Here is a 72,089-nt window from a genome sequence, read left to right as displayed (position 1 = left end):
TATATCTAGATTCTGAAAAGGGCGGTTGGGAGTAGGAATTTCTCCCCTCACTGTTCACAAAGGTTTCCCTGCAGTACATTTCTGGAACATAAGGCAATTTACAATAAACTATGCCACATGTTCTAACAGATTTGGTGAGAGCCACTCTTCTGCAATTGTAGCAGCTAGACTCAATCAAATCACATGCACGGGGTAGTGGAGCTGCTCCAATGCTACCCTCAATAATGCTTGAGTCATAACTGTCTTTCCAGTGCTATAATGTCTCCAAATTGCTTCAGTGGGGGATAAAGAACACCCCTGCTTTTTCCATAAATCCTTCTCTTCTTGTGGTGCTCAACCTTGTATCTCATTTAACTGACCAATAGACAGCATGTTAAAACCCACATTTACCAACATGCATCGTCCAGCCATCCGTTCAACACTTTCTATTTCAAAACTAGAAATGGTTGGGAAATAGGCTGCCTTTTTGGATTCTAAATCTGTGGCTTCGTTTCTGATGGAAATTATGGGCCTCATTACATATCAGGCGGTCCGGAAATAACGGTGGCGGTAAACCCGCCGCCACCCTTGTTTCCGGACTGCCCGATCCCAACTCCTGCAGGGGGGAGGTGATGTTCCCGCCAGGTTTGACCTAGTGGGTTTAACACCGCCCGCCTGCAGACGGACTAGGAAACACCGGCAGCATTACGAGATGCTGCCGGTATTTCCATATAGGACTCAATGGGAATGGGGATAATAAAAAAACCATTCCACCTCTGTGATTCCCAGGAAACCGGGGTTGTAATGCACCGGTAATTCCGGGAATCACGTAGGCGGAATGGTAATACGAGTCCGGCGGTAACCAGGCGGTTTTACCGCCTCGGTTACCGCCAGACTCGTAATGATGCCCTATGTCTTCTCTTTTAGTATGCACTGTGCATTTTACGACTGCTAGAGTCAATGTGAGTGCTAGAACTTCAATAAGTTCATCCAACAGGGCCGCATGTTGCACTGAAGTGCCGTCTGAGTGGTGGAAGCCCCTCCTTTTCCAGAGTGACAAACCTGAGTGTACGGTTGATGTCTTATAGGCTGAGTCAGAGTACACTGTCACTTCCTCATCTTCAAATCTCTGAAGCACAGCATTAAGTGCCACTAATTCTGCAGCCTGTGCTGAGCAATGTGAAGGCAATCTTGCGCTCGGTACCACTTCACATTCAACCTCTCGGTTCATCTTTACTACCGCTGATCCAGTATGCCTTTCCCCAGTCATTTGATAGATTTTTGAAGAACCATCAATAAAAACAACTTCCCCCTTACCAAGGGCGTTTTCTCTAGCTTGCGGAATTTCACTATAATTTTTAGTATACGTTGTGCAATCATGTACATAATCATGCTCCCGTACTGGTTCAGCTACGAACGTTGCTGGATTCACTGTCTTACATCTGAACATTTTAATCACAGCATTAGATATAATGACCTTGTATCCTTAAGCTCTTTGTTTGGTCAATGTACTTTTAGGCTTCTCTACAATTGCAAATAATGCATGCTCTACAATTAATGTTACTGAACACCCCATTGTTATACATGAAGCTCTTTCGATCATGAATGCAGCAGCAGCTAAAGACTGCTCACAGTGATAATGCCCTTTCATTACTGGATCTAAAATCCAACTATAATAGGCCAATGGCCCTCATTATGACCCAGGCGGTAAGTTACCACCTGGGTCATACCCTTACCACCATGGCATAAACTATGTTTACGCCATGGTGGTTGGCGGATTTACCGCCCCATTCCATGGTGAGTGGGGCGGTAAATCCCCATTTCCCATTTTACGCTTCCCCATTCCCATTTTCACCCCATAGGGCATAATGGGAATGGGGAAAGGCGATAATTACGGCACCGTAAATTACGGTGCCGTAATTATCGCCAAGGTCCCTTTGCAGCATGGATTTTAACAGCTGCAAAAAAGCAGCCGTTAAAAGCCATCCCGCAAAGGGAACCTTGTAATCAGGCGTTAAGGGTCGGCGCCGTTTACGGCGCCGTAAACCCCTTAACGCCTGAGTCAGAATGAGGGCCAATGGCTTGTGTCCATGTCCTAATGTTGTATTATACTTAAGGACTGCCATCATGATTTCTCCATTTCAATGGGGAAATAAGTAAAATTCTTCATGATAATCCAAAATTCCCAACACAGGGGTTGTACTAGTCACCTTTTTTTCATTCTGCAAATCCTTTGGTCATTTCATCTGTCCATATTACTTTGCTCTTGCCCACCTGCGCTTGTTTAAGCCCTGTTAAAAGTGGTTTAATATAGGTACAGTAATCAAAAACCCAGGCCAAACAATAGTTACATAAGCCTCAAAATTGTTGTATTTCCCTCACTGTTTTAGGTTGTGAGGTCTTCATAATTGCTTCTGCTCTCAGGTGTCACTTTCCTCCCCTCATGAGAAATAAACTGTCCTATATGCAAGACCTCTTCCTGACAGTAGTGCAGCTTCTCTTTACCCACTTTCCATCCTTTTTCTGAGAGTATAATCATGATGTTAACTGAATCTTCTCTGCATCTTTCTACTGTCTCACTACACACCAAAATGTCATCCACATATTGGATGATTGCACTTGCGAGTTGAGCATTACCCAGGTCCATCTGAAGGACTCTATTAAATATTGAAGGGGACTCACAGTACCCCTGGGGCAAACGAGTATGTTTCAGGCAAATATTTCTATACGAAAAGGAAGTCAGATCCTGTGAGTTTTCATGAAGGGGAATTGAAAAGAATGTGTTCTTTAAATCTATGACTGTGAAATACCTTAGATGGGATGTTACATAATATTGTCGCAGGATTTGGAATTAAAGTAAATTCAGCTTCAACTATATGGTTTAGGGGGCAACGGTCCTGTATAAATCTCAACAGCCTCATTAATTGTCTCACTGGGTACACAGTTGTGTTACATTGAGAATCAGATGGTACTAATAAGCCTTGCTTCTTTAGACTGGAGATGGTCTCCAATATACATTCATCCACCTCTATGGACATGGGTTATTGCTTTGCACGTGGCAAAAGGGCTCCTGTTTTAAATTTGATTTTACCTGCTCCTACACCTTTTAATAGGCTCACATTATATATAGTTTTGGTCCCAAAAACATCTGGCACTTTCTCTAAATCTTCCTGAAAAATAATGGTTTCTTCTTTATCGACGCCATTCTCTGTGGTATTTCTCTATTCTATAATTTAATCCAATATGTCAGATTTATGAGAAATACTAATTCATCATCTTAGTAATCATCCTTCAACAACTCCTCATCTTTCAAATCTGTCAGCGTGTATCCTTCACTAAGGGCTATCACTGTTCTCCATCCTCTTCCCTCATCATCTGTCCCATGAAGAATCATCCTTTTTCTCTCTGACCACTGCTTCTTCTAACAGCAAGGGGATAATCTGCCCTTCTTCATCATCCATAGGGATTTCTGGTCTGAACTAAAACTCATCAGGTATATTTAATAGTTTACCTATCAATCAGGGTAACCATGATAATAAAACAGCCACTCCATACAAAAAGACTTCAGTATCTAATAATGCCTTCTAGCCTGTAAAGGCTAGTGTAAACTCTATAACATTCATATAATGTATCCCTGGAGTGGAACACACTATTCCTTCATCTGTAAAGTATATTGTCATGTCAAGTTTCATCATTAAATCATGCCCCAATATGTTAACCAGCGTTTGCCTAGAATATTATAAAGGCATTGCATGTCATGCTCTCCTATAGAGATTGCTAATTCATCTGTAAAAGCAACTAAACACATCATTCAAGAGAATCCCTGTACATTCAATGCAATGCCTGACATGGATGTTTCCCTTCACGGACACAGGCACGAGTTGTTACAGTGTACAGAAGAAATTAAAATGTCTTGCCTCCTATTGCCTCCTATTGTGACCCATATCAGGTCGCACTATCGGGTGTCCTATTGTGGATATAAATTCATCCCTGCACCTGTGAAAGGATGTCCTCCTACGACAGTCACACTCTCCAATTTGGGTGCAGGTGCTTTCTGAGCTCCTGTAGTCATATTCCATTGTGACACCATAGCCTGCTGTGACTGTGCTTACTGAATGTGTACCTATCGTGTTTGCATGGGTACTTGCTGCGATTTTCCTTGTGGAAATTGCATTTGTAATAGTGTTTCCTACATTTACTGTAGTTGCATCACATCTGTCGAAGCCTGTGTGTGATCTTTGGCAAAATACTCCTGAGGTTCTGCAATATATTGCAGAACTTAGCCCATCACCCCTCTTGGAGCTTGTCAATTTTGCTGCATGCCTCCTCTGCCTCTACATGTTCTCGCTATGTGTCCTATTCTTCCGCAATTCCAATATTGTTGCGGCTGTCTGTCATTAAATCGTCCTCTTCCATGAGGGTTTTGAAATCCCCCTCATCCTCATCCTCCTCCTCTATGCCCATTTCATCATCCCCTTGGCTAGAAATTGTACCCACTCTGATCTGTGGGATACACTACATTGTTTAGCTGTGCTGATTGCATCTCCTTTGTCACCACACCTTCATTACTCGTCAATACTGCTCCCTCTGTGGCTATTTTTGACAACTGTTTTTGGACTAACTTCGCTTTCTACTGCTTTCCACTCTCAGCTTTCTTCTTATTCTTCTCCTGCATCAATGGGCAATGGAGCACAATCGTCAATTGTATTTCTGGCCATGGCTTGTGGTCACTCAGTGTATGGTACAGTTTCTGGTGTTTTCTCTTTGGGGTCCTTTAAATCTGACCATTTTACCCCTTATTCTTCACTTGATTATTTTGAAATTCTGCATGCCCTCTCCCTTCGAGGTCTCTCCTTTTGTTGTCTTTCTTCGTCTGACATCATTATGCCCCAGCTTGTATGACTATTATCTTTTTCCATGTCATCAAGATCTAGCCTACTTAAACACAGCGTTCTGTGCTCATCTGTCATGACATCATCTAGCAATCCTCCAGTTTCCATTGATCGACATCCTTCTATATTCTATTGGGTTGTATGCCCTTCTTTATCCTTCATTTGCCTATATGAATCCCCAAGCCTTTTCTCCGTCTTCTGTATCTCGCACATCAGCGCATGTTGGTATTCTTGGTACCCCTTGCATCTCCCTATGCAGCTGTTGTGACCCTCTTACTTCCTCAAGTCTTTCTTGTGCTTTGATCGGCACTATGCTTCTATGACAAAGATACTCAATTCCGTCATCTTTTAGTCCCCTACTTCTGTGTTATTTCTTCTTCTCTTCTCATCTCTCTTAATTCATCTTCCTCTAGCCTTCTTTGCAACCTATGTTCTTTCATTCTTTGTGCTTCTACCTCCTCTCACCTCTTCTCTTCTAACCTCTCCTCTTTTCTTTCCTCGCCTTGTACCTTCTTCATTCTTCACCTTTGCGTACATTCTCTTTTGTTCTCTTCTTTATATGCCCTCTCTTTCTTTTTTTTCCCACTCTTCTATCTGTTCTCTTTCTCAAACCCCATCAATGCCCTTATCATCCAGCTTGAGTAATATTTGTCCTCTCATCCATTCATTCTGTACTATTGTCATTCCCTTTCCAACTCTATCTCCATTTGTCTATCTTGCCTGACAAACCTCTCATCAAGCTGTTTATATTCATTTTGTGTTGAGATATATTTGCGTTCTCTGCTTTAACTCTCTTCTGCATTGTCCTCACTGTTATAAGCAGGGGGGTGCTCATATTTGAGATTAACGTACCCTACCGCTGCTTTGAATTCCTTTAAGGGATAAAATACCTTCTCCTCTTTCAAATAATAACCTTAATTTTGTACTATCGTTTTATATCTATCAGTTTAAACACAACAAAAGATTTATACTGACATATTCATAACCCCACACATGTGCACTTTTTAAACGTTTCTGCATACACCTCCCTTTACTATCTTTAGCAAATGTTTCTCATTTCATTTTTACTCCATCTTGGAGCTTGATACACACTGTTCTTGTTGGCCTTGCCTCAGGAATCCTTAACACCCCTATTTGGAGACTTTTTAGTGTGTATCCTTCCGTCCCCTTGGAACTGTTACTTTTATATATGTTATTTACAACACTGTCCTTCCCCCTATTTTTGACACCTTCAATGTTCTACTTACATCCGTGGCTCAACTCGAGTCCCTTGACTTCAACTCTCCCACAACAGACCAGTTTACCTTCCATCCACGGGGCACCAGCAGAGACCAAACAAGAATTTTGTCAAATGGGGACCTACCAACCGTGTCTTCTTACACGTGTTTTGTTGTGGGTCATTCTCCATAGGAAGCTCTGCTTTCCTCTGGCTAATGGTGGAAGCAGTCGAGCGCTTGGAGGTCTGGATCTGGGTCTAGGTCGATTAGACATGAACCAGTCGCATTGCTACCAAAATGGTCTCTACCACCTTGAAGCGTCTCTTGTGCTAGATGGGATAACCAATAAAGATCTCAGACCAAATATCCAGACAGACTAAAATAATATGGCAAAGTACTACTTTATTCTCAATTTAATAAAGCAGGGTCAACTGACAGATATCGGACTGATGCATGCACACTCACACACAAATTGATTAAACAGAGGGTTTATACCCCAATATGCGTCATTTATGACATCATCCGATGTGACAAACTGTAAAACCTATCAACGGGAGGGATTGGTCAAGGGAACATATTTACTTATAGAATACATATGGGTTAGTACTTCATTGGATGTCTCTTACCTGTGACACATGCCTCAAACTACTTCTAAATACGCATGATACTGATGATAGTGGACAAAATGGCAGTGGATTGGCCATGCAACATTCTTTAGCAGGTTGCCCCATAGACCCACTGATTGGTTGGCATTACCACCCAACTTTGGACATTCAGCTTGGCATGCAGCACGAAAGCAAAACGAAACACATTTGATTGAGTCACGTCAAAATCCTCCCTACTTTCCCAATTAGATCATCATCTCTCATCAGTCTGGCCATGAGACAAAGTTTCCTGTTTGTAGTTGACCTTGTAGCCTGCTCTCTGTTCTGGGAGATTCAAGTGAGTGTAAGCACACCACTATCTTCATTCACAGCTTAATGTCGACTTCTGGATCACCTGGGAGGAGACCGCAAATGTGCCCATTTTGACCTTCTGTTTACTGCTATTTGATTAAATTATGTTGGGTGTCATTTCTCATCTTGGCCTCTAGAGACTTGCTCACTCCATCCTGTAGGAGCTATATTCATTGTTGATTGCCCAATACCTTGGCTCTTGCAAATGTTTTCTTCTTCTTTAATCTAAAAGAAATATGTCTCACCTCCATGGCTTATCCGTCTGCGTCCCTTTGTTCTTTCCAGCTATTCCTTCAACTAGTAACCTTGATCGCAGACCAACATAGACTCCTCTTTATTTTGCATATGAATCTAATCCTCTGTCTCCTGACTCTGCAGCCATGGTCTGTTTCTGAGGTAGCACAATTGAATCTTTGCATGTGCCGGTGTCCATTTGCCTATCATGGCCGTCCTTGCCACATTACATTCTCCTCTATAGAAAGCTTCTATATGTCTTATCTACCTTGCATTGCTGTGTATTTACACTTATTGGTCAACAAGTTACTTTATTCTTCTTTGTATATATGATTATCGTTTCGTACATGTTTGTCTTATCACTTCAGTTATATCATTACTTGTCACTATTTTCATATCGTATCAGTATGTCCTCGTATAGCTTCTTCATGACCTCACTCTGCCCATTCCAGATTTCACTCAGCAGTACATGATATCCAGTGGTGCATGCTGACATCCCTCCACACAACATCATTCCACTACTTCAGTGTGAAGATACATTCGATACAGTTTCCTGAGTGCATATCATCTCTAGTACACTAAATGCGGTATAGGCATAACACATGGAGTCGCATATAGCGCCCTTCTCCTGCTGTTCGAGTATGATGGCAGTGAGGGGGCGGGAGTTAGGGATAATGCGCACACCTGCTCCTCTACAGAGTGGAGCATGGAAAGGGCAGTGTCAGGGTGTGAGTCAGGTAAGGGGCGAGGGGGTGGTAAAAATGTTTTGGCGAAAGCCTCAACTGACACACACTTAATGGGTCGGATAACCGAGAAAGTAGGTGGCAGTGCTGGAGTTGGCTTGGCCTGAGGCCTAGAGAGGGTGAGCTGGGAGGAAAGGAGAAAGTGATCACTCCAGGAGAGAGGAGTGGTGAGAGGGATAGAAAGGGGAAGGTCTGAAGAGATCAGAACATCCAGAGTGTGCCCTGCAGAGTGAGTCAGGTCAGAGGTGAGAATAGAGAGTGAGAGAGAGTTACAGAGGTCGCAAAACAGTCCAAAGGAAGGACAGGAAGCATCCAGGTGGATGTAAAAGTCTCCAAGAAGGAGGAGTTGAGTGGTTGAGACCAGGACGGAAGAGGAGAGTCCGCCCACTGAGAGAGAAAGGAGAAGATCTTGTAAAAGCAAGAGGAAATATCGAGGCTGAGTACCACAAAAGGAAATACACCAATCACGAGCTATAAAGATTCACAGATCTTTATTCTACTGCGCAGTTACAAAGAAACAAATTCAGATCTGATACAGATAGCTATCTGGCCCTCAATACATCACAATGAGTACCAGCCCTTCAGTGTCAGGAGTGAGAGGTACCAGACATCTGGACATTCACGTATTTATACATTTTAGTAATAATAATGTCCAGCTCCTCTGCAGGTTAATAATCTGTGGTCTAGAGTTTGTGCCGAGTTCACTTATGGCTCTTTCAACAATTTGCACACGGCTTACATTTGGTTTACATTCAAACAAGTTATAATGGCAAAAGTGTATTGCAAGATTTAGCAGTAAGTCTTAGCACATATCCCTTCACAATGCAGTTCAGCCAGTGTCCACGCTCGATATTTGCATTACATTGTCCTCGATGTATGTTCGTGGATGAGGCTTATTGGTGCAGACAATCCTAAGACCACAAGTCATGTATGGGACAAGGTCTCATTACCCAGTCTAAACATTCGGCCCGTGGACAGTCTAACCATTAACTAGGGACAAAGGTCGGGAAGGTTCGGTTACAAATTGGAAACACAGTCCACCATTTTAGAACACAGAATTACATATGAACAGAAATCAAAATGGCGGAAGATCCTAAAATGGCGGCGAAGTCGATCTTAAATCGGAACTTTGCAACGCGGTTTTCTTTGTAGAGCGACTGGGCTTAGGCCAATATACATATTAGAAGGAGGCGCAACATGATATCCCCTTTAACAAACCTTTTGACCTAAGCCAAGCAAAAACTACTTCTAGTCACTTTACGAATAACTGCACATCTCAATGTCCATACACCCTGAATCACAATCATATGAGATATCGATCGCCATAAGGTTTGCGATAGAAATTTCTTTCAACACAAATTCATTTGTCATTCCTTCTGGGGCACGTACCTTTCGTCCTAATGTTCCCATAGTCTCTGCACAACATCCTCCTAACACTGAACATAAGACAGGAAGACATTGTATACAGCAACAGAAAAACAACAGAATACCCAGAATAATCAATATGACTGAAAGTAGCTTCCATCCCCAAGACGTAAGAAGTCCCAGAACTAAGCGCTAAGATCCCAGTTTCCCTCAGGAACGTGCACTTCTGAACTGAGGACGTGCAAATTTTGTATTGCCTTAAAGATGTTTGGGGAGGAATCTGGCGTGAAAACGCAACAAGCGGACCCCACTAATTTACATACTCCACCACGCTCAGCCAGGATGACGTCTAATGCCATCTGGTTCTGTAGGGCCACTAACCTTATCGTTTTCTGTTCTTAAGTCATGTTATAGAGTATGTCAGTGGTCCGGTTGATGGTCCTCTCCAGTACTCTCGCTAGTCTTCTGACAGCCTCAGAGTTTAATATTTGCCCGCAAAAAGGTCCAAAAGATTTCGCTACGTCACCCAGAACTTGTGATGAAGTGTCACCATTCTCATCCCGCCTTGGACGAGCTTTAGAGATTTCTATGGTGCTTGCTATGAATACCCCGGGTAACAGAATTCCTAAATAACAACGAAATAGACAGGTTCGCCTACGTACAAAGGTCTGTCCTCACTGGTAAAGTTTGCAACGTTGGTGCAGCCCTTGAAATCACCCATTGACTGAGTACCATTCCTCTGTATGCAGAAAGAAACTGACTCTGTGGTTAACAGTGTAAGAAGGTGGCGTGGCATCCCTATTGCCTATAGGAGCCATCTTGAACGAGATCAGAGATTGAAACAGATGAGACAATCTATCAGAAGGCCTAATAGAAGCAACATTAAGCTTGCTCCTATTCGCAAAAAGTGAGCATCCCAGGGGTGTTAGAACTTGTTTCTCAAAATCATTCAAATTCGTTCCATCAAAGTTCCCTGAGATGCTATCATTCCATCGGCCAAAGAATAGTGCCCTTAAAGAAGCATAACATGCAGTAGTCAGGGGCAAAGGATGAATATATCAGCCCAACCCCTTGTCTCCATGTTGCGGTAAATGAGAGCAGACCCAACAATTAGACCTGTTAAAAATAGCATGTGTGGTATTCATTATGAGTAGTAAAGTGTTATTGTGGTAACTCTGTCTGTGTTGAGAGTCTCTAGGAGTCAGACAGGGTAATTCATAGAATTTCGCAGAAAAGTGTCGCAAGCGGCTGGCGCAGAGTGTCCGCGTGCGATTGACTGCGCCAGGCACGTGCGATAAAACCGATTTCCGCGCACAGCGTATTCATGGATTTCATGCTCCCAAACCAGCCGTGGCGCAGAGTATCGCAGCGACCCTGCAGCAGCGCCAGTAACGCCCCCAAGAACGCCCTCGCGCAAGGAAAAGCCAGCAAAATCGCTAAATCATCGCAAAGGGCTGCGCTAACTCTGGACCAGTTTACAGGGCAGCCAAACAAGGAACGCAAAGCGGGTAACGTGCATATCAGGGGTACACGTGAAGTCATACACGCGATTAGCCAGGGTACGTGTATTACAGGGGTACGCGGGAAGTTTAACACGCGATTGGCCAGGGTACGTGCATTACAGGGGTACGCGGGAAGTTTAACACGCGATTAGCCAGGGTAAGTGTATTACAGGGGTACACGTGAAGTCATACACGCGATTAGCCAGGGTACGTGTATTACATGGGTACGCGGGAAGTTTAACACGCGATTGGCCAGGGTACGTGTATTACAGGGGTACGCGGGAAGTTTAACACGCGATTAGCCAGGGTAAGTGTATTACAGGGGTACGCGGGAAGTTCAACACGCAATTAGCCAGGGTACGTGTATTACAGGGGTACGCGGGAAGTTTAACACGCGATTGGCCAGGGTACGTGTATTACAGGGGTACGCGGGAAGTTTAACACGCGATTGGCCAGGGTACGTGTATTACAGGGGTACGCGGGAAGTTATACACGCGATTAGCCAGGGTACGTGTATTACAGGGGTACGCGGGAAGTTTAACACGCGATTAGCCAGGGTAAGTGTATTACAGGGGTACACGTGAAGTCATACACGCGATTAGCCAGGGTACGTGTATTCCATGGGTACGCGGGAAGTTTAACACGCGATTGGCCAGGGTACGTGTATTACAGGGGTACGCGGGAAGTTTAACACGCGATTAGCCAGGGTAAGTGTATTACAGGGGTACGCGGGAAGTTCAACACGCAATTAGCCAGGGTACGTGTATTACAGGGGTACGCGGGAAGTTTAACACGCGATTAGCCAGGGTAAGTGTATTACAGGGGTACGCGGGAAGTTCAACACGCAATTAGCCAGGGTACGTGTATTACAGGGGTACGCGGGAAGTTTAACACGCGATTGGCCAGGGTAAGTGTATTACAGGGGTACGCGGGAAGTTCAACACGCGATTAGCCAGGGTACGTGTATTACAGGGGTACGCGGGAAGTTTAACACGCGATTAGCCAGGGTAAGTGTATTACAGGGGTACGCGGGAAGTTCAACACGCAATTAGCCAGGGTACGTGTATTACAGGGGTACGCGGGAATTTTAACACGCGATTGGCCAGGGTACGTGTATTACAGGGGTACGCGGGAAGTTTAACACGCGATTGGCCAGGGTACGTGTATTACAGGGGTACGCGGGAAGTTATACACGCGATTAGCCAGGGTACGTGTATTACAGGGGTACGCGGGAAGTTTAACACGCGATTGGCCAGGGTACGTGTATTACAGGGGTACGCGGGAAGTTATACACGCGATTAGCCAGGGTACGTGTATTACAGGGGTACGCGGGAAGTTTAACACGCGATTAGGCTGGGTGGGTCCTCACAGGTGTTCCCTGTACACCCTCCACGGCCCCTGCAGGCAGCCTACAAAACAGGGGACTACCCTGCACACCTGCTCATGTCCCCCTGCACCCCCACCCCCCCAGCAGTGCAGGGGCAGCCTCCACCAGGCCCCCACTCATGTCTCCCACCACCCCCACCCTCCCGCCACCAGGGGCAGCCTCCACCAGGCCCCCACCCATGTCTCCCACCACCCCCCGCCACCAGGGGCACTCTCCACCAAGCCCCCACCCATGTCTCCCACCACCCCCACCAGTGCAGGGGCACCCTCCACCAGGCCCCCACCCATGTCTCCCAACACCCCCACCCACCAGCACTGTGGGGCACGTGGCCAGCAGGCAGTCAGGCAGCAGCAGATGGCAGGTGGGAGCGTGCTCAGGGCTCTGGGGGGGCAGTAATTTCGCCTCCTGGCCAGGAGCGTGGTCTCTCGTGTGTGAACGCGTGGACAGCCTGATAGGTAGTGAAATCCCACACGTCAGCAAAGGCCCTTAGCGCGTAAACCCGTCAACAGCATATGCGCGCCTATAGTCACCTGCACGTGCAGGAAATTGTTGCGTGACACGTCCCAGTGTCAAAGCGTGTGATTGGTGAAAATGGATGTACACGTAGAAGTGACAAAGCGTGTGATTGGTGAAAATGGATCTACACGCAGGAGTGACAAAGCGTGTGATTGGTGAACGTACACGCCGCGTAAGTGACGCTGTACGTGTGGGCCTGTATATAAGGTACATGTAGAACACCATTTCCTTGTACGTGCTTTTCGTGGAGAGCGAGTGGGTGAAATCTGTACTTCTTGTCGTTTCACACGCGATTTACTTCACGGCGTTTCCAGTTCGTATTCCCTGTTACCTCTGACAGCTTTTTCTCTTTTTTCTCTATTACTGGTTTACCTGGGCCTGTTCCCTCAAACAGTGTCCCCTTCTACTGTTGTCCTGTCTTCTCAGACAGCGTACACATCTTCTTTTGGCGGGGGTTTAGCCAGCCAAACGCGCTCATTCTTCACGCTCTTTTACCTGGCAGACGGTGAGTCACGCACGTATCCAACTTCTGTGCTTGCCCCGTGTGTTGCCTACCCCTTCAGAGGTCATTCTAGGCTGCGTGTGACACGCATACGTTCATTCTTGTGTTACTGGGTGCCACAGCGTAGTGCAGGTTTTTCTTTCTGCACACGTGGTCTAGGAGGGGTTGCGTGCACGTCATCTCCCTTTTTTGGGCCTCCTGTGCGTTGCGTGACCCGTCATCTTTCCCCAGGGGTTACAATCAGCCGTGCTAGAGCACTAGGGTACAATTACCATCTGGTACCCAACCCCTTTGACCCCCAATTGCCCAGGACAATTGTCTACAGCCACTCCCATACGCACATTAATATCAGTGCCATGGCTGGGAGGCGAGGATTCCGTAAGGGTGGCAAAGGTGGAAGAGCCACAAGTGGTGGCCGTGGTGGATCTGGTAGGGGACGTGGTCGTAACTTGCAGGGTGAGCCTGTCCCCCCATGTGTGGAGGACCAGTCAAGGGCACCCATCATCCCCCCCCCTCCCCCCCCTCCCCCCCTCCCGTTGAGGCTGAAGTGGCTGACACCATCCATGCTCAGCCCTTGTTGGACCAGCCCATTGTGGCACCAGACCTGGCTGACTCCATGGCTGACTTCCAGGTCAGCAGGGCTACGACACGTGCGCTGGTGCACGTTGATGCCATCATGCCACGTGGATCTGGGGCAGCAAGGTCATCTGCTGCACCAAGGAGGCAGGGCGGAGTGGCTGCAGGGGCAGCTGCGGCTCCATCCACCCCAGCCCTCACACACCCAGCCAGGACAGTGTCGGTCCTAGTCCATGCTGCTGACATTCCCCCTGACACCATCACACTAGAGCCAATGCCTGCACCAACTCCCATGCTGAGTGTGCAATCCCACACTCCTGATACAGAGTCCACCAGGGCTCCTGCCCCTAGTGTCCAGAGCGGCGCAGGACACTCAGGATCACCACCACCTTCCAAGCGGAAGAGGAAGAGTGCTCGTCCGGCACAGGCTGATGCCCCAGACACGGCTACACAGTCCGGCCCGTCCAGGAAGCCCAGCTTCACGGATGACGAACTGAATGCACTTGTCGAGTATGTGTCCGGACATGACAACGAGATGGTCATTGTTGCAGGATCCAAGACCACACCTGCACAACGCCAGGCACACTGGCAGACCGTTGCGGACATCGTAAGTGCCCTTGGAATCGTGAGGCGCACAGCCAATGATTGCTATAAGCGCTGGAATGACCTAAAGCGCAGGGCAAAGAGTAAGCTGGCCTCAAGTCATGCCGTAACTCTAGTGACTGGAGGTGGGTCTCCAGTAGTAGACATGGAACTCACTCCACATGAGTCAGTCGCTGGGACCTACGTCACGGAGGAACAGATCCAAGGCGTGGGAGATCTGGCTGATTACGAGGCATTGTCCGGTGAGTGCACATGCATGTGTGTGTCATACATGTGCATGGTGTGTGTGTGAGGGCTTCTGTTTGGGTGGCAGGAGAGAGTGTGTGCGCCTCAGTCGTATGGGTCAGCCATGTGCTTCATGCAATACTTCCTGCGCAGCTGCATTTGGCCATAGCAGTATCCCTTCTGCCAACAGTAGACATCTAGCACAACTGCACGCCAGTTGCCCTTGAAGTGTCACCTTGACACAACAGATTTGCTTATTTTTCACTGTTCATTCAGTCAGTTTGTTTGCATTCCACCACTTTCACTAGGCATGTCGCTGTCCACTAGTCACATGTCTGACATGGGTATGGTAAAGGGGAGTGACTTTGTTACCTGGATATCATTTGTACACACATGTCCCTGTGCAATTTGACCATTACAGACTGGCAGCTCCAGGTGAAAAATCTGACCTGTTAGAATCAGAAAAGCTATTACATGCGGGAACTGGACTGAATGAATAGGTGCTGCCCTCCTCTCCATCTTCACTCAATAGCAATGGTACATGCCATCTGTGTGATGGCATGTGTGTTTCACCTGCCAATCACAGGCCAATGTGTGATGCCACTGCCAGGCAGCATGCAGAAAATTTGTTCATCTTCCATCTTGGTGTCATCAGTGTGTGCCGTTTGCCTGCACTTCATACGCAGTGTGGGTGCATGCATGGGAGGGTTTTAGTCATGTGGGACATGTCAATCAAGTACTGGTTCTCTTGCTTCTCAGCCCTCAATGTGTGCCATGGTGCTAATGCCTGTTTCCATTACTTTGTTTTCATGTCTTTGCAGGGGAAGACGCACCTGATACTGCTGGGGTTGTGGAGATGGTGCAGACCCAGGAGGTGTCCCAGGGCCGACCAACCACCAGTGAGGGACGTGGTGTGGTGGTGGGGGAGAACCCACAAGTGCTGCAGGTCGTGCTCTCAAGGGGTGTCTCTGGCTGCACCTCCCCCGAGCTGTACTCAGGTGTTGATTCGGATGAGACCTACGTGCCGTCGCAGGTGAGTGTTCCAGGGAGGGATTCTGTTCTGTCTCACCCACCTGCACCAGGGTCAGTACCCTCCATGGGGATGTCAGTGTTGGCAGCTACGCCTTCGGTGGTTACGGATGCAGGGTCACACTCCGCGACATCTGATCCTGTTCCTGGGCCAGCAGATCAGAGGGGGAATGCAGTCCTGCAGCCTCAGGCAGTGCCGGCACAGCAAGGCGCAGTTCGCCTTGCCCCAGACAGGTGTGGTGCCCGCCGACGTGGTGGCCGTACGCCACCTGGCAATACCGCATGGGAGCAATCCATTTACGGTATGGCTACCCAACAGGCTGCATCATCCGAGATGATGGCTCAGGCCATGGATAGGGTGGCCACTTCCATTGTCCCCCCAGAAAGGCTGATGGAGCGACTAGAGCAGGCAACTGACTCCATCTGCCAGTCACACAGGGAGGACATGTTGGGGTCCAACAGGGACAGGCGGGCGGCACTGGCGACTCTGCAGGAGGCCATCTCCATTGAGTCCCAGGGCCACAGGGAAGCCCTGAGGCAGGAGCTCCTACACCTCAGGACGACTCTTGTTGAGCTTGAGGCTTCAACACACCAAAGGACAGAACAGCAGCTGGAGCGTCTCACCCGTACGCTCTCAGCTGAGATGCAGGCAACGAGGGCGGAGGTCCGGGCATCCCGTGAGTTGTTGCATGGGGACCTCCGCACACTCATCCTCCAGAACCAGACCTACCACACCCGCATGCTTGCAGCCATGGAGGAGCAGACTAGGGCCTTGCGTGGGCTGCCTCCCATAGTGCAACCACCTCCGGATGCAGCTGCACAGGGTGATAATAGCGACAGCAGTGACACTCCCACAATAGGGTAGCCGTGTGGGCCATGAGCCCATGGAGGTGTTTTATTTTCCCAGGATCCACGCAGGTGGGTTCTGGTGTGCATCCTGTCCTCGGACCTCCTGGGTGGCCTCCCCAACCCCCCCGGGCCCATCAATGGCCATTTTTGATTGTTTCTTATTTTTATTTTGATTTTGGTTTCTTTTATTCCCAATTTTTTTGGGAGGATCTGTTGGCTCCGATCTGTTGGCTCCGATCTGTTGGCTCCGATCTGTTGGCTCCGATCTGTTGGCTCCGATCTGTTGGCTCCGATCTGTTGGCTCCGATCTGTTGGCTCCGATCTGTTGGCTTCCGTGGTTCCTGTGGGCATACGCTGCATTGTGGCTGGGCACATGCAGGCTTGTAATGTATTTGGTTCAGATGCTTGGGTTTGAGTCACACACACCCCTCCTGCTTCCCGTTTCCATGGGCTTGCAAAGGGTGTGCCCAAGTGACAGTGAATTACACAGTGACGTTGGACTCCCATGAGCTGTGTGGCCAGTCTGTAGTCAATACTGTGTATACATTCCTAGTGCATATTGCTGTTGTGTTGTACACTGCATGTTGCATTGATGTGTAACTCTTCTTCTGTGTCTACCTCCCAATTTGCAGGTCCCTTCCTCAAGTCCACACAAGGACCTCTAGTCTGGCGATGGGGACCATGTTGGCAGCAGTGCACCTACAACTCTACATGGCGCCAACACTGCACAGTTGGTAGTGGTGGGAGTGCAGGCATTTCCAGGTGGTGAGACTACTAATATGTTACATTTTTGATGTCATGTTAATGGTACTACGTGCTCAAGTATGTTGTTGGTCCGGCATTGCTGTGAGCATTTCAGGTGTTGCAGGTTTCTAATAGTGCCACTGTACATAGTGAGAGTGATGTCATGTTGTGGGGATTACTTTGTTTACCTGCAATTAGCATGACATGGCACGGTGTGTCGTGTGGCAGTGCTGGGGTTGGGTTGGCTGACATGGCACTGTCCTCTTGTTGCATTTTGCAAGTGGGTATTCATTTTAGCTGCTTCAATGTGTAACTTCACAAAACTGCATTGGTGGTGTCTGTGTGGGTAGGGATGCACACATTGTGACACTTCCAGGTGAACAATCTCAGGCTGACATGGAATTCCCGGTTCATTCTCCACACATTCAGGATCAGTGTCAGGTTGAGTCATCATTGATTGTCAGATGGAATGTGCCAGGGCAGTGTGCACTCCACAGGGGTGTGATTTCTATGTGAAGTAATTAGCCACTAGCTGTGTACGGGCTGCCTCCCCCCGTGCCCTTTCCCCTCCCATGCGCAGCGGCTGTGCATGTGGTTGGGGATGTGGGGCCACCACCATGTCCACGGCCAGGCCCCGGCGTGTTGCAACGTTGTGCAGGACACATGCTGCCACTATGATCCTGCACACTACTGGGGGAGCGTATAACAGCTGCCCGCCAGAACGGTCAAGGGAGCGAAAGCGTGACTTCAGCACTCCGAATGTGCGCTCCACTATGCCCCTGGTTGTAATGTGGGCTGTGTTAAATCTTACCTGTGGTGGCGTGGTGGGGTTCCGAATTGGCGTCATCATGTGGGGGCTGAGAGGGTAGGCACTGTCCCCTGTGGAGGTGGGGATTGGTATCATTGGTGAGGTTGTGACCTTGCTCAGTATCCAACATGCATGCATGTGCAGTGGCATACATACTCACCAAGCAGCCATGTATCGCCATGCCGCCCAGCTTCTAGGTCCCGGCTTAGGGTGGACATTCGGTAAATGAAGCTGTCGTGGGTGGAGCCGGGATAGTTGGCATATACTGAGGTGATGATTCCCTTGGCATTACATGCTACCTGCACGTTGATGGAATGCCAGTGCTTGCGGTTCCTATAGATGTGCTCAGATGCCCTGGGGGGACGTAGAGCCACATGGGTGCAGTCGATGGCACCTAGCACTTTGGGGAATCGTGCCACTGCGTAAAAATCCAGGGCGGCAGCATGCCTTTCTGCAGGTGTTCTGGGCAGGTATATGTGCCTGCGGACTGATGGGCGTGCAGTCATGATGTTCAAGACCTGGTGTAGGCAGCGTGACTGGGTGGCCTGTGACACCCCACCCACTATGGCACTTGTCCGCTGAAATGATCCAGTGGCTAAGAAGTGCAGTACATTGAGGACCTTCTCCAGGGGGCTGAGTGCTTGGGAGCACAGGGTGGGTGATGTGAGGTCATCCTCCCACTCAGTCACCAGGTCCAGTATGATGTGTGGTGGAAACCTGTACCTCCCATACACCTGGTCATCAGGCATCCCGAAAAGGCTGGTTCTGGGTGTGAATATTCTGGCCCTGACTATCCTCCTCCTCCTCCTTTGGTAGCCCACTGCCACTGCTGCTAGGAACGGTATGTTCATCCTGGCGTCTGAGCTTGTTATTGTTAAAGTCCGCAATTTATGCTTAGCGCGTGTTCTAGGCGAGCGTGTGACCCGCGCAGCCCTGGAATCCTGTTCCCAGTCCAATAGCGTGTGGAAATTCACACGCACCACGGGATACAGCGTGTGACCCGCGCAGCCCTGGAATCCTGTTCCCAGTCCAATAGCGTGTGGAAATTCACACGCACCACGGGATACAGCGTGTGACCCGCGCAGCCCTGGAATCCTGTTCCCAGTCCAATAGCGTGTGGAAATTCACACGCACCACGGGATACAGCGTGTGACCCGCGCAGCCCTGGAATCCTGTTCCCAGTCCAATAGCGTGTGGAAATTCACACGCACCACGGGATACAGCGTGTGACCCGCGCAGCCCTGGAATCCTGTTCCCAGTCCAATAGCGTGTGGAAATTCACACGCACCACGGGATACAGGTTCGCTGACGTACTTGCGTGTGTAAGTGGCCGCGCACCCATTAAATACACGTACATAGGCCAATCGCGTGTACGCGCACTTTTGTCCAATTACACGCGATGACACTCTGACGTGCAGTATCTCCACGTGTGCCCCGTCATCACGTCCTGAGTGGGGAACACCCGTGCGGGTCACGTCACAGACGCGCTTACGCGCTGAGGGACTCTGGTCCAATAGAATCGCGTATGCGTGCTGACGCGCTTACGCGCTAAGGGCCTTTCCTCGGATTTCACGCTGACGTGCAGGATTTTCACGTGCCAAATCACTCCGTATCAAGCTGGCCACGCGAAAACACACGGAAGCCCACGCTCCTGCCCAGAAGGCCGAGTTACTGCCCCCCAGTGCCCCGAGCAGCCTCCCACGTGCCATCTGCTGCTGCCTGCCTGCCTGCTGCCACCGTGCCCTGCCATTTGGTGCCTGCACATCAGCCATCTGCAGGGGTCCAGTTGCTGTGTCCACCCCTGCTGGAACTGAAGACTCCCGACTGGTATTACATCGCTCCACAGCCCAGCCCCAGGACCCAGTTGCCCACCCACACCTGCCTCTGGGGTTGCCATGTCGGGCACTTCCACATCTGGCACCAGTGGCAACCCCAGGCCAGAGGGGCAGAGGGGCACCAGCTTCACTGTCACCGAAGTTGGTGTCCTGGTGGAGCATGTCCTGGGGCAGTATGATGCCCTCTTTGGATCGTCCCGCGCCAGCAAGGAAGGACGGCAGAGGATCTGGGCCGACTGTGTGGTTGCCATCAACGCGGAGGGGGTGGCAACCCGCGACGTCCTGAAGATCAAGAAGCGCTGGGAGGACTTGAGGTCCAGGACCCTTGTGAAGGCCCGGCGCCTCGTGGAGGGGGGCCGGGGCCGCATGAGTACCATCCAGATGAGGGTCCTGGAACGCGTACGCCCAGCGCTCCACGCCCAGATCCTTGAGAGGGAGGCCCGTCTGGAGTTGAGCGGTAAGTGTCCATGCATTACTGTGTGAGACAGGGCATGTTGCGGTGTGCTGGTTCTATGATACTTGCCTGTATGTGTGCAATAGCCCATGTATGCATGTATGTGTGCAGGGACATCATGGTAATGCATGTGCGACCAGTGATGTGTGATGCACATGGTTGTTGCATGTGTTGATATGCCGCATGGGGAGCCCTAATCAGATTATGAACATGAGAGCATGCCAGTCTCTGTACCTGAACATGGGTGGGGGTGAGGGATGGGTGCTGATGCCAGGTACATATATGGTAGCCATGTCTGTGTGCCTGACCTGCGTGTCTGTGACTTGTGCATGCCATGGATGCATGACACATGTGTGTGACAATGCAGAGATTCAGTAAAGCAGCAAAATTACCCTTGTATCCGCTGTGTTTGGTGTGTTTGGGGCCAGATGGATGTGACTGAGGTGATGTGTGTGCATGTGATGGGCATGAGGCATGATGCATGTGAGTTACATATCATTGAATGTTTCAAGAGTCCATTGGACATGCATGGAAATGTCCATGGCATGCACCATGCCTGTTACTGTGTGTGTTTTGCCTGGACTGGCCCATGTGTTGTGGAGGGACATGATGGAAGTGTACTTTGACAGTGGTGCTCATCTGCTATTGCTTCCTGTCTAGGGGACCATTGTACAGTGCCCTGATGCTTGTGTTCTTTGTCTCCCTCTACGCAGCGGCTAGTGAAGAAGAGGGCGGAGACGGCGCTGTGGAGCAAGGCGGCGGGGATGCCCCCACGGCTGCAGCGGAAGGGGTGGGTGAGCCCCCACAGGGGCCTGCTACGGTGGGAGACGGTGAGGAGCCATCCAGGTTGGTGGTTTGCACAGAGGAGGAGGAGGCCGCCACTGGGGCACACATGGGGCCTGGTGGGGGCATCCCTGCTGGTGCAAGTGGTGCAGTCCAGGGCCAGGGGCAGGAGGCAGCACAGGTCACCGTGGAGGGGCCTGTGCATGTCGCTGTCCCTGACCCTGTGAGTGCACCACCATGCACCAGCAGGGATGCCCCGTCCCAGGCCTGTCCGCAGGTAGAGGGGATGTCCATGTCACCTGACTCCCCTCCACCTGCGGACGTGGGAACCCCTGGCCGTGCGGAGAAGGTCCTGATTGGGGTCGCGTTGCGCACGGCTGCGATTCGTGATGCCGTGCGTGCTTCCCGGGAGGAGCACGCACGTCATCACGAAGTGCACCGTGCCGACGTGGCCCAATTGGGATCGGCCATGTTCGGGGGTTTCCTGCATGTGTTGGCCAATGTGGCGGCCCTCTCCTCCTCTGTGCAGGCTATCCACCAGTCGTTCTCCTTGCCGTCTTCCAGCCCAGATGCCACCAGGGCCCCCTGTGGACCTGCCCCGACCAATGCAGCCAGCTCGGTGGGGATCCCATCCCTGCCACAGTCGGGAGTCAGAGATCCAGCACGGGTGGACACCAGAGCAACTGGACCCCAGCAGATGGAGGATGTGACGGCATCATCGGGCAGGGCACGTGCACGACGGCGTCGGTGGTTTCCATCAGCCTGGATGCCGTCGTGCTGGCACAGGCAGTTGCGTCGGAGGCAGCAGCAGGCTCAACGTGGGAGGCATCATGGCTCGGGGCCATCAACATCAGGGGTGCAGGCATCGGCCGGAGGGCAGGAGAACCCTGGAATGGGAGTGGCTTCCGTGTGGGAGAGGTTGTGCCAGCGGATAGGTGCGGAGCGGCAGCGGGCAGAGGAGGAACGGCTCACGATGGTCAGGGCGGAGGACTCCATGCGGAGGGCGCTGAGGCGGGCTGAGTGCCTCGAGGGTCTTCGCAGGGAGTTTGAGCTTGACACTGCGTTATCCCTGCGGGACCTCGGGGCCAGGGAACATGCCCGCCTCCAAGCCATTGACCAGGAGTTCGAGGATGCCCTGGCCCATGACGACAACCAGTGAGCCGTCCGAATAGCCCGCTGCCTTTGTATATAGTTGTATAGTTAGGGTTAGGTTTCCTTTGTTTTTTTGAATTTTTTTTGGGTTGCGATTGGACAATGCACCACTTTTTTGTATATAGTTCCCTTTTTAGTTAGTAGTCAGTTAGGTTTAATTTGGTAGGGCTCATGGACCCAGGATTATCTTCTTGATTGGCTTATTTTAATTTTTCATAATTTTTTCTTGGACATTCATCTTGTTTTGTTTGATTTGCTTTGTGTTTTTTCTTATTTGCTGTTCAATACATATTATTTTTTTAATCTTCAATGTGTCGTATCATCTCATTGCTTTCAGGCATGTCATGTTGGGTGTTTTGTCATTCACTTGCAGCCATTGTGTGTGACAGACATGTGTTAAATTGCATTATTTACATTGGGGGTGTAACATGTAATTGGCTTTGATATGTGGGTGGGTGTGATAGTTGGTTGGGCCTTTTGGCAGGGGAGGATGGGCATTACGGACATGATTGGGGAATGTTGGGACCCAGGTGCAGGGGGGCATGGATTGGACATGGGTGGGGGCCTGCTGGCAGGTGCCCCACAGTGCTGGGGGGTGGGGGTGGTGAGAGACATGAGTTGGACATGGGTGGGGGCCTGCTGGCAGGTGCCCCACAGTGCTGGGGGGTGGGGGTGGTGGGAGACATGAGTGGGGCCCTGGTGGAGGGTGACCCTGGTGGCTGGGGTTTGGGGGTGGTGGGAGACATGAGTTGGACATGGGTGGGGGCCTGCTGGCAGGTGCCCCACAGTGCTGGGGGGTGGGGGTGGTGGGAGACATGAGTGGGGCCCTGGTGGAGGGTGACCCTGGTGGCTGGGGTTTGGGGGTGGTGGGAGACATGAGTTGGACATAGGTGGGGGCCTGCTGGCAGGTGCCCCACAGTGCTGGGGGGTGGGGGTGGTGGGAGACATGAGTGGGGCCCTGGTGGAGGGTGACCCTGGTGGCTGGGGTTTGGGGGTGGTGGGAGACATGAGTTGGACATGGGTGGGGGCCTGCTGGCAGGTGCCCCACAGTGCTGGGGGGTGGGGGTGGTGGGAGACATGAGTGGGGCCCTGGTGGAGGGTGACCCTGGTGGCTGGGGTTTGGGGGTGGTGGGAGACATGAGTTGGACATGGGTGGGGGCCTGCTGGCAGGTGCCCCACAGTGCTGGGGGGTGGGGGGGTGGGAGACATGGGTGGGGGCCTGCTAGCAGGTGCCCCACAGTGCTGGGGGGTGGGGGGGTGGGGAACATGGGTGGGGGCCTGCTGGCAGGTGCCCCTGCACTGCTGGGGGGTGGGGGTGGTGGGAGACATGGGTGGGGCCTGGTGGAGGGTGCCCCTGCACTGCTGGGGGGTGGGAGGGTGGCAGACATGGGTGGGGGCCTGGTGGAGGGTGCCCCTGCACTGCTGTGGGGTGGGAGACATGGGTGGGGGCCTGGTGGAGGGTGCCCCTGCACTGCTGGGGGGTGGGGGGGTGGGGAACATGAGTTGGACATGGGTGGGGGCCTGCTGGCAGGTGCCCCACAGTGCTGAGGGGTGAGGGGGGGTGGGAGACATGGGTGGGAGCCTGGTGGAGGGTGCCCCTGCACTGCTGGGGGGTTGGGGGGTGGGAGACATGGATGGGGGCCTGGGGGAGGGTGCCCCTGCACTGCTGGGGGGTGGGGGGGTGGGAAACATGGGTGGGGGCCTGCTGGCAGGTGCCCCAGAGTGCTGGGGGGTCGGGGGGTGGGAGACATGGGTGGGGGCCTGCTGGCAGGTGCCCCACAGTGCTGGGGGGTGTGGGGGGTGGGGAACATGAGTTGGACATGGGTGGGGGCCTGCTGGCAGGTGCCCCACAGTGTTGGGGGGTGGGGGGGTGAGGAACATGAGTGGGGCCCTGGTGGAGGGTGACCCTGGTGGCTGGGGTTTGGGGGTGGTGGGAGACATGAGTTGGACATGGGTGGGGGCCTGCTGGCAGGTGCCCCACAGTGCTGGGGGGTGGGGGTGCAAGGGGACATGTGTTGGTGTTCATTAGTTCAAGGAGACATGTGCCTTTGCTGGGGGGCATGCCCATGTTGGGTGGGCTGCCTGCGGGACATGACCAGGGATGCAGGGTAGTCCCCTGTGGTGTGGGCTGCCTGCAGGGGCCGTGGAGGGTGTACAGGGTACACCTGGGAGGAGCCACACTGTCAAATCACATGTGGAACTTCCCGCGCACCCCTGAAATACACGCGCCCAGGCTATTCGCGTGTGGAACTTCCCGCGCACCCCTCAAATTCACGCGCCCAGGCTATTCGCGTGTGGAACTTCCCGCGCACCCCTGAAATACACGCGCCCAGGCTATTCGCGTGTGGAACTTCCCGCGCACCCCTGAAATACACGCGCCCAGGCTATTCGCGTGTGGGACTTCCCGCGCACCCCTGAAATACACGCGCCCAGGCTATTCGCGTGTGGAACTTCCCGCGCACCCCTGAAATACACGCGCCCAGGCTATTCGCGTGTGGAACTTCCCGCGCACCCCTGAAATACACGCGCCCAGGCTATTCGCGTGTGGAACTTCCCGCGAACCCCTGAAATACACGCGCCCAGGCTATTCGCGTGTGGAACTTCCCGCGAACCCCTGAAATACACGCGCCCAGGCTATTCGCGTGTGGAACTTCCCGCGAACCCCTGTAATACACGTAGCCCGCTCCCCCAGGCCCGATCGCGTGAGGAACTTCCCGCGCACCCCTCAAATTCACGCGCCCAGGCTATTCGCGTGTGGAACTTCCCGCGCACCCCTGAAATACACGCGCCCAGGCTATTCGCGTGTGGAACTTCCCGCGAACCCCTGATATACACGCGCCCAGGCTATTCGCGTGTGGAACTTCCCGCGCACCCCTGAAATACACGCGCCCAGGCTATTCGCGTGTGGAACTTCCCGCGCACCCCTGAAATACACGCGCCCAGGCTATTCGCGTGTGGAACTTCCCGCGAACCCCTGAAATACACGCGCCCAGGCTATTCGCGTGTGGAACTTCCTGCGAACCCCTGAAATACACGCGCCCAGGCTATTCGCGTGTGGAACTTCCCGCGAACCCCTGTAATACACGTAGCCCGCTCCCCCAGGCCCGATCGCGTGAGGAACTTCCCGCGCACCCCTCAAATTCACGCGCCCAGGCTATTCGCGTGTGGAACTTCCCGCGCACCCCTGAAATACACGCGCCCAGGCTATTCGCGTGTGGAACTTCCCGCGAACCCCTGATATACACGCGCCCAGGCTATTCGCGTGTGGAACTTCCCGCGAACCCCTGAAATACACGCGCCCAGGCTATTCGCGTGTGGAACTTCCCGCGCACCCCTCAAATTCACGCGCCCAGGCTGTTCGCGTGTGGAACTTCCCGCGCACCCCTGAAATACACGCGCCCAGGCTATTCGCGTGTGGAACTTCCCGTGAACCCCTGTAATACACGTAGCCCGCTCCCACAGGCCCGATCGCGTGAGGAACTTCCCGCGCACCCCTCAAATTCACGCGCCCAGGCTATTCGCGTGTGAAACTTCACGCGAACCCCTGAAATATACGTAGCACGCTCCCCCAGGCCCGATCGCGTGTGGAACTTCACGCGAACCCCTGTAATACACGAAGCCCGCTCCCCCAGGCCCGATCGCGTGAGGAACTTCACGCGAACCCCTGTAATACACGTAGCCCGCTCCCCCAGGCCCGATCGCGTGAGGAACTTCACGCGAACCCCTGTTATACACGTAGCCCGCTCCCCCAGGCCCGATCGCGTGAGGAACTTCACGCGAACCCCTGTAATACACGAAGCCCGCTCCCCCAGGCCCGATCGCGTGTGGAACTTCACGCGAACCCCTGTAATACACGTAGCCCGCTCCCCCAGGCCCGATCGCGTGAATAACTTCACGCGAACCCCTGTGATGCACGTACCCTGCAAATCGCGTGTGACACTTCCCACGCACCCCGGTATACATGCACACGTATTTTTTGTCAGCGGGTGTCCGTGTTTGTGGGTACCCCTTTGCACGTCATTTTTCCTGGAGGGCCACAGTATGGGACATTCATCATGGCAGTATATAGGTGCTATTTGTTGGCGCACCTTTTGGCGCACATTTCTTACAGCCGCAGAGACGCTACCGCCTCCTTTCTTGTGGCGGTCGTGTTTGTGCCTGTGCGCTGGTTTGAGCGTGCGCTTTTTTCCCCTATTCTATTCCATGAATACGTGTTGTAGGCGAGCGTGTGGGCGTTCCGCGCACTTGTGCCCTGTACTTCCCCCGTGACGCCCACGTTTTGGCAAGTTGTTCCCCATTCCGAGTGTTACGCCCGTGTTCCGCCTACTTTTATTGCGTGCGCCGCGCTATGTGCGATTTTCGCTGTGGCCTGTGCAATTTTCGCTGTGACCTGGCGCACGCTGTTAGATGGCCTGTGCGCTAACGTGCGCCGCGCACTTTTTATCGCACATCCGCTGGTTTTCTCGCGCACGGCCTTCCATGAATCGACGTGCGCTGCTTTTCGTGCGATTTTCGCACGTTCACTGCGATTTTCGCTATTCCACTGCGATTCGCACGTTTATGCCCACTTGCGCCGCGCTAATTATTCCATGAATCGGCCTGAGAGTGTGCAGATGCACGAAAGGTGTAGAAACAGTAGGTACATTTTCAGTGGGCAAAAGAGTTTCATGTGGATGTATTTCTTCCAAATACCAAAATCCTAAGGCAATTACTATTGTGAAGCCGGTTAACATGATTACAAGAAAGCAATATGTTCTAAGAGACCATACATTTGATTGTCCATTGTTACGCTTGGTCACACAGTCACTTATTTGTTCTGTGTGAGTGAGAGCGATTGCAGGCATTGTTTCTTCAAACAAAATACTCGAGAGTTTATTTGCTGGTGATCTCCTGATTGCACTTTCTTAGTCCTTCCCTATCCCTAGCCAACAGCTCTTCTTTGCAGACAAAAGACAGGGCCAAAAGACAAGCCATCTGATGAAATTCCCATTAGCACAGCCGAACCGTGCAGTAAGTCTAGCTCCGTGGACACAGATCGTACCTTGTGACTCCTGGTACTGCGTGATCTGCGAACAATGTGTTGTTGCTTCCTGATGGAAGTGGTGGATTTGTGATAGAACCTGACAATGGTGAAAAACGATCTGTAGAAGAGTGTGGAGATAAAGCAGCTGTTTCCCCAGGCCTCACGGGCTCAGGGAGAGTCTCCGAAGCACTCTCAATGCTGCTCAATGCTGAGTGATCGTTGGGAGCAGCACAGGTAGGATTTGCTGTATCTTCTGTATCGTGCGGCAAAGGGAAGCAAATCCTCTTGACATGCAATGCGTGGATCCAATGCTTTCGTCCTGATACTCACACAGCAGTCTGTGTGGTCAATAGGACCTGATGATGGCCCCTCCAATGTGGTGCGAGACAGGATGCTCTTTCGAATGCTTTTATAAGCACCCAGCTCCCAGGACGAATGCTGTGACCTAGACCCTCGTATTTTACCGGGAGGGCTTCTCGCACCTGTTGATAAATCAAATACAGATTTTTAGTTAACCGGTCACAGTAGTAGGAAAGAAGTACATGTTCAATGTCCCGCAAGGCCTTTGGCTTAGGTAAGTTCCAAATGTTAGCTGGCCTAGCCATAACCACCTCAAAAGGGGAAAGCCCATTCCTAGTCTGTGGGGTGGTTCTCATTGATAGTAACGCGATCGGTAAGGAGTCCGGCCATTTCAATTTGGTGCCGGCACACGTCTTAGCGAGCTTGTTCTTCAGGATTCCATTGTGTCTCTCTACCAATCCAGCACTTTGAGCCTGTCTAGCCAAATCGAACCGTTTAACTATCTGTAAGCCTGCACATATCTGTAGAATTACAGCAGCGATAAAATGTGGACCATTTTCCGATCAGATGACCCTTGGCAAACCAAACATAGGAAAATATTTCTTAAGCATATTTATCGCTGTTGTCATTGCTGTAGCATATTTAACAGGAAAGGCTTCAACCCATTTAATAAAGGCGCAGATAAAAACAAGGACACATTTAAAGTTATTGCAACGCTCCATTTCAATGAAATCAAAGTGTATGACCTCAAAGGGGACAGAAGGGGACCAAAACTACTCCTTGGTGTCGTTGTGCCCTTTCCCATATTATCCTGTAGACAGATCATACAACTTTGAACAAAATGATCAGCAATTTTCAGGATGTTAGGGTTTACCCAGACATTTTGTAACATTTTAGAAACCTTCCGTGCACAGATGTGGGTGGGCCCATGAGCCATTGCGACCATCATTGCAATGTATGCATCTGGCAGCATCCATTTTCCTTCTAACTTATCCACCCAACACCCACCATCATCCAACCATGCCAAACCCTCAGCCCATTGCTTAGTTTCTTCTGACGTGGCATCGGCTTGAATATTCTTTACAGATTCGATACCTTCATCTATGGTACAAACATTGGTGGCTTCCCTTGCAGTATACATTTCTGAATAGAGATCAGTGGCAGTTTGTTTGGCTATCTGGTCAGCGAAAGCGTTCCCTTTTCCTACATCATCTATGATTTTCTGATGAGCTGCACATTTCATGATCGCTAACTGAGTGGGGAGTGCAAGCGCTGAGAGTAACCGTACTATCAGGGAGCCATATTGGATCTTTGTTCCATGTGAGGTCAAGAAAACATGTTCTGCCCAAAATCTACCGAAGTTGTGAACTACCCCAAAAGCATACTGACTATAAGTATATATATTTACTCTAAGCCCTTCGGAAAGATCACAAGCTCGAGTCAATGCAATAATTTCTGTGGCCTGCGCGGAATTATGCGTGATTCTCTTGGTTTCCACAATCATGCTTAAAGTGGTGATGGCATAAGCAGCTGAGGATGTACCATCCGGAAGTTTGAAACAGGAGCCATCACAAAACAGCTCCCCTTGTGGGTTATTCAAAGGAGTATCTTTCAAGTCGATTCTGCCTTTAGTTTCTTGCTCTGTGTTGTAGAGGCAGTCATGTGACGCTTCGTCACTGTAAGCAGTATCTTGCGGGAAAGGTAAAAGTTCAGCCAGATTCAATACACAACACCTCTGAATTTTGATGTGCGGTGCAAACAAGATCAATTTGAATCTCGTTAATTGTGCGGAGGTGAGATGTTGCATTTCTTTTTAATAGAACATCTACAGAGTGAGGTACCATCAGGGTTAAAGAATGGCCTAGGACCATATCCTCACTCTGTTTTACAGACGCAGCAGTAGCAGCGACAGCTCTCAAACATCTTGGCAATGCATATGCAACAGGATCAAGGGCGGAAGAAAAGTAGCCGCACGGCCTATTCTTCCCTCCATGTTCCTGCCTTAATACAGCCAAAGCACATCCATCACGTTCATGCACATACAACACAAAGGCCTTTTTATAATTTGTTGTGCCCAAAACTGGTGCTGAACACAGTGCAGTCTTGAGCAGATCAAACTCTTTCTAGTGTTCCAAGTTCCATGGCAATGTCAAAGAAATCCCCTTGTTTGTCAAAGCCAACATTGGTTTAATCGTTAACGAGAAATTCGAGATCCACTGCCTACAGTAAGAAGATACTCCTATCAAGGGTCTGACTTCCTTCTGTGTATTTGGGACAGACATGCTAGAAAGGATTTTAATCCGTTCAGGCGTCAACCTTCTTCCCTCCTTTGACAGGAGATAGCCTAAATAGGTGACCTCCTGTCGACAATATTGAAACTTTTTGAGTGAAGCTTTGTGTCCATGTTTTGCTAGATGAATAAGCAACAACACGGTGCCCTCCTTACAGGCACTTTCTGAGTCAGCAGCTAAAAGTAGATCATCCACGCATTGAAGCAATGTACAAGTGGTAGGAACTCGAGTGTATCAAGCTGCTCTTTCAAAGCCCTACTATAGATGCTTGGACTTTTCGTGTAAGCTTGCGGCGCACAGGTGAATGTAAACGAGCGTCCCCCTAAGGTGAATGCAAACAGATATCTGCTATCCTTGTGTATAGGAATGCTAAAGAAAGCATTATTAAGGTCTACAACACTAAAGTGAGTAGCAGAAACGGGGATCATGGTTAGTATTGTCGTCACATCAGGCACAATAGAAAATTGTGGAGCAACAATCTTGTTGATAGCGCGTACATCAATGATGAAAAGAAAAGGAATGGCATTATCTCCTTTCTTGTACATGGGTAAAATCGGACTATTGCACAAACTACCTGCAGTTTCCTCAATTACCCCACAATGTGCAAAATCAAAGACTATGCACTTCAAAGCTTGCTCACCATCAACCGAAATCTTATACTGAGGAGTATGTGGCAACTGTACTCCGTGTTTTAAAATGATTTGAACAGGCTCAATTTGTAGAACACCAACATCATTGTCATCAATTGCCCATAAACACTCCGGAACATCACTAAATTCCGGCAACAAAGGTCTAGTCAAGAACTGAGAGACAGAAAGTTGCTGTGGTGAAATCGTCAAACGCACTCCATCCAAAGAACAATGAATAACCGCATTTAATTCCTTCAACATATTCAACCCCAACAAATTCTCTCCTGAGTTCGCTGTCAAAAGAAATGGACAATGGTCTGTGAATGGACTTAATGTAATTGGTACCGGCGAAGAAACTGGACAAACTACTGGTGTACCAGAAAACCCTACAGAAACATTGGTTTGCCCTGACAGTAGAATGTTTGGAACCCGTGAATGGTCAATGGAACACTTCTGTGCTCCTGTATCTATCAAGAATAGATGTTTCCTATTTCCCACTATCATTTCAACATAGCGACCTTTCTTATTAACAGGAATAGGCGTCGGTTCCAAACCCTGCTTCGGGCAATCCTAGCGAAACAAAATGTCATCAAAAGGAAGGTCTTCAGAGAGATATGCAGCAGAAGGATGATCAAAAATGTTTCTATTATCCACATTTGGAGACTGATTATCCTGTGAAAAGGTTGTGAATTCTGAGAAAACTGACTTCTACCAGGACCCCCTGCCCCAGACGAGCCTCTGGATCGTCTAAACATGGTACCAAATGTGTTATTGGACCTCTGCTGGAGGATCAGGCATTGTGCTCGCCAATGACCCTCTTGTCTGCAGTAAGTACATTGGTTTGCGTGTATAGGACCCAACGGCACATTACCCTGTGGAGCATAGTGTCCCCTAAATTGTGAATTACCCCCTCTAGGGCCTCTAACAATTTGTTGCAATAGAACTTTAGTTTTCAGGTCTCCCTTTCTTTTTTCGATTCTCTCTTTCTCATTATTGACTCGGTTTTCATAGTACTGAGCCATATGCAATACTTCAGACTGAGACTTAGCTTGCCAAGCACTCTCAGAAGACATAATTTGTGACTGATTATCAGGCAACAATCCACGCACAAATTTGTCTACAAAAGGTCATTTTCCAGACTGTGCGCTCAAATCTTGTCCACTGAAATCTGAAAACACTTGTTCAAACCGATTAAAGAATTTAGTAGCACCCTCAGACTTCCCTTGGACACAAGCAGTAAGTTTGTCCCAAATAACCCTTCTTTCAGGAATTATGGTTTTTAGTTTTGTCACTATTCTATCAGGCAAAGTCAGTATAACCTGTGGCGGTCTCTCGCCAGCTGTCCTTTCTGTATCTATTCTAACCCTATTAACCCATGTGTCTCCTAACCCTGGTACATCATCTACTGTCGTAATCTGTTTCCACAAATCAATAGGTAGGAGCACGGGAAATAACAAATCTATATCACTCAGAGTAAATACTGATGACTGCAAGACAGATTCTATCTCTTTATAGAACCCTGTCGGATTCTTCCTAATATCAGGAATGGATTGTTTAATGGTGTTCACTTCCTGTCTTGAGAACGGGACGTGAACAAACAGATAATGTGCAGGAATGTCATAAGCAGCTGTACCTGCTGCAGCATTAGCTGGAACCTCGACTTTTGGGACAAATGTCTGCGGAACCTCTCTCATAGGCAACTGAGAGATAGGAAACTCTGAACGCTGACTGAGCAACACAGCTAAATCGAGCGCTAAAGCAGCTGAAGGAGTGTCAGACGAAAAAGCTCTCTTATAGATATTCAATAATTCTGTGGGACAACAAATCTTTCTTTTTATGTATTCATCCTGCAGGTATTCTACCATTACCTGTATCACTTTCCTCTGCATTTCTGGTGTATACTGACTATACGTGTCATATACTTCTACAGGAGATATCGACATGTCTGAAATCCATCTAATCGCATACTTTGTGCAAATTCGTGCTTCCTCACTTATCGACTTACAAGGAGGAAGGACCCGTTTCTGTACAAAAATAGCGCTCAAACTATCACCATCAATTTCTTCATTCCGTAACCTTTCTAACTCCCTTCTATACTCAAAAACCCTCTCGACGTGCTCATATACTTTCTCTGCAGTATCTCTTGAATATGCTAAAACATTCAGATCCCTCGTGCCGAGTTCATTTATGGCTCATACAACAATATGCACACGGATTACATTTGGTTTACATTCAAACAAGTTACAATGGCAAAAGTGTATTCTAGGATTTAGCAGTAAGCCTTAGCACATATCCCTTCACAATGCAGTTCAGCCAGTGTCCACGCTCGATATTTGCATTACATTGTCCTAGATGTATGTTCGTGGATGAGGCTTATTGGTGCAGACGCCATTGGTGCCCATGGACAGTCTAACCATTAACTAGGGACAAAGGTCGGGAAGGCTCGGTTACAAGTTTGAAACACAGTCCACCATTTTAGAACACAGAATTACATATGAACAGAAATCAAAATGTCAGATGATCCTAAAATGGTGGCAAAGTCGATCTAAAATCGGAACTTTGCAACGCGGTTTTCTTCGTAGAATGACTGGGTTTAGGCCAATATACTTATTAGAAGGAGGCACAATATGATATCCTGTTTAACAATCTGACCAGATGGCTGATAGATGGTAGCCATAGAAAGGGAGTGGCCAGGAGAGAGAGAGAGAGCCTGCAGATGAGGCATTCGAAAGATGAGTAGGTCTGCAAAGGAATGACAGAGGCAGGAATCCACTCAGGGAAAATATGGGATACACCCCCTCCGGAACGGTTGGATCTGGGCACGGAGAGGATCTTGCAGCCATCAGGGAGGAGAGTGTCAAAGTGCGTGACCATGTCTTGGTGAGACCGAGGACATTGAGATCAAGTTCCTTCAGAGGAATATTTGACAGCTGATAGTGAGTTTAGAATGGCAATATGGAGAAGGTTGCCGTGCTTGAAAGACTTCCGGGGAGGGGTACAAATCAGAGGTATGCAAAAGCCTGAAGAAGCCTGAAGAAGAAGCCTGAGGGGGGGGCAGAAGAGGAAGGAGGAGAGGGCAAGGTAGCCAAGAGGAGACAGCAGGGGGAGGCGAGGAAGCCGTGGACAGCAGGAGAAGAAAGGAAATTGAAGAAGCGCGGGAAGCGACTATCAAAGAGGAGAAGGTTGGCTTTAGGGCCTTCAACCAAGATAAAACCATTCAAGTAAACATTCATGATAATCTTAGAGGAGTGGAAGGAGGTCAGGAGGGCCTCCCACCGTGTGCCACCATTAATGGGAGAAGAAGAGAAAGGAGAGAGCACAGAGACCATATGTAGAGTCCATAGGTCTGGCGAGGGAACGACAAAGAGGATGTCAGTGAGGGTTTGCCTGGAGGAGGCACTGGTATAGGTATCAGCGATAGGGGGTTCTGGGTTGGGGACCAGGATGTCCTTTTTAAACTTCTTCCAACCAGCTATAGTGAGAAGAGCGGGATAGTCGATAGAGAATCAGTTAGAAAAGATAGGAGGGACAGAAAGCACCATAGCGTAGGTGGGGAGAGGAGAGAAGAGGAAGGGAATGGGAAGGGCTGTGGTAGGGGTCAGGGAGAACACTTGGGAAGGACACACGGCGGGGCGCAAGCAGATGAGACAGACAGAGATGAGACAAGTAGAAAATTGGACAAGACAACAGGAGCTTAGATAATGGTAAAAAAGTTTGCTAGATGAATGATTTGCTAGGAGGCAAAAACCACAGAACGGCAATACTTTCACAAAGCAGTTGAAATACCGGAGAAAAACCTACCTAAGTCTGAGAGTCCTGAATCGTGGGGTAAAGGCCTAGGTTTTACAATGCAATTTTAAATACTTTCACAATGCAATTTTAAATACGTTCACAATGCAATTAAATACAGTAGAAAACACACCTAAGTCTGAGAGTCCTGTATCGTGGGTTTCACAATGCAATTTTAAAAACTTTTCACAATGCTATTTAAATACAACAGAAAACACACCTAAGTCTGAGAGTCCTGTATAGTGGGGAAAAGGCCTAGGTTTTATAATGCAATTTTAAATACTTTCACATTGCAAATTAAATACCGGAGAAAAACACACCTAGGTCTGAGAGTCTGCTATTTGGCCAGGTTATTAGGGTAGAGTGAAGGCTCTATTCCTAACGCGCTGCTAAACAGGCCGAAAGTCCAATGTTGGATGGGGTTGCTGATCAATCATAAGGCCTACCACACACTTTCACATACAATTTTGCAGTTAGCAACCTGCTGCCATATTCTCTGTTATTAGTGTGCTAAGTATGTAGAAGTAGCTTAAGGCATGTCCTACAGACAAGGGGCAGCCAATGAGATGTTAACACGTATAGGATTCAATAAGTACTTATCTTCCCCTTAACCAATCCCTCCTGTTAATAGTTTTAGTAACGTAGGATGACATCATAGATGTCGTACAAAAAGATATATAAACTCGGTATACACAAGTGTGCTTCTGCATGCATCTATTTTGATAGCTGTACAACCCCCTGCTTTCTTTCATTGAGATTAAAGCAGCATTTTACCATCTTTCTTGGGTCTGTCCAGTTATTTGGTCTAAGATGTTTATTGGTAGTTCTGTCTAGCGTATAGAGGACACGTCAAAGTGCTACAGCACACCAGTGATGCCTCACTGCCAGTAAGTGGCAGGGACACATTGGTGGCATGACACATGGCTGTCACCTATGTACACAGTGCAACATCCGTGCACAAATTTATCCCATATCCCATACTATGACATTGCAATTTCATATGACAAATGTTACTCCTGAAAATAACCTGCCTGTGCAAAAAATACATAACATTCTGCACATAATGTTGACAATGCTAACTTGCATGTAAAATTCACCAAGAATATACACAACCACAAAATGTATCTTTGCCCCAACAGCACAGCATGTGGACACTCCTGAGGAAGGAGATGATAAGGATGAAGATGATGATGATGATGACGGCAGACCCACCAGTGGGTGGCAAGCGACTCAGAGATGTATATTTCAGAAGCTCCTGAATCACCATGGGACATTATCACTCCATCAGGAAGACATATGAACCCCTAGCACACATCCAGCAATGAGAAAGCTGCTGTACAGCCACAGCGACTGGAACACCCGACATAGACTGCCATCAAAGCAGCACAATGCCACAGTTAGCCAACCAGAGACCTCACAGCTGAGGGCTTGGACATACTGTGGTGGTGGTGGAGGACACTGACATCCGCGTGGAGGAAACACCACCTCTGCCACATATATGGCTCACTGCACCTCCTCCACGTACACTTCCATCAGCCACTGACCTGGAACAGGCATCACCTATCACCATCCCTACTCCCTCACTTCTAAACACAAAGTGGGTGGCTGACAAATTCTTCTCTGAACTAGTTTAGAGAGTGTCAGCCATGAAGGCTGCCCAGGCACAGGTGGAGGAGAATGGGAGGAACATGGTTGATGCCTGTTTCTGATAGGAATGTGTCCCTGGAGAAGATGCATTAGCCTCTGCAGCAGCCTATGGTCAGGCCAAGTAGGATGCCCGTCTGACCCTGGAGCAGGCCGCTACTGATGCTGTTGCAGCTGCATCAACATCTGCAGCAGCGTGTGATGTGGCCAGGGAGGATGTGACACTGGCCCGGGAGCAGGCCTCCAGGCACAGCTAGGCCAGATGCCATGCTAGCCGCATCTCTGCTGGCCCGCAGCAATTCCGCCCTTTGCCAATGTATGGTGGATGCGAGGCTGAGCCAAGCCCAGTCCCAAATCGCATTTTCTGTAAACTCTCCTACCAGGAGATGTCTCTCACCCACATGCATGAGTATATTCCGAGGGTAAGTGGGTACCTGCCTCAACCTCCACCCTCCCTTCCTCTGCACTCACCTTCCCAGAATGTTAAGACAGTCACAACGGGTAAGTATGGTGTCACTTCAGACCCCCACTCAACCCCTTTGGGCCAACAGCCATGCCAGGGGAGATAGCTACTCCATCTTGGCTTGTGACCATTCCTCTCTCCCTTCTCTGGCAGTATTGCTACATTATTTCATTTATTCCCTACTGCATCCTGCATTATAACTCCCACGCCTTGGTCTTTAGTTTTATTTGGATTACCTCAGTACTTATCTTCCCATTCATTTCCCTGGACTACACCTGCAATGGACCTCTGTGGACATGCTTTTGAATGGACATGGACAGGACTATTACTTTTATTGACTATACACTGGACCCAAAGGGACAGCTCCAGTCATCGACCACCACCCTGTTAATTAAAGTCATGTTTGAAACCACTTTTGTTGTGCACAGCCTGTTTGCATCTTTGTTATATTATCATATATTTGAGTAAAGCCTCCTGCCATATGTTATAGGATCGAAGGATTGTAGGTTGGAAGGCCCTTCAACAGCCTGAAGTTTGAACAGATGAGAGAAAGGAACATCGTAACGCATGCAACAGAAATTGCAGGTTAGGGCCATATCAGAATAGGAGAGATGTCTAGTGAAGAGAGGTGGGAAGCCGAAGAGTGGTTAGAGAAGAGGTGCGGCGTAAATTAAAATGGTACAGACTAAGGGGCCCCCGGAGCATAAATGGAGTGGCCTAAGAAAGGCTTAACAATGTTGCACCTGTCTTAACGCTTCCATTTATGCTCTGGGGAATTTTAATTGTTTTCGAATGCGGAGGGCGGGGGCGGAAAAAGGAATTACATTCCTGCCTCCTGTTTGCCTCCGCCTTCAATAAGAACCTGGTTTTGCAGCGTGAGATTTTCATGCTGGTGTAAAACAGGCGGATTCCATAGGAAATCGTTTGTAAAGACGTCTGCCTGTATACATTGTAGATGATATTTACTCTATTTGCACTGCAGAGTGCAAAAGGGAGGTGTAAAGAGGCTTACGCTGTCTCTTTAGACTTCTCATTTGCACTCTGCAGTGCAAATGATTAAAACTACCCGCAGTGGACCTGTTTGCATGGAAATGAGCTCCTATGTGTTAGCTGGGCCGAATTGTTCATGGGACTCTGCGGTATGCTATGTCGTGCCGTGCTATAGGAGGAAAGGTAGGCGCAATAAGAAGTGTAAAAACCCTTGGGTCCCCTGCCTACCGTTGAAGGCCTTGCTGTACTTTTACGGTGTACTTGCATATTGTAGATGCTCTGTGTCAGCTGGACCGATTGTTTCGTGGTACTCTGCGGTATGCTATGTCGTGCCGTGCTATAGGAGGAAAGGTAGGTGTAATAAGAAGTGTAAAAACCCTTGGGTCCGCTGCCTACCGTTGAAGGCCTTGCTGTACTTTTACAGTGTACTTGCATATTGTAGATACTCTGTGTCAGCTGGACCGATTGTTTCGTGGTACTCTGCGGTATGCTATGTCGTGCCGTGCTATAGGAGGAAAGGTAGGCGTAATAAGAAGTGTAAAAACCCTTGGGTCCGCTGCCTACCGTTGAAGGCCTTGCTGTACTTTTACAGTGTACTTGCATATTGTAGATACTCTGTGTCAGCTGGACCGATCGTTACGTGGGACTCTGGGGTATGCTATGTCGTGCCGTGCTATAGGAGGAAAGGTAGGCATAATAAGAAGTGTAAAAACCCTTGGGTCCGCTGCCTACCGTTGAAGGCCTTGCTGTACATTTACGGTGTACTTGCATATTGTAGATACTCTGTGTCAGCTGGAGCGATTGTTTCGTGGGACTCGGTTGTATGTCATGGGGTGCAGCGCTAGAGGAGGAAAGGTGGTGATAATGAAAAACACACATGGACACTGCTATACTTTCCATGCAGCATGCATGTACAATTATTGAAATGGAGTCACATGCAAATTTAAGCACAGCTGTAGAAAGTAGGTGCTACAGTCATCATACCAGTCAGTCTTCAACATAAAAGCTCTTGCAGGTCAATGAGTGTCTTCTGGCTTATACTTCTGGTGCGAATTAAATGCTTTTGGAGGGGTAATGCACTTCAATATGTGCTGCTTGGGTAGAAGTGCTCAAAACAATACAGGATGTAACTGGAAAAGAAATACAGCCTGATCCACTGATCAGGCCTAGAGGAGCCCAGGAGACACAAAGCTGAAGCCACCACAATCATAAATACAATGTTGTTGTATTTATAAATGCTGCGGTTTTTTTTCTAAGTTTACCGGGCTCCTCCGAATAGTTCATTTCAACTTGTATTCTAGGTTTATTGTTGCATAGAAAGGCTCTTTCAGCATCATTCAACATCAATTTTCCATGCCATTTAAGAATCAATTTGTTCATTTCTTTGCTAGCTTTCATAATGAATTGTCTATTTGGTGTCTATTTGTTATTTTGTAGCATCCTGGGGTATTTAAGTGCTCCTCAGCCATATTAATATAATCACTTTTATTGAGCACAACAATATTCCCTCCCTTGTCAGCCTCTTTAATTATAAAGACCTGGTAAGATGCTATGTTGCTAAGTGCTTTCAGTTCCTTGTGATTGAGGTTTTTATTGCTCTTGCCTTTCTGTGCACCAATACACCTAGAATACCAATTATATATTTCCTACCTAAAATATACAAGGAATATGAGACTCTCCCTGAAGTAAGAACTATTGTGAGCGGCAATTAATGGATCACTGAGAATATGTCTGAATTCATATACAACATGTAGAGACCTGAAGTGTACAAATTAGATTCGTACAAAAGAGACACTATGCATGTACTTGATAACCTCACACATGTAACATGGTAGGATAACTACATGTTGGGCACTATCAATGTTAAAGCACTTTAAACATACATACACTAAACACTTGCATTGGACTGCATTGACTTCACATACAACAATGTATCAGCATCATTTTTTTTATATGTTGAAATGTTGAAAAAACTACTAGGCTTTGTTTCCAAAAGTAATGTGTTTGTATTTGAAGAGAAAATATAACAGCAAACCTAGGGTATAGAGACAGGAACCAGCTTTGCACCTACACTGGCTAACTTGTTTGTGGGCGAATTTGAAAAACAACATGCAACCAAACATCCTAACTTATTTTATCATGTTGTCGAATGGTTAAGATACATTGACAATGTGTTCATTATATGGAAAGGGGATGCCAAACAATTTGATGAGTACTGTGAATTCTTAAACAGTAACACATTTGGACTCACCTTCACCCTATCTAAAAGTACAGTAGAAATTAACTACTTAGATTCTCCTCATCGGCACACCCTCCTTTCCTGTCACTCTCTGGCCAGCCTCCCTTGGCCCTCTCCCTGCTCCCACCTGTGAGCATAAAAACCTTGGGGTCATTTTCGACTCCACGCTCTCCTTCTCTTCTCACATCTCTGATGTCTCTAAGTAGTCACACTACCAGCTGCACCTCCTCAGAGGTATTCTTCCTTTCCTCTCCATCCCCCAGAAGCTCACTGTCTCCAGAGCCCTGGTTCTCTCTAGGCTGGACTATTCCAACAACCTCTTTCTAAATCTGCCTGCTTCTACTCTCCGCCCACTGCAACTCATTCAGGACCGGACTGCGAGACTTGTCCTTGGCCTCAAGCCCAAGGATCATATCTCTCCAGGACTGAAATCTCTACACTGGCTCCCAGGGGCTGTGAGGATTAAGTTCAAAACCCTCTGCATTGTCATCCACAAGGCCTTCTGGGGCCTGGTGCTTCAATACCTTCAACTCTCTCTCTTCCTAAATATCTTCCTTCTCAAGCTCTTCGCTCATCCGCCTCCAACTCCCTCAGGGTCAGTCGCTTCTGCAAGCAACGAGTTGGTGGTAGATCACTTTCTTCGGCTGGTGCCTCCCTCTGGAACAGCCTCCCTCCCCCCCTGAAACTTGAGGAGAACCATCTCCAGTTCCGGAAGCACCTCAAAACCTTTCTCTTTGGTTCTGCTTTTTCTCCTCTGCTCCCATACTGATTTCCTGTCTGATACTAAAACTGCACTGGGTTACCTGGTCATCCTCTGATCTCGGGCCCAGGTCCCCTCCTCCGCCAGTTGTACACCTGCACTGCCCTCCAGGCAACCACTGGACTTGGGGACTGTTTTCTGTATCCCTACAGTCCCACTACCAGCACTTGACACCTGATGCCTGCACTTACCCTTTACCCTTGCACTTTCCACCTGCTGGCCTTACCTTTCTATTGTTATTTATTCTATTATCCCATGTACTGCACCATCTCCTACCCCTTCACCCCTGCAATCCCCCCCTCCCCTTCCCATGCACTTGCACAATCTGAATGACACCTGGCCTAGTAGGATCGTTCTATGTCCTCCATCTATTCCCCCTTCCTTGCCTCGTCACGCCTTGAAACACTTGTGTATAGGCGCGTTATAAATTTCATATCATATCATATCTGCATTTATATCAGCAGAGGATAATACAAAATTACACGCGACCAGTTCGCATTTGAGAAACACTATAAATCACATTCCTACAGGGAAATTCACCAGAGCAAGGAGAGACTGCAGTACTAACTCAGTTTACAGGAAATAATGCAAGACCATTGAAAACAGATTCCCCTGCAGAGAATACTCACAACAATGTATCAACAAGGCCAAAGTCAAGGTAACAGCATGGAATAGAGCAGAATTCTTGACACCCAAAACTAGAAAGAAGGACTTCAAAAAGGACACAGTCAGACTTATCACACAATACTCTGAGGGCAACAATACAGTAACAACATTTTTTCACAAAAACTGCCACATACTGAGGCTAGACCGTAATCTAAAGGATTACATCTTGTAATAACCCAACATTGTATATACCAGGGCTCCAACGATAGGTATGAAAGTCAGTCCCAGTTTTATGAATAATGCCTCACAAGTAAAACAAACTACCATCAGCACAGGCAAAGCCAACCAAGGCTTTTATAAATGCTGTGGTTACAGTATTTGTAAGCACGCGATTAATAATGTCCAATCACATGCCACCAAGCAAGGACGAATAATTAATGTGAATGATTTCATAAATTGTAGAACCACGTAAGTAATTTACATCATAATCTGCATTTGCAACAAACTATACGCGGGAAGTACAACAAGAGAACTACGTGAAAGAATAAGAGAACACATCAGCAGTCTAACAGCACTAGAGAAAAAAAACAGCACTGGCAGAACATTGGGACAGAGAACTTTCCAATGACAAGATGAGCACGTTGAAGTTCTTTGGTATCAAACACATACAAGCAGACCCCAGATGGGATAATCAGGAAAAAAGACTAAGACAAGAAGAAGCCAAAATGATATGTAATCTTAAGACTATTAATGGAGGTCTTAACACAGACAATAAAATGCACTACTTCCTGTGTTTTTTAATTTAGTGGCCATACCTCTAGCAGCAGTGATTGCCAATGGAACACAACTAATCACGAACCAAGAGATCACCAAATCGAATACAATTACCTGATACAGGCCATCCACGCTCTAATAGTCACAATAATATGCTAAAATATGAGGAATGGTATCATCCTGAGATTACGGCCTTATTATCATTACTACTGCCTGATCACTTTCTAATAAAATGTTTTTTCCTAATAATTTGGCACTATTGGACGACTCTTATAGGAGTCCGCTCTTTCCACATTAAAATACATAGGATCTCCCATGTACACTGCATCCGTTGGATATACACCTTGGACAGTCACTTAATAAGACCCAGACTAACTGACAGTTTATCAGTCCCTAATTATCACGGTCCAACAAGTCTATTTGATGTACACTACATCCCTGGTTAAAACCTCGGACACCCTTCTAATCACATAGTATTTGATAATACTTATGCATTGGATCTTTAATTGATTATAAGATCGGTAGGATTGTTCAGCCTTCCTGACCTAATTCGGAACAGGATAATCACAATGGCCAATTAGCTACAGTACGTACTCGGCGTATGACTTCAACGCGGCACATGAGGTGTTACGCTATTACACTCCCACTTTTACAATGGCGGAGTATGAGGGCAGGGTATATCTGTTGAGCTACGGGGGACCACTTTTTTGATAGGGGCTTGTGGGATGTGGTCAGAACATGATAAGAAGAACAATTTCCCAAAAAAACAAGCTACCTATTGGTGTCACACATTAAGCGTCAGGGTCTAGACGAGGATTTGGCACATTTCAAACATGATCTTGTGTTGGAACAAATATCACAAGATAAACATTGAGCCCAATGGGTCCAATTATTAAAAGAACACACGGAACGGCAAAGATAAATCACAATCCTTTTGGACAGAAAGAAAAATTTGTGTAAAGATGATTGTGTAAGTCAACTTGCTTCATTCTAATCATATATCGAACCTCTATTATTTTTAAAGGTGATGTTAGTAATTCTATAGGTGACTTTACAACACAGATATTTACATAATGAAACTATTGCAAAGGCCCCAGTTGGTACAGTGTGTGGGCATAAGCCCATCTATAAACAGTGTCGACAGGATGGCTCTGTTTCCAGCCTTATAAGCAAAAGAACAGTCTTGCCCACACACTGTACCAACAGGATTGTGATTTATCTTTGCCGTTCCGTGTGTTCTTTTAATAATTGGACCCATTGGGCTCAATGTTTTATGAAGTTAAATAAAACCATATATAGTATGGGCCAAATACTAGCTTTTGTGTATATCTTGTGATATTTGTTCCAACACAAGATCATGTTTGAAATGTGCCAAATCCTCGCCTAGACCCTGACGCTTAATGTGTGACACCAATAGGTAGCTTGTTTTTTTGGGAAATTGTTCTTCTTATCGGAGTATGAGGGCATTCATGGTGCACCAAGAACCCAGTATGAGGTACCATAACGATCACCACAAGGTTAAAAGCGCTGCACAGCGAAGACCAGAATACTCTGGCTTGCTGGACACTCTCTCGTTATTTTCTTTTAATTACCATTTTCCTTAACTTCATGGGGGTATGGCGCGACCTGCCTTACAAAGCTCTACTCACCACCTACTAAGGCTAAAAACCACAAACCAGAGGCAAAAGGTAAAACACCCTTGCTTACTGACCTTTTGGGCTTGATTCTAATTAGTACACAAGTTTAATGTACATTATCTTGTCCCCAGCCACCTAACAAGGACTGCTTTAAGACGGTCACCGCTGTTCACATATGACATAGCAACTTGGCGCATTTATAACGAAAAGACAAATTTACTAAGGGTATAACTGTTTTTCATTATGATACCATTCTGATTAGTTATTTCTAACAACCTGCACTAAGCACTGCACTATCAAGAAAGTTTCATGCAATTTGAACCAACCTTGTATACTCCATCCACTACGGAAACGGCAGAAATCTCAGCAACCTGAACTAGCCTCTCAACAGGGAGTCTGCTCACCGTAAAGCACTGCGAAGCATGATTTGACACCTTAGGACACTACTTAAGATACATCCCACTCAATTGTGTGCAGCAGGCACTATGCTAAGGGACAGCGTTATAAGAAAATGTAAGTCATCACCACATGTTCGCCTCTAACTCTCCCAATTTCTCTCTCTCTCTTTTCTCCCCTCTGCTTCCCTCCTCCACATTTTGATAAATGACTATGGCCCTCATTACGACCCTGGCGGATTTTTTCCGCCATCGACGGACTTTTCCGCCATGGCGTAAAGTCCGTTTACGCCATGGCGGACTTACCGCCCCATTCCGAGGTTGGCGGGGCGGTAAGTCCCCATTGACCCATTTACCCTTCCCCATTCCCATTTCGGCCCCATAGGGCTCAATGGGAGTGGGGAAGGCGTTAATTACGCCACCGTACATTACGGTGGCGTAATTAACACCAAGGTCCCATAGCGCCATGGATTTTTACGCCCGCAAAAAGCGGGCGTAGAAGTGACCATGGCGCTTTGGGAACTCGTAGTTGGCGGTAAGGGGTCGGCGCAGCTAACGCTGGCGTAGACCCCTTACCGCCAGGGTCCTAATGAGGGCCTATGTAACTACTATGATGCTTGAATCAATGTTAAGGCTAACAGCACCTATTACCTAACCTAGAAACCTAAATAAACCTGAACAACTAGCATAGCACGTCTACTTGCTTCCTAGCGCAACTACTGCACTAACTGGTTACCACTACTTTCTTTGCACAGGTGTGGTCTCCTTTGTGTTCCCATGGTGTTGCTAGTTTGCAGGTTCATGTGGCCTGTGGATAGGACATCCTGCTTACATGTCTCGTGCAAACACCTAGTTCCCAGGCATGCCTGCACCTTGCATTGCATCAACGGTAAGTATTCCTAGCAGATGCAGTAGTGTTCTTACACAACCCTTGATGGCCATTACATGTACATGTCTGCATGTGAACACTCTACTGCAGTTCTAGCCGGAATCGTACAAAAAAGTCGATGCCAGTAATGCGCCCCTGCAGTTACTGCGCCTTTAGGTGCGCACAAAATTCTGACTCATTACTAAAACCCAATCAGAGGCGGAGTTGCGGGGGTGTCCCCCGCTCCTCTTGGGCGCAGTAAGGGGAGTCGCAGGTTGCGGGGGTGTCCCCTGCTTACCGTAATGGTAAGCGGGGATAAGAAGTAAAAAAAAAGAAAAAAAGGACCCTGCAGCGTCAGTATCGACCCACGCAAGTGGGAGGAACTGACACTGCAGGGTCAGAAGAGAGACGGCGTCACACTGCATTTTGTGCCACCGCAAAGGTAAGTGGAGAGGGGAGAGGGGCGATACGGTATGGGGATGCAGGGCACAGTGATCTATGTGATCACTGTGGCTGCGCCATAATGGGAGTCAGCAATTTAATAGTCAACATTATAGGCGGTGCATTGATCACATAGATTCGTTCTACCCTGCATGCATGTGTATTGTGCATTCCCTAAACACATTGTTGTGCCTTGATTTTCTCTGCCCATAGATGTTGGCACCACTACTTAATGTCATACCTGCAATATACCCTGGACAACATTTCTCACTGTTTGCTGGGTGGCTAAAACAAGCCTTATTTGTTCCCACTGGTAATTTTCCTTTCTTGTGGTGCATCAGTCATGTTTGAGGAAAGGCTTGCCCTCTCCTCACCATGGACTCATCCCTAACGGGACATGACTGTATTGGTGCACTCTGTCATGTGTTCCTGCCTCCATCCCCCTCTATTTATAGGAAAGGCCTTTGTGCCCCCTGCTTGGTGCTCATAGGCTGACCGTGTTGTGTTATTGTGGCCTCCCCTTCTGCCTCCCTTTCCATCCCCATACTCTCACATCCAGTCTGCTGAGCCCATCTTTTGGTTGTACATACACATTGTCACTCCCTGTTTGTGATATGGCACCTCGCGAAACACATGGACATCTGTGAAGGTTTTGCCCACCCCCTGTAGACCACACTGACCCTGCTAGAATGCATGCTGTATATCCCCAATACCCTCCTTCTTCTTATATTGGTGTTGCTGTTGAATAGTTGAACGGTGAAGGGTAATCTCCTATCCTCTTCCCAGTTCTGTCTTTGTGTTTGTGCTAGTTGCAGCAGGGTTTCTAGCTCACTTTTGCTCACGTCCATCACTGTACCTATCCGCCAGGTCTCTTATCAAGTTGACCATCTCTTCTCATTTTACACTGATATTTGTCTCTTCATATAGTCAGGATGTCCATATGGCTTTGTGTGCTACACTGACGGATCCTTCCTTATAAATGTGCATGAAACCAACCACTATATGACTTTTGCGGCCTGTCAGTGGCTCCTGCCATGATACACCCATGTGGCGGTTGTCCCTAGGGTGTGTTTCTGTAATCCACATGCTCATCTATGTGTCTAACATGGACATGTGTGTCCAGTGAGTATGGTGGGATGGTGTTGTGTAATCCAGACCGTTGGCTCTTCAGTGCCCTCAAACCTCTCACCCCGACCATATCTTCTTCCCACAGGTAAGGAACTTGCCCAAAGTGGTTCACCCTCCCGCCCCCCTCCTAAACTCCTCAAAACCCTTAACCACTGCTTGGAGAACAAATGGCAGGCCAATCCCTCCCTTCAGAATAGAGACACTTTTGCCAGGCAGATCAAGGCCTAGAGGGCAGAAATTAGGAAAGCCAAAAGATCCTCCTAGGGGACCTGAACTGCCAACGCTGTAACTCCAGCAGGGACCTGGAAAAGATCATCGCAGAATTCAAGGCCCCTCTCTGCTCTTTTCAACCTCCAGAGCACTCTGTGATGCCATGTCAGACCACTTTTACACCATCGCCATAGCTAGTAACCACACCATCTCCCAACCAGACATTCTGAAGCTACTCGCCAACTGTCACCCATCTGGATCTCCAGGAGACCCATTCCCCACGTCCCCCTGCAGAGTGGCTCTCTGAATTATTTCATAGCTGGTAAGTGTATTGGGTGACTCTATGAACAATTGGCATTCAATGTTGCATCTGTCTTGTGCTCTAAGTGTCATTACCACCACCTTTTGGCTGGAAGTATTTGTTGGAGGACCTTTGGCTTGATTACGGTAGACTTTCAACTTTTAATAGGATGATATTTGAAGCCAATGCTATTTCACAAATAATGTGGCCTATTGTGCTATTTCTGGAATACGGCCAGTGTACGTTCCAAATTTCTGATGGCAGTATATGACCTTGAATTGGGCCATCATTAAAAATTGCAGTATTGGCACATAGTAACCTCCATAAATAGGTAGATAAAAAGAAAGATGATAGATAGTGTGATTAAAAGATAGACAGATGGATAGATAGATATACAGGGAGCCTGATAACTAGGTAGATAACATGATAGATAGACAGAAAGATAGATAGATAGATAGATAGATAATAAGATAGATAGAAAGATAGATAGATAGATAATAAGATAGATAGATAGATAGATAGATAGATAGATAGATAGATAGATAGATAGATAGATAGATAGATAGATAGATAGATAGATAGATAGATAGATAGAGTGAAAGGGCCACGCGTTGGCACTGTCAAAGGGGGGGCTCACCCTAAACCAACATTGATGACTGAGTGGAAGCAGGCCACCACCCCAACCCTCCTTACCTACGTTGATGGCCGCAGAAGCAGAGCAGCAGCAGGGGGAGACGTGCACTCCGACGCCAGAGATCGCGGAACACCCCTGGCAATGTGTGCTAGAAAACACCACAACACCGGACGCAGGACATAGCAACCAGGGAGTATTATTAAAGCAAAACAATATCAATGGACCCTAGCCGTGTCCTTGTTGGACAGGGGCGAGCTTACCAGCCCTTTTTAATCCCTCCCATGGCCTTCCCCTGTCACCCACCCTGGAGCCAGGCAAGATATTCATTAAGGTAAGTCGCCAATCCTGGGGTATTTACGTATGCCTTTGTGAATGCTTTGGTGTGGGTTAGTTTGGTGAGAACAGAAGGTGGTAGAGGAGGTCCGAGAGACCAGGCGAGGCGAGAGTGATTGGAGTGCGGATGCTATTGTTAAGGAGGGGATCTGTGGAGTGTTTGTGTGAGAGAGAAGAGCGTGTGAGTAGTAGAGGTAGAGTCAGAGTAGGAGTAGTGGAGTAGAGTAGTAATAGTGGCACAGGTTATAGTAGTAGTTGAGAATAAAGATAGCAGGCAGCGGGAGTAACGAGTAGCAAGTGAAGGAAAAAAAGTAGTAGAGTGGTAATTTGTGGTAGATGGGTGAGCGGAGCACCATATCTCTGAGTGTGCCTAAGGGTCTGAATAGGGAGTAGCAAAGGGGTGAGCAGGGCATCATATCCGGTGAGCAGTGCACCATATCCCTGAGTGGCTTGGAGAAGTAACGGTAGAAAAGGGATAGTGCTAGTAGCAGATTAGGAACAGTAGTAGAGGGATAGTGGGAAGTGTGACAGTGAGTCGGAGAAGAGAAGTAACTATTGGCGTACAGTGACACAGAGAGTATAACCAGAGGAATAGTAAGAACAGGAGTAGGAAAAGACGTAAGATTGAAGGGTGGAGGTGGAAAGGCAGAGTGAGAGATTAGAGGGACAGTGACGTGGTGGAGGGAAAACAGCTTAAGAGACCAGTATAGCAAAGGGTCAGGTACAAGAGGGTCTGAAAGGAGGGAGCATGATGCTGAGCAAAACAAGGCACCATTCATTACTCCCTGATACTACTAGGCGGGGATAGGAGAGGGAAAGTTAGAAGATCCCTAGGGAGTCAGATAGCAAATGACTTTGGGAAAACACGTGAAGTCCAGGTCGTAAAAGACAAATAGGGGTTACCAATCCTAGTGCTACTAACATCCCCGATAAGGACATTTGGGTTAGGGAGGCAGGGACAAGGCCGGGGTAGTCTAGAGATAGTCCTAGCACCAAATATCCCAAGCCCTGCTAGGCCCAGATACTTTTTCCACAAGAGATGCAGCTATCTCATCTGTAAATAATTTTAATAAACCCCTTCCTACTTGCTATCAGAGACAGCATGGTTCTTTGTGGCGGGCCACTCTGTGACAATAGATAGATACCTAGATAGATAGGTAGGTAGACAGGTAGCATGATAGATGACAGATAGATAGCAAGGTAAAGAGATAGATAAATAGATCGGTAGGTAGCATGATAGAGAGATATACAGAGAGCATTATAAAGAGACAGACAGACAGACAGACAGACAGACAGACAGACAGACAGACAGACAGATAGATAGATAGATAGATAGATAGATAGATAGATAGCATTATAGAAAGATATATTATGCTGCACTATAGTTGAGTATCAAGTTCCATTGGAAACCTGATATTTCAATTGCTAATAACGTGCATGACTAATTTGGCTAATATTTTTCAAGCAAGAAATCTGTCACCGGCCCCCACAGACTGCAAATTTCAGTAAGGATTTGTAAAAAAAATGAAATAATTATGAACAAACCAAAATAACACTGTTTTCTGGTCTACACCCATTAATTTCCCAATGGAGAAAAAGTCAACATTTTTGCACCGTGAACAGGAAAAATCCCTGGAAGGGATTGGACCAGGTATGAAACAACTTTGGCACAAATAGTTTGCTCGATTTCTGGGAGGGGTCTGGGGTTATTCCGTCCAGTAGTTGTTAAAATATTTGACGGGGAACAGGGTTCCCCCTTATTTCAAAGTTTTATTTATTTATTTATTTAATTTATTTATTGCATTTGCAAGTTGCGCCACGACCCAAAGGTATCACGGCGCTAGAAGAATGGTACATTACAGGTAAGTGATGTTACAGTTGGGTGTCATGTGGTAGGGTGTAAGTACAGCATTGAAAAGTTACAGTTGTGGTATTTTCTAGGAGTACATTGAGAAGATCCAGTTGTGGGATTTTCTAGCAGTACAGTAAATGCAATTACATGTATTTGTTAAGCAGGGTTGTTTTTACATTTTTTCAAAAGAGAGGGTACGGTGGTTCTTCTTGGAAACAGAGAGGTCGGGCATTCCACAGGGTGAGGGCAATGGGAGTGAAGCTGGAGCCTCCAGCTCTCTTTCTGTTGAATCTGAGGGTGATGAGAGCAGAAGAGGAGAAGCGTGGATTGTGAGTGATGTGTTTTTTTATGCGGCTGGATAAGTAAGGGGGAGCAGTGTTATGAAAGCAGTGATGGGTGATGGTGAGGAGTTTGAACTTGATGCAAGCTTTAATGGGAAGCCAGTGCACCTTGTGTCTGATTTGTGAGATGTGATCTCATCGTTTCAGGCCCCAAACAGCTGTGAATGCATTATTTTGGATCAGCTGAAGCTTGTTAAAGTTTTTCATTGATGTTCCAGACAAAATAGTGTTGCAATAGTCTAGTTTGCTAACAATGATGGCCCTAGTTATGGTGAGGCAGTTGCTGATGGTGAGGAATTTTCTGCAGAGGTCAATGAGTTTGGTGGAGTAGGCGGCAGATAAGGCGACTGCCTTAACATGTTTCTGCTTGTTTAGTTCTGCATCGAGGTAGACTCACAGCATTTTGACATGGTAGGATACAGGCGTAGTGTTCCCATCGATGCAGATTGAGGTAAAGGCAGGGTTGAGATGTTTGAGTCGGTGCAGGTAGCCCACAATAAGGAGTTGTCATCATTCAGACATGGATGGTGAGTTGCTATCCAAGCCTGAATGATGCTATAGTGTTAAACGGGATATCATATTATGCCTCCTTTATTATATATATTAGCCTAAACCCAGTCACTCTCCGAAGAAATCCATGTTGCAAGGTTCCGACCTTAGATCGAACGAGCTGCCATTTTGGGAACATCCACCATTTTGATTTCCACCTCAAAGTCACTTTGTATTCTAAAATGGTCGACAGTGTTCTCCTGTTTGTAACCTTAGTTGTCCTGACCTTTACACAGGTTAATGCCTAAACTGCCTGTAGGCTAAATGTTTGGGTCGTGTAATAAGGCCATGTCCTATGGTTGACCTGAAGATCAAAGGATTACTCGCGCCAACAAGTCTGATCCGCGGGCATACATTGAATACAATGTTGTTTAAATACTGAATGTGAGCACTTGTTGAACTACATTGTATGAAACATGTACTAAGGCTTAATGTGAAATTGTAAGATACACTGTTGCCATTGTAACTTGTTGTTTTATAAACTAGATGTAATCCATATGCATATAGTCGGTCTAACTAGAGGCAAACTCGGCGCAAACCCTAGTCCGAGAATGATTGACCTGCAGAGGGGCTGGACATTGGGATTGAGAATAGTATAAAAGATGTGAATATGCAGACGTCCAGTACCTCTCACTTCTCACACCGAAAGAGCTGGTATTCCTTGTGATGTACTGAGGGCCAGATAGCTATCTGATACTTTGTTTCTTTGTAAACTGTACAGTTATTTGAATAAAGATCTGAGAATCTTTATAAGCCTGTGTTTGGTGTATTTCCTTTTGTGGCACTCAGCCTTGATTTTCTCTTTTTTGCTTTTACAGATGGCGCCCGAATAGGGTCCCTCAAGATTGATGCCAGCTCGTTGAAGTTTGGCACGCTATCGGACCGAGATCGGATGGTGTAAAAGGGGGCCCCTTTCTTGGATGAGAGGTGACACCTCAGCAGCGCTGCATGACCCGATCCCTGGACGGTGAGCCCGCGGTCCGAGTCGCGATCTTGACGAGGGTGCATATATGGAGGCGGGCATATTTGCTAAAATCACCAACCACGAGGCACCTTAGTTAGAAAAATTTGTATTCCAATCGGACCTCCTCAGGATTTGATCAGGTGAGTCGTGACCCGATTCTTAAGTGTCCTGATCATTTGTTTTGGCGCATTACACTCGCGAGTACAATTATTGACCAGGTAACACCAGTATTCTGATATGCCTGGGAAATTGTCTGCCTGCTTCAGGGTGTTATTCCGCAGTAACAGACAATCTTTGGAATTTGGCCGACCGGCACCAATGGAGGGGTCGCCGCTGTGTACTATGTACTGTAAGCATGGCATTGGTAGTATAGTATTTAATGATATTTGACACAGACAAACTAGACATGCTTCCGAACTTCATTGGCCAATCAATGGTAGTTTTGAAATCCCTTGTATTAAATACTTAGAATCTATATTATTGAACAAAAAGAGTAGACCTGCAGCATTCAATGTATTACAAAATTGGAAGAAAGAAGCTATGCAGCAGCTTAAGAGTAGAGAAAAGCATGCGCGCCGTCATATGACGAACGCCGAAAAAGCGTTGTTATATGACCAGAGTAAACAGTCTGAGTCAGTTAGGAATATGAATAGGGCTTTCTCACTTGGTATCCAGAAAATGTATCCTTCTAAAGACTTTCATGTATCTGATGAACTTATTGATACATTGTTAAACGAACGAAGGCCTGGTGCCACTGCGCCACCTCCGTATGTTCCTCTTCCTGCTGTCATTCCTCTTCCCGTTGCTTCTCCTGCTCCTCCTATTGCTCCTCTTAATGTTCCTCTTCCTCCCGTTTTTCCTCCCTTTTTCGCCGCTCCTCCACCTGCTCCTCCACCTTTGCCTACTGTTACGGGTCCGGTGGGCTTGTCTGCCGTGCCAGCGATAGTACCTCTGTATCCGGATGTTCAAAATCTGCCTACTCTCCCTCTTCCAAGTGGTCCTACACCGCTTGTAGTAGATCAGGGAGCGGGATCGAGGATTGTAACATGAATACTGTATCTTCAGAGAAAAAGCGTGAGTTAACTGCGTGGGCTAAGCATTGCATGGAGAAGGGTGACCAAGCTGATATTTTTGCCACACTTTATAATTTAGACAATTTTCCTGAGAAAAACGTTTTTATTGAGGGTTTAGGAATTGATTTATGTGTAATGTGGAACAGACTATCTGATATAGATCTCCCACAGGGGTCGAGGGATCTGAATACTTTGGCGTTTTCTAGAGGTACTGCAGAGAAGGTACAAGAGCATGTTGAGAGGGTTTTTGGGTCTAGAAAGGAATTGGAAGGGCTAAATAATGAAGATGTAGATGGTGATAGCTTGGATGTTATGTTCGTACAGAAACGTTTTTCTCCTTGTCGAAAATCGATAACCGAGGAAACACAAATTTGTACGAAACATGCGATTAGGTGGATCTCAGATACATCAATAGCTCCCGTTGAAGTATATGACATGTATAGTCAGTATACGCCAGAAATGCAGAGGAAAGTGATACAGGTAATGGTAGAGTACCTACAGGATGAGTGCGTAAAAAGAAAGATTTGATGTCCCGCAGAGTTATTGAGTATTTATAAGAGGGCTTTTTCTTTTGACACTTCTTCAGCTGCTTTAGCGCTCGATTTGGCTCTGTTGCTTAGTAAGCGTTCGGAGTTGCCTACTTCTCAGTTGCCAATGAGAGAGGTCCCTCCGACATTTGTCCCAAAAGAAGAGATTCCGGCTCATGTTGCAGCAGGTACTGCTGCTCAAGAAATTCCTGCACATTATTTGTCGCAGTTCGTTCACGTCCCGTTCTCAAGACAGGAAGTGAACACCATTAAACAGTCTATTCCGATATTAGAAAGAATCCGACAGGGTTCTACCAAGAAATAGGGTCTGTTTTACAATCCTCAGTATTCACCTTAAGTCATATTGATCTGTTGTTTCCCGTACTCCTGCCCATTGATTTGTGGAAACAGATTAGGACTATAGATGATGTACCATGGTTAGGAGACACATGGGTTAATAGGGTTAGAATAGATACAGAAAGGACAGCTGGTGAGAGACCACCAAAGGTAATACTAACTTTACCTGATAGAATAGTTACAAAATTGAAGACTATAATTCCTGAAAGAAGGATTATTTGGATCAAGTTTACGGCCTGTGTCCAAGGGAAATCTGAGGGTGCTACGAGTTTTTCAATCGGTTCGAACAAGTATTTTCGGATTATAGTGGGCAAGATTTAAGCACAGAGCCTGGGAAAAGGTTATTCATGGACAAATGTGTGCGTGGATTGCTGCCTGACATCCAGGCACAGATTATGTCCTCCGAGAGTGCTTGGCAAGCAAAGTCTCAGTCAGAAGTATTGCACATGGCTCAATACTAGGAGAATCGTGTCAATAACGAAAAGAAAAGAGTCGAAAAGAGACAAGGTGATTTAAAGACAAAAGTACTATTGCAGCAAATTGTTAGAGGTCCTAGAGGGGGTAATTCGCAATTTAGAGGTCAGTACGTTCCACAAGGAAATGCGCCCTTGGGTCCTGTAAACATTAACCAGTGTGCTTATTGCAGACAAGAGGGTCATTGGCGTGCACAATGCCCGATCCTCCAGCAGGGGTCAAATAACACATTTGGGAATATGGGTAGATGATCCAGAGGTCGCCCAGGTGTAAGGGGTCCTTTTAGAGGTCAGTTTTCAAGTGTGGATAATAGAAACATTTTTGACCATCCTTCTGCTGCTTACCTCTCTGAAGAACTTCCTTTCAATGACATTCTGTTTCACTAGGATTGCCCAAAACAGGGTTTGGAACCAACGCCTATTCCCGTTAATCAGAAAGGTCCCTACGTTGAAATGTTAGTGGGTAATAGGAAACATCTATTTTTGATAGATACAGGGGCACAGAAGTGTTCCATCGACCATTCGCGGGTTCCAAACATTCCACTGTCAGGGCAAACCAATGTTTCTGTAGGGTTTTCTGGCACACCAGTCGTCTGTCCGGTTTCTTCACCAGTACCTATTTCTTTGGGTCCATTCACAGACCAGTGTCCATTCCTTTTGACCACGAATTGTGGAGAGAATTTGTTGGGGTTGAATCTGTTGAAGGAATTAAATGTGGTAATTTATTGTTCTTCTAACGGAGTGCGTTTGACGATTTCGCCACAGCAACTTTCTCTCAATTCTTGACCAGACCATTGCTACCGGACTTTACAGATGTTACGGAGTGTTTGTGGGCGATTGACGACAATGATCTTGGTGTTTTGCAAATTGAGCCTGTTAAGTTTGTTTTGAAACATGGAGTGAATTTGCCACGTATTCCCCAGTATAAGATCTCGGTCGATGGTGAGCAAGTTTTAAAATGCATCGTCTCCGATTTCGTGCATCGAGGGGTGATTGAGGAAATCGCAGGTAGTTTGTGCAATAGTCCGATTCCGCCCGTGTACAAAAAAGGCGATAATGCAATTCCCTTCCGTTTTATTATTGATCTACGTGCCATTAATAAGATTGTTGCTCCACAATTTCCTATTGTGCCTGATGTGACAACAATATTGACTATAATCCCGGCTTCAGCTACTTACTTTAGTGTTGTGGATCTAAAGAACGCCTTCTTTAGTATCGCTATACATAAGGACAGTAGATACTTGTTCGCGTTCACCTTAGGGGGACGCTCGTTTACTTTTACCCACGCACCGCAAGGTTACACGGAAAGTCCTAGCATCGATAGTAGGGCTTTGAAAGAGCAGCTCGATACCCTTGAGTTGCCCTCTACCTGTACACTGCTTCAATATGTTGATGACCTGCTTTTAGCTGCTGACTCAGAGAGTGCTTGTAAGGAGGGCACTGCGTTGTTGCTTATTCATCTAGCTCAACATGGACACAAAGCTTTGCTTGAAAAATTTCAATATTGTCGACAGGAGGTCACCTATTAGGCTATCTCCGGTCAAAGGAGGGAAGAAGGTTGACGCCTGAATGGATAAAAATAATTTCCAGCATGCCTGTCCCAAATACACAGAAGGATGTTAGAGCCTTGATAGGTATGGCTTCTTACTGTAGGCAGTGGATCCCAAATTTCTCCTTAGTGATTAAACCAATGTTGGCTTTGACGAAGAATGGCATTTCTTCGCCATTACCATGGAACTTGGAACACCAGCAATCATTTGATCTGCTCAAGACCGCATTGTGCTTGGCACCAGTTTTGGGCACACCAAACTATGAAAAGGCCTTCGTGTTGTATGTGCATGAATGTGATGGATGTGCTTTGGCTGTATTAACGCAGGAACATGGAGGGAAGAATAGGCCGTGCGGCTACTTTTCTTCCGCCCTTGATCCTGTAGCATGCGCTTTGCCAAGATATTTGAGAGCTGTCGCTGCTGCTGCTGCGTCCGTTAAACAGAGTGAGGGAATGGTCCTAGGCCATGCTCTAACCCTGATGGTACCTCACTCTGTAGATATTCTATTAAACAGAACACAAACGCAACACCTCACCTCTGCATGATTAACGAGATACGAATTGATCTTGTTTGCACCGCACATCCAAATTAAGATGTGTTGTGTCCTTAATCCAGCTGAACTTCTACCTTTCCCGCAAGGTACTGCTTGCAGTGACAAAGAGTCATATGACTGCCTTTACACCACAGAACAAAAGACTAAAGGCAGAATTGACCTAAAGGACACTCCTTTCAATAATCCGCTAGGGGAGCTGTTTTGTAACGGCTCCTCTTCCAAACTTCCGGATGGTACATCCACAGCTGCTTATGCAATCACCACATTGAGCACGGTAGTGGAGACTAAACAAATCACGCATAACTCCGCGCAGGCCGCAGAGATTATAGCATTGACCCGAGCTTGTGAGCTTTCCGAAGGGTTTACAGTAAATATATATACTGGGCCTCATTACGACCCAGGCGGTAAGTTACCGCCTGGGCCGTGACTTTACCACCATGGCGTAAACTACGTTTACGCCATGGTGGTTGGCGGACTTACCGCCCCATTCCGACCTAGGCGGGGCGGTAAGTCCCCAATCCCCATTTACCCTTCCCCATTCCCATTTTTGCCCCATAGGGCATAATGGGAGTGGGGAAGGCGTTAATTACGCCACCGTAAATTACGGTGGCGTAATTGACTCCATGGTCCCTTAGCGCCATGGATTTTAACACCTGCTAAAAGCAGGTGTTAAAAGCACCATGGCGCTAGGGGACCTCGTAATTGGCGGTAAGGGGTCGGCGCAGCTAACGCTGCGTTAACCCCTTACCGCCAGGGTCGTAATGAGGCCCACTGACAGTCAGTATGCCTTTGGGGTGGTTCACAACTTCGGCAGACTTTGGGCAGAAAGAGGTTTCTTGACTTTACATGGTACAAAAATCCAACATAGCTCCTTGATAGTACGGTTACTCTAAGCGCTTGCACTCCCTACTCAGCTAGCTGTCATAAAATGTGCAGCACATCAGGTCATAGACAATGTAGGAAAAGGTAATGCTTTCGCTGACCAGATAGCCAAACAGACTGCCACTGATCCCTCTTCAGAAATGTATACTTCAAGGGAAGCCACAAATGCCTGTAGTTTGGACGAGGGTATTGATTCCGTAAAGAATATTCAAGCCGATGCCACGTTAGAAGAATCTAAGAAATGGGCTGAGGGCTTGGGAAAACTGGATGATGATGGGTGCTGGGTGGACAAAGTTGAAGGGAAATGGCTATTGCCTGACACATATGTAATGATGATGGTTGTTATGGCTCATGGTCCTACCCATATTTGTGCTCGTAAGGTCACTAAAATGTTGCAAAATGTTTGGGTAAATGATAAAATCCCTAAAGTAGCTGAACGATTCAGGGATGTATGATTGGTTTGCAGCACAATGTGGGAAAGGACACATCAACTCCTAGAGGTAGTTTTGGTCCACCTTCTGTCCCCTTTGAAGTGATTCATTTTGACTTTATCAAAATGGAGCATTGCCATAATTTTAAGTACGTATTAGTTGTCATTTGTGCCTTTAGCAAATGGGTTAAAGCTTTTCCCATCAAAGATGCCACAGCCATGACCACGGCAAAGACCATGCTAAAGGAATATTTTCCAAGATTTGGTTTGCCAAGAGTCATCTGGTCGGACAATGGTCCACATTTTATCGCTGCTGTAATTCTGCAAATATACACGGGATTACAGATCGATAAACAATTCCATTTGGCCAGACACGCACAGAGTGCTGGACTAGTAGAAAGACACAACGGCATCAACAAAAACAAACTTGCTAAGACGTGTGCCGGCACTAAACTAAAATGGCCGGACGCCTTACCGATCGTATTATTGTCAATGAGGATGACCCCTCAAACTAACACTGGGCTCTCTCCATTTGAGGTGGTCATGGGTAGGCCAGCTAACATTTGGAATATCCCCAGGCCCGATTCCTTGCGCGAGGTTGATAATGTACTTCTTTCTGTCATGCCCCCCGGATTCCTACGGCATTCTTATGCCCATGGGAGAAGCCCGTGCCGCTTGTCCTGGCGATTACATCAACGCCGGCATCATCGCCGGTAAATACTACATCTCCCAATAGGGCTTGCGCTTGGCAGGAATCCTTGGAACGCTTTTTCCTTTGCATGCGTTCCACGCCTCTTTCTTCTTTACTTCCTATATCTAGCCACGCCCCCAGAAAGACGGTGTCCTAAACCGTTGTGTCTCGCGAGCAGCGCTTCTCGGAAGAAGTTTCCCTATTTGCTGTTTACCTGGTTGCTGACTTCTGTTTACCTTTTTGACCTCGTTACCTGGTTTCTGATTCTGTTTTGGTGCCCGTCTGATCTGTCCTCCCCTGCTCGACCACGGAACTCGTACCGGACTGTCTTGGGATTCTTCTTCCTGAATCCTGTTTTTTCTGCACTGGGAAGAACAGTGCGGACCGCTTACACCTGGTGACATTCTAGCTTGGTTTTGTTTTTGGATTTTGGGACGCTCTGCTGTTTGCATCACTTTCCTTTGGATTTTGGGACACTCTGCTGTTTGCATCACTTTCCTTTGGATTTTGGGACGCTCTGCTGTTTGCATCACTTTCGTTTGGATTTTGGGACGCACTGCGGTTTGCATCATTTTCCTTTGGATTTTGGGATACTCTGCTGTTTGCATCACTTTCTTTTGGACTTTGGGACATCAGCGACACTAACCTTGGCACGCTCTGTAAGTTGCCGTCTGACCCTCGCCCACATCCGGTCTTGTGTGTTATCACAAGTAGGTATTCCGCAGGAAAAAAGGAATACACAGGTAAGCTTGTGGGTCTCGGAGGGTGTAGAGGGGTTGGTTTTTGCCATCAACGAACGGTATGTAATATTTACCTTGTTTGTTTCTTCCCTCTAGCTCCGCTGTGCGTTCCGCCTTTTTGCCTGAGCCCTTGGCCTGACAGGTTTTATTACCCTGCAACCTGTGCTCTCAGGAAGGAAGTCTGAATTACTTCAGTGGCATCTGGTCCAAGTGGTCTTCCAGACTTAGGGTGGAACATACGGAGTACGACAGATTTAGGAGCCTAACATTGGTGCCTGTCTGTCTGTGATGGATCCTAATGCGGATCCCATGGCTGCAACGAATGGATGTCATGCAAAGCTTTGTGCAGCCCTTGCCTGCGGACGAGGAGTTTGGGGATGCTCCCGCTCCTGTACCGCCAACCGTTCCTCCGACACCCCAAGCCGGTTTAGCTCTGGTGGTACTACCTGGTCCTTTTCCATTGGCCCCACCAGAACGCTTCACGGGAGACCCCAAAACGTATAGGACATTCATCAACCAATGTCGTCTACATTTTCTATGCCGTCCTTTGGCTTTTCCCAATTCCACAACAAAAGCAGCCTTTGTGCTCTCTCATTTAGGGGTATGGCTGCGGCCTGGGCGAATCCGTTACTGGAGTCTGATGACCCTGCTTTGTACGATTTTGACGCCCTAATAGTAGCCATGAACCTGGTTTTTGATGGCAGATATAAAGCTCAGGCTTCAGACCTAGAGTTTCTGGCGCTGTGTCAGGGTAAACAACACCTTTTGGCGTACCTAGCCCGGTTCAATCAGTTGGCTGCAGAAACTTCTTGGCCTGAACAGAAAAAGGCAGCAGTCTTCTATAAGGGCTTGTCAGACGAACTTAAGGACGCATTATCTGTTGTCCCCTCTGTTCCTTCAGTATTCTCTGATTTGCTTGATTTAGTGTTGCAGGTAGATGCTCGTCTGCAACAGAGGCGTGGAAAACGCAGACATCCTGAACTACGCCCTGGTAAACCTGAATTGGTACCCTCTCCAGTCCCTGGGGATGTAGAACCCATGCAGATTGGGGCAGTAAAAGGTCCTCTTTCGAAGGCAGAGAGAGAGAGAAGACTACAACACAATCTATGTCTGTATTGTGGACAGACGGGACATTTAATTCGTGTATGTCCTAAACGCCCTGTTAAACGGGCTGGAAACGCCACGACCCGTCCCTAAATCGAGCCGATGTGACAGGTCAGCCTTGCAATGGCTCACTTCTCTGTCCAGCTGCCACACACATATACTTGGATATGTCCTTTCTATTGCCCAACTCTCAAACCTTTTCTAGTCCAGTCATGATAGATTCCGGGGCAACCGGTAATTATATGGACGAACAAGTGGCAGTAACCTATGGTATCCCGGTAGACCCTAAAGATAAACCAGAAGCTATTTATGCAGTAGATGGCTCCTGTCTGGTTTCGGGTCTTGTCACAAAACAAACACAACCTTTGCAAATGAGTACGGCAGAAGGGCATACTGAACACCTGTCTTTCGATCTTATCTCTGCACCTCAGTTTAGGATTATTCTGGGCCTCCCTTGGTTGCAAAAACATAACCCCATCATTGATTGGGTGAAACAAACAGTGCTTTTTTCCTCTCCATTATGTAAGGTGAATTGCTTTCCTGGTCAGGGGATGCCTCTGCCCTCTCCATGCCTGGCTCTAATATCAAGCACACACACTGTTAATGCAACTAATAAGGCGGAACCTGAAATACCTTCCGTATATCAGGATTTGGTTGAGGTGTTTGACAAGGGTCTGTCTGAACAACTCCCGCCTCACCGGGAATATGATTGTCCGATTGATTTGGTACCCAATGCCATTCTCCCTCACGGGCGGATATATTCCTTGGCACGACCCGAGGAGGAGCACTTAAAGGGTTACATTGAGAAGTCTTTAAGACTTGGTCACATAAGACCTTCCCGTTCTCCAGCTGCGTCTCCGATCTTTTCATCCCAAAGAAGGAGGGGGATCTCCGCCCTTGTGTGGATTACCGTGCACTCAACGCGGTGACTATAAAAAAACAATATCCATTACCCCTCATTTCGGAATTACTGGATCGCCTCACTACCGCCAAAATCTTTACGAAATTGGATTTGAGGGGGGCCTACAATTTGGTGAGGGTGCACGCAGGCGACGAGTGGAAGACGGCCTTTAAGTGCAAATATGGCCTCTTCGAATACTCGGTGATGCCGTTCGGCCTATGTAATGCCCCCGCAACATTCCAACACTTCGTCAACGACATCTTCTGAGATCTGTTGGATGTTTTTGTTGTGATATACCTGGACGACATATTAATATTCTCCGAAACATTATCGCAGCATGAGGAGCACGTGCGGGCAGTATTACTCCGTCTTCGTGAACACGGTTTGTATGCGAAAGCTGAAAAGTGTGTCTTTCACGTTTCCTCTGTGGAATTTCTGGGTTTCATGATATCATCTCAGGGGGTTCACATGCATGATGCAAAGATTCGAGCAGTCCTTGACTGGCCTACTCCTACCTCGCTTAAGAGTTTGCAATCCTTCTTAGGATTTGCTAACTTTTATAGACGTTTTATTGCATCATTTTCGTCTATTGTAGCCCCGTTGACACGTCTTACCAGCCCTTCAGTTCCCTTTTGCTGGGATACTCAGTCCCAGGTCGCCTTCCAGACCCTGAAAGAGGCTTTTACTACGGCTCCATTCCTGCTACACCCAGATCCCCTATTGCCTTTCATCATTGAGGCTGATGCCTCTGCCATTGCCCTTGGGGCTATCTTGTCTCAGAAATGTCCCACAACTCGGCAAATACACCCCGTAGCCTTCTTTTCCAGAAAACTGACTACCCCGGAAAAACATTATACCATAATGGAGCGGGAGCTATTGGCTATACAAGCTGCTTTTAAGGAGTGGCGACACCATCTACTGGGGGGACGGCATCCTGTTACTGTTTATACGGACCACTGTAACCTTCAAGCCCTGTCTACGGTGAAGTGCACCCACTCGAGACAAATCAGGTGGCATTTGTTTTTTGCACAATTCAATTTCATTGTCACTTATCGGCCAGGCCCTTTGCATGGCAAAGCCGATGCACTTTCTCGCATCGGAGTTGATGCACCCCCCGAAGAGACAGTCCTTCCTGTTTTGCCAAAAAACACTGTTATGTGTGTTTGTGCTGCGACCAGTTCCTTATTAGAACAGATCCGCCATTGGACAGCGGACCATGGAACGGTTCTTCAAGAGTTGCAAGCACGTTTGATATCAGGACTACCATATGTACAGGAACGCCTGTATATCCCTGATGTCCGGACTCGGTTGCAGGCCCTAAGCTGGTCTCATGATACTCGTTTAGCCGCCCACCCAGGACAAACCAAGACACTCGACCTACTCCTCCGTTGGTGCTGGTGGCCCAATATGAACCGGGATGTGGCAGATTTTGTATCAAAATGTGCCGTATGCACACAATGCAAATCGGTACCTGGGAAACCTGTAGGGCTTCTCCAGAGGATGCCCATCCCGCCACGCCCCTGGCACACTGTGTCACTTGACTTCGTGGTAGAGCTTCCACCGGTCCAGGGCTTGACCACTATTTTGGTGGTCGTGGACACTTTCACCAAAATGGCTCGGTTTGTCCCTTGTAAAGGCGTCCCCTCTGCTCCTGCATTGGCCAAGTTATTCTTCGAATAGGTGGTTCGTCTGTTCGGTCTTCCATTGGTTCTTGTCTCAGACCGTGGATCCCAATTCACCTCACGCTTTTGGTTGGCTCTCACCCGATTTCTTGGCATCGACGTTCACCTGTCATCATCATACCATCCTCAGACAGACGGACAGACAGAACGACTTAATGCCACCATGGAGCAATACCTTCGACGTTTGTGTCTACATTACCAGTCGGACTGGCTGTCCGTATTGGGGGCTGCGGAATTCGCGTGCAACAATGCTTGTCACGCATCAGTTGGCTGTTCTCCCTTCTATGCCATGTATGGCCAGCATCCGCGGTTCTTACCGTCCGCCCTTCCTTCCGTGGCACAGGTACCCGCAGCTCAAGCTACGGCCAAATCTTTGCTGTCTATCCACACTGCCGTGCTTCGACATCTACATCAAGCGCAGGACCGCATGAAAATACATGCTGATAGGCACCGCCGATCAGCCCCGGAATATCGCTCGGGGGATAAGATCTGGCTATCCACTGTGCATCTTCATATACCGGGCAAACGTAAACTAAACCCTCGTTACGTGGGTCCCTATCCCATCACGCAGTGCATTAACGCAGCCGCCTATCGCTTGGGCATACCTTCCAGTTGGAAAATACACCCCGTGTTCCATGTCTCTCTGTTGCGTCCTTACATTGCTGGTACGCGACTCTTCGATCGACCAGCTCCCATTACGATTCAGGGTGAAGAGGAATACGAGGTACAGGCCATATTGCATACACGACTGGTCTGGGGTGTCCGCCGTTATCTAGTAGACTGGAAAGGCTACGGTCCGGAAGACCGTACCTGGGAGCCCGCTTCCAACATTCATGCTCTGTGTCTTTTGCGGGCGTTTCTCCGGTCTCGTGGATTGCGACCCGGGGGAAGCCCGTCTTTGAGGTGGGGTACTGTCATGCCCCCCGGATTCCTACGGCATTCTTATGCCCATGGGAGAAGCCCGTGGGACTTGTCCTGGCGATTACATCAACGCCAGCATCATCGCCGGTAAATACTACATCTCCCAATAGGGCTTGCGCTTGGCAGGAATCCTTGGAACGCTTTTTCCTTTGCATGCGTTCCACGCCTCTTTCTTCTTTACTTCCTATATCTAGCCACGCCCCCAGAAAGCCGGTGCTCCTAAACCGTTGTGTTACGCGAGCAGCGCTTCTCGGAAGAAGTTTCCCTATTTGCTGTTTACCTGGTTGCTGACTTCTGTTTACCTTTTTGACCTCGTTACCTGGTTTCTGATTCTGTTTTGGCGCCAGTCTGATCTGTCCTCCCCTGCTCGACCACGGAACTCGTACCGGACTGTCTTGGGATTCTGCTTCTCATGTCTGGCTCCCGGCTCCTTCTCTGATCCCTAACTCCGTATCCCTTACCTGCTCCTGGTTACCCGCTCTTTGAACGAACAAGAAAATACCCTGCATTCCGGTGTTTGAGAAAGGAAACACCACGTCTTTTTCTTCCTGAATCCTGTTTTTTCTGCACTGGGAAGAACAGTGCGGACCGCTTACACCTGGTGACATTCTAGCTTGGTTTTGTTTTTGGATTTTGGGACGCTCTGCTGTTTGCATCACTTTCCTTTGGATTTTGGGACGCTCTGCTGTTTGCATCACTTTCCTTTGTAATTTGGGACGCTCTGCTGTTTGCATCACTTTCCGTTGGATTTTGGGACGCTCTGCGGTTTGCATCATTTTCTTTTGGATTTTGGGACGCTCTGCTGTTTTCATCACTTTCTTTTGGACTTTGGGACATCAGAGACACTAACCTTGGCAGTCTCTGTAAGTCGCCGTCTGACCCTCGCCCACATCCGGTCTTGTGTGTTATTCACAAGTAGGTATTCCGCAGGAAAAAAGGAATACACAGGTAAGCTTGTGGGTCCCAGAGGGTGTAGAGGGGTTGGTTTTTGCCATCAACAAACGGTATGTAATATTTACCTTGTTTGTTTCTTCCCTCTAGCTCCGCTGTGCGTTCCGCCTTTTTGCCTGAGCCCTTGGCCTGACAGTTTTTATTACCCTGCAAGCTGTGCTCTCAGGAAGGAAGTCTGAATTACTTCAGTGGCATCTGGTCCAAGTGGTCTTCCAGACTTACCGTGGAACATACGGAGTACGACACTTTCTGACTATTGTGGCCAGTTAACTAAAAATCTGTATTTGATTTATCACCAGGTACGAGAGGCTTTACCCGTGAAATACGAGGGCCATGGCCACAGCATACTGCCGGGTGACTGGGTCCTTATGAAAGCATTCAAGTGATCCTCTTGCCTTGCACATCGTTGGAGGGGCCCGCATCAGGTCCTCCTGGTCACAAAGACGGCGGTGCGGGTAGCAGGAAAGAAGAATTGGATCCACACATCACATATCAAGAGGATTCCACACCCTATGCCACATGCTACAGAAGATGCAGAACCCCTCACCAGTACTGCAACCAACGATCACGAAGCAGTAAACAGCTTCAAGAGTGCATCGGAGTCTCTCCCTGAGCCCGTGAGGCCTGGGGAAACAGCCATTTTGTCTCCACACTCTCCAACAGTTTCGTCTTTTGGATTTGTTCTGGATATTGCATCACATCCTGCTTTGGATTTGTCACTTCCAACGGGGAGTGACGATACGTTGTTCACAGATCACTCAGTACCAGGGATCACAAGGTACTATCTGCGTCCGAGGAAATAGACCTACTGCACAGTTCGGCTGTGCCTTCGAAGAAAAGTCATCAAGGGCTTGCCTTTTTGGCCCGATCATCTGTGTAGAAGGGGATTCTGTTGGCTAGGGTTTGTGAAGGGACTAAGAAGACGCTCAGCCTCGAGGTCGCCAGCAACAAAACATTGGTGTAAATCGTTTGAAGAACAATGCCTGCAACTGCTCCCGCTCGTACAGAAAAGATAAGAGACTGTGTGACCAGCTACGGAAATGAACATTCAAATGCGTGGGCCCCGAAAACATATTGTTGCCTAGTGATAATGTTGATTAGTTTTACAATAGTCATTGCCTTAGGATTTTGGTATCTGGAAGAAATACATCTGCTCGAAAATGTGTTACCCACTGAAAATGTACCCACTGTTCCTACTCCTTTTGTACATCTGCACACTTTATCTCCGAGAGATTCTCAGCACAGACAGAGTTATCACAACAACACTCTATTACTCATCATGAATGCTGCACATACCATTCTTAATAGGTCTAATTGTTGGGTTTGTTCGCATTTACCGCAATACGGGGATAAGGGGCTGGGTTGGTATATTCATCCTTTGCCTTTGACAACTGCTTGCTATGCTTCTCTTAGAGCACTATTCTTTGGCTGATGGAACAATAGCATCTCAGGGAACTTTTATGGGACGAAATTGAACGATTTTGAAAGACGTGTTCCGACGCCCCTGGGATGCTCGCCAAATGTTGCTTCTATTAGGCCTTCTGACAGACTGTCCCGTCCTTTCCAATCTTTAATTTCTTTTAAGATGGCTCCTATAGGCAATAGGGATGCCACGCCACCTCCTTATTCTGTTAACCACAGCCCCTATTCAGTTTCTTTCTGCATACAGAGGAATGGTACACAGTCAATGGGTGATTTTAAAGGTTGCGCCAACGTTGCAAATTTGACTAGTGAGAACAGACCTTTATATGTAGGCGAACCTGTCTACTTTGTTTGTGGTAATGTAGCATTTCCATGGTTACCCAGGGATTGGCAGGGAACTTGTTATTTAGGGATTCTGTTACCCGGGGTATTTATTGCTAGTACTATAGAAATTTCAAAGGCTCATCCCAGGCGGGACGAGAATGGCGATATTTCAGCACAAGTTCTGGGCAATGTATCTAAATCCTTTGTAACATTTTAGGGGCAGATACTGAACTCAGAAGACATCAGGAGACTAGCGAGAGTACTGGAGAGGACCATCAACCGGACCACTGACATACTCTATAATATGACGTTAGAACATAAAGCAATAAGGTTAGTGGCACTTCAGAACTGGATGGCATTAGCTGTCATCCTGGCTGAACGTGGTGGGGTATGTAAATTAGTGGGGTCTGCTTGCTGCGTTTTATTGCCAGATACCTCCCCAACAATCTTTAGAGCAATTCAAAATGTGCACGTCCTTAGTTCAGAAGTGCATGTTCCCGAGGGAAATTGGGATCTTAGCGATTGGTCCTGGAAGCTCCTACGATCTTGGGGATGGAAGTTACTTTCGGTCTTGATGATTATTTTAGGTATTCTGTTGTTTCTTTGCTGCTGAATACAATGCCTTCCTGGTATATGTTCAATGGTAGGAGGATGTTGTGCACAAGCGATGAGTGCATTAGGGCACAACGTATATGCCCCAGAGAACATCTCCAATGAATTTGTGCTGAAAGAAATCTTAGTATCTGATCTCATGGCGATTGATAATTCCGATAGTGATTCAGGATGTATGGACATTGAGACGTGGAGTTACTTGTAAAGTGACTAGAAGTAGTTGAGCGCTTGGCTTAGGCCAAAAGGAGGATTTGTTAAACGGGCTATCTCATAATGCCTCCTTTATTGTATCTATTGGCCTCAGCCCAGGCGCTCTGTGAAGAAATCCGCGTTGCAAGGTTCCGACCTTAGATTGACCTAGCCGCCATGTTGGGAACATCCTCCATTTTGATTTCCACCTCAAAGTCACTTTGTATTCTAAAATGGTGGACAGTGTTCTCCTGTTCGTAACCTTAGCTGTCCTGACCTTTACACAGGTTAATGCCTAACTGCCTGTAGGCTAAATGTTTGGGTCGTGCAATAAGGCCATGTCCTATGTTTGACCTGAAGATCAAAGGATTACTCGCGCCAACAAGTCTGATCCACGGGCATATATTGAACACAATGTTGTTTAAATACTGAATCTGAGCACTTGTTGAACTACATTGTATAAAACATGTACTAAGGCTTAATGTGAAATTCTAAGATACACTGTTGCCATTGTAACTTGTTGTTTTATAAACTAGATGTAATCTATATGCAGATAGTCAGTCTAACTAGAGGCGAACTCGGCGCAAACCCTTGTCCGAGAATGATTGACCTGCAGCGGGGCTGGACATTGCGATTGAGAATTGTATAAAAGATGTGAATATGTAGACGTCCAGTACCTCTCACTTCTCACACTGAAAGGGCTGGTATTTGTTGTGATGTACTGAGGGCCAGATAGCTATCTGATACTTTGTTTCTTTGTAAACTGTACAGTTATTTGAATAAATAACTGAGAATCTTTATAAGCCTGTGTTTGCTGTATTTCCTTTTGTGGCGCTCAGCCTCGATATTTCTCTTTTTTGCTTTTACAATAGGTGTGTTTGATGTTGGTAGAGTCTAGGTCATAGTTGCTGGTGAGTTTGAGGAGGGCCTGTGTGTCATCTGCAAAGTTGATATATGGGATGTCGAGGCTGTCCGGGTGGTCAAAGAGGGGTTTCGTATACATGTTGTACAGGGTGAGGGAGAGGCAGGACCCTTGAGGGACACTCTAGGAGACTGGAATGGGATCAGCGGCTTCCATTCCCACGAAATCACTAGAGGATCAACCAGAGAGGAAGGCCTTCATCCAGTTGGCTGCTTCGGTGGAGATGTGGAAGGTGGCAGTGAGGTGATGGCACAGAATCGAGTGTTCAAAGAGGTCAAAGGCAGCCAAGAGTAGGAGGAGCATGGACAGCTCCCCGTCGTCCCTAATGTGGTCGAGCTGAATCTTTATGTGGAGGAGGGCGGATTGTGTGCTATGTCTAGGTCTAAAGCCTGATTGGTGGGAGCCCAGAAGATTATAGGTTTTGAGGTAGGTTTGGAGTTGTGAGTAGGCAGTCCGGTCCAGAATTCTGATGAGGTAGGTTACTGTTGTGATGGGGCGATAGGTGGTGAGGAGCCTGGGGTAGAGGTACCGTTTCTTCAGGAGTGGCGTGCTCCAGGCCTCTTTGATGGAGCAGGGGATTGTGTTGGAATTAAAAGAGGTGTTAATGAAGATGGCAATGGTGGGGGCCAGTAGTTCAGCACACATTTTAGCAATGTGAGCTGGGCATATGTCCCCGGAAAAATTATCAGCTTTCAGGCATTAGATAGTGGTGATGACATCAGCCGGGGAGACGGGGGAGAAGCGAAATATTGGTGTGGTAGGGGTGAAGACTTCTAGGGGGGCTAGCAGTGTGGGGGGGGGTTGGGATTGTTTGAGTATGGTTTTGTCCCTGAGGTTATGAGTTTTGTTGGCTAAGACTGATTGAATGAGTGAGCACCAGGCATTGTTTTTGGGGAAGCTGTTCATGGGGAGGGCTGGAGTTTCAACCTCTTTTGAATTTGAGCTTGCCTTTGTAATTCTAACATTATAAATGTTGGCTTTGATGGAGAAGATGGCTGATTTGTAAGCACTGCTGAGTGGTTAAAGGCTTCCTTGTTTGAAGAGGTTGGGTTTTTTCTACAAAGATGTTCAAGGCCACGTTTGTGTTCATGGAGGGTGATTAGTTCTTCTGTAAACCAGTTCTGGGAGTTGTTTTTTTTGCAGTGTGAGGTTTTGAGGTGGGCATGCAAATGACTTTGGGGTTTGTGCTATCGGGTGCTGCCATAAGGGAGGCCAGGATAGTGGGGGTCAGTTGCTCTACTGTGAGTTTACGGTGTGTCTGGCAGTGATGGGCGGTCAGTCACATGTTTTCTGGGTGATGTTGGAGGTGGTGGCCATGGTGAAGCAGATCAGTGTAACGCTCACCTGACTCCCACGGAGGCGCTGGTCTAGTCCGGGTTGCTGTGGCCTCTTCGAGCGTGATGCGCAGAACTCGGAACACCGACTGAACAGGACCCTTAAATCTTGCTTGTCTGGCACATAGGAATATCCTTCTGCAGATGAGAAAGGGGATTAACAGTCTGCAGAATAGTGTGCTTGTTCCCCCTTCCCCTCTTCGTTCTTCTCTAACTTCCTCCGAAATCCCCGGTTGAAGCTCACCTTATGGTTTGAAAGGATGAACTCTCCATCCTGCTTCTGGTGCAGGGGCGCATGTTTGTCCAGTTACTTCACTGGTTTTCAGAATGGCGCTGGCAAAATCCACTTGACTTTTCCGAGCGGAATGCCGTAAGTATGAAGATTACAAAAGTTCAAGTGTTGAGCCTCCTTTTCTTTTGCCTTCCTAACCTGAGATCTGTCCTTTATTTCAGGTGCAGAATGAAGGCGATGCGTTGAGGGATTGACTTGTCGATGGTAAACTCAGGTGAGTTAGCGATGGGGGCGATCCCTCTTAATGTCTTTATATTCCTCCAGTAATGTCTTTTGTCCTTTCCCCATAGGGGCCGGGGTGCGGTACCTGCCAACGTAGCGGCGCCGACCCGAAATGAGGAATGATCCACCAACAGTAGACCGGTAAGTGTTATGGCGGAAAATTAGGCTTTCCTCATATGTTCCTTCTGCTCACCTTTTGTCTCTTCTTCTCTCCCCTAGGCGCAGAGATGTGGCGACCGGTGCAGACAGTCGCGGTGGAGCCAAAAGAACTCCCGAGGACAGGTGAGAGAAGCGCGGCGCTGCAGCAAGCAACGCGGTGCTTTTAAATGAAAGTCTTTTCTCAGGAACGCTGGCGTGAAGGTTCCGGATGCAGGTAAGAAGTTTGATAAAATTCTTGGTTTTCACCTTTCTCTTCTCTTCTTTCATTACAGGTTTTCCAGGATCGAGACGGGCGAAGCAACGCGAAGCATGAGCTACTGTCTGGGCGTGGCTTAAATAGCCCCCAAAGTAGTTCCAGGTAAGTATCCTTCCCTGGCCACGCCCGAGTGGCAAAATAGTCCCAATGAAAAAATAGTCCCTTTCAGGTCTCAGGGAGGCCTGAATCTTGCAGCATGGTCTGCATCAGGTAAGTGCACAAAACACCTTCCTTTATGAGCCTGGCGCCTATGGCGCCAGGACTGATGTCCAACATGAGCCTGGCGCCAACGGCGCCAGGACAGAGTCAAAAGAGCCCCTATAAGGGGCCGCTGGGCTCTTACCCGGGGGCATGATGCCTGCTCCCGGGGGTGCTGGGCCTGGCCTGGTGCTCCGGGGGTAGGCATCATGACAATCAGTGAATGATCTGTCCAAGGTAGTGGGTCAATAGAAGAGACTTGGACGGAAGTGTTGGTAGAGAGTATCCAGTCAAGGATCCTTCCTTTATTGTGAGTGGGAGTGAGGACCAATTGGGAGAAATTCATCTCATTGGGAGTAGTAGTGAGGGCAGTGGCCTTCTGCTCAGCGGGGTCATTGAAGATTAGGTTAAAATCACCTAGGATTATACATTTGGTTTTTGGCCAGGGGAGGGAGGCAATGAGCAGGGTAATGTCAGCTTCTGGTGCTTCAGTATGAGTTGGTTGACAGTAGAGTAATAGGATGTTGATGGTCGTTTGGGGGGAGGATTCATTCTTAGCAAGTTGGAGTTCGTAGCCCAGGAGTGTCTGGAGGGGGAGGCTCTGATGGGTAGGGTGGATTTCGAGATGATAGTGACTCCTCCTCCTTGGCTGCACTGTCTGTCGCCTCGGAAAATGGAGCAGCTGGTGGGTAGAGCGAGGAGTGGGGGGTCCCGCTACATCATGCAGCCAGGTTTCTGTTACAGCTTACAGGTGAAGCTCATTTGCTAGTATGAGGTTGTGGATGTCAGGGCCATCAGCACAGATGGAACGTGCTTTTATGAGTGTGCATGCAATGGGTGCAGAGGTATTAGAGGGGTTGTGAGGAAGTGGGGTGGGAATGTCAGAGGGGTATGGCAAAGGTCAGTGGTGGTGTGTGGGTAGGGAGGAGCTTTGTGGTAGCTGTAGTGCAGGGTCTTGGTGTGTGGGGTTGTGATAAGGTGCCATCTGCGCGGTGATGTTTGATCACTGGTGAATGGGGGGCCCTTCAATCTGGACTGAAGTCTGTGCAGGCAGGCTATGCCCAGACAAGGCACCGTGTGTGCTTCTGGAGAGTTTGAGGTAGCGGGTGTGAGGGGGTTGGTGAGTCTGGTGTTAGAGTGGTGCAGATTCAATAATGTGGAGCACTAGGGTAGGCTATATCTTCCATGGTGCTTTGCAGCAGAGAGGCTTTTCAGAAATGAAAAATAAGTCATTTTTTTGTTCAATGCGCGAGATAATCATGGTTATTTCCAAAATAACTGGGGTCAGCCGAAAAAGAAAAGTGGAAAAAATTCCATTTGGAGGTGAAAAAATGATGAAATGGCATCAGGCTAGAAGTGGGAGGAGGAAAAGGGACACCAGGTGAAATTGAGGGGTTGAGGAAGGGGCTCAGGACCAAGTTCAGAGCTTGAACGTCTTCTCATCAGCAGGGTTATTGTAGCATAACCAGGGTTATAGTAGAAAACGGGATCGCAAATGAAAGTGCATCACATGAATAACCAGGGTTATTTTACGAAGAACCAGGGTTATTTATATGAATAACCGGGGTCATTTTAGTACATTACTATTATTAGGGTTATAGTAACCTCAGCTATGGGAAAAAGGTTTTTTTTTAAAAAGAGAATTGTTACACCTACAGTGAGGTGGGGGTAAAGTGTATGGCAGAATACTATGGCTACTGGTTAAGGAACCGAATGGTGCAATATGGAAAGTGGACATGGCCAAAGGCCATGGCCACAGCCATGGCTAGTGGGCCCCAACTAAACCTATTGGGGCTACATGTCAAGGGTCCA

This window comes from Ambystoma mexicanum, chromosome 7p (assembly GCF_040938575.1).
Source record: "Ambystoma mexicanum isolate Mex_15411 chromosome 7p, UKY_AmexF1_1, whole genome shotgun sequence".
NCBI classification, from domain to species: domain Eukaryota; kingdom Metazoa; phylum Chordata; class Amphibia; order Caudata; family Ambystomatidae; genus Ambystoma; species Ambystoma mexicanum.
This window is presented reverse-complemented; position numbering follows the sequence as displayed.